At 39.9% G+C, this 72089-nt stretch overlaps 1 protein-coding gene and 1 long non-coding RNA gene across 2 annotated transcripts; both read right to left on the bottom strand.

Moving 5' to 3' along the window:
• Positions 1 to 37622: 37622 nt before the first annotated feature.
• Positions 37623 to 41242, bottom strand: LOC138899865 (uncharacterized). Its single transcript, XM_070186562.1, has 4 exons — positions 40630 to 41242; positions 40302 to 40444; positions 38758 to 39140; positions 37623 to 38088 (listed from the first exon to the last, which is right to left on the bottom strand). The coding sequence occupies exons 1-4, from the start codon at positions 41240 to 41242 to the stop codon at positions 37623 to 37625; spliced, it is 1605 nt and encodes a 534-aa protein (XP_070042663.1).
• A 3325-nt stretch (positions 41243 to 44567) lies between these two features.
• Positions 44568 to 45150, bottom strand: LOC104087791 (uncharacterized). Its single transcript, XR_011411666.1, has 2 exons — positions 44911 to 45150; positions 44568 to 44809 (listed from the first exon to the last, which is right to left on the bottom strand). It is a non-coding gene; the product is annotated as an uncharacterized lncRNA (long non-coding RNA).
• Positions 45151 to 72089: the final 26939 nt, after the last annotated feature.

Raw genomic sequence — 72089 nt, 5'->3', positions numbered from 1 at the left:
AGAGTTGATCAAGTTTGACTTTTGTGTACTTGACCTTGGATCAGAACTTTGATAGTTTTGTTAGGTTTGGATGATTATTTTGGACTTGGGTGTATGCCCGGGTTTGCATTTGGGTGCTTCTAGAAGGTTTTGGCACTATTTGGCAAAAATTGGCAACTTAAAGGTTTGGAAAGTTCATACATTTGACCGGGAGTTGAGTTCAACGTTATCGGGTTTGGATTGTTGTTGTGGGAGTTGGAATAGGTTAGTTGGGTCATTTGGAACTTTTGTGCAAAATTTGAGGTGATTCCGAGTTGTTTATATGTGTTTTGGTGTAAGTTTGGAATTTGGAAATTTGAAATAGTTCATTAAGTTTGAGTTAAGGTAAGATTCATGGTTTCAATGTTATTTTGTGGGATTTTAGGCCTCGAGTAGGTCCTTGTTATGTTTTCTTGTTGGTATGTTCAGACGAGGTCTTGAGGGGCTCGAGTGTGCTTCGGATTGATTTCAGACCATTTCAGAGTTTCTTGAGTTGCTGGTTTTCTGTTGCTCCTGTTGAGTTTCGTGATCGCGGGAGAACAAACACATTTACCATGAGTAGTTTGGCATATTAGTTGGGTGTTTATCGCATTCGCATTGGAGACATAGAGTTTGCGGATAACTAATTGGGTTGTAGAGATTTGGGCACCACGTTCGAGGTCTAGTTTACACGTTCGCGAAGAGAAATGTGGCAGGTGCGAGTTTGTGAAATGTGTTCGCATTTATGGGGTCGCGTTCCCGCTGGTTGGAGACCTAATGGCCTTCGCGTTTGCAGTATACTGGTCACATTCATGAATAGACTTGTGGAGGAAGAGCGGATTGTGCTTCGTGATCGCGATGGTACAACTACGATCGCGTAGGGTATAACTGGGCAGTTATTCACGACTTGGGTGATTTGGGGGGGGGGAGAATATTCACGACTTGGATTGAGTAAGTAGTTTTTACTTGGATTTGATTATTTTACATGATTCTACCTTTGATTTTGGCATTTAATTGATGGATCTAAAAGAGAAATTAGGGGTTTTTGTCAGAACTTTCTAAAGTGAATATTTGAGATTTGAACCTCGATTTAGAGTCGGATTTGAGTGAGATTATTATGATTGGACTCGTAATCGAATGGGTTATCAAATTTTGTGAGTTTTATTGTGTTAAGGGTGTGGTCCTGGATTGACGTTGAATATTTGACTAAAGATTCGACCTTTATCGTTTGGTTTTGATTCCTATGACATTATTTTTATGATTTTGAGTTACTTTTGGCTAGTTTCGGGCCGTTCGGAGGTTGATTCATATGGGATTGCGCTTCTTGAGTATTGATTTGGCTTGCTTGAGGTAAGTATCTTACCTAAACTTGGTTGATGCACTAGTTGTCTGAGTTATTTGTGATAGCTACGTGCTATGGGTAGCGCACATGCATAGGGTTGAGCCCATGTGCGGGCACCGGGGTATTATTCATGCTTGGGGTAGTGCTTATAGGCTATGATATTCCTGGAATTTGTTGCTAAACTTGATGTTGTGATTCTTCTTATATTGGTACCCCTGCTGTGAGCTATTTGTGCCATGTTTGAGATTTCATATATGTTAATCTCCTGATTGAACCTGATAATTGCTACTTTCGTGATATATTTAATTGATTTTAGCTATGATAGCACACTTTTCACATGCATACACCTTAGCATGTCACTTATACGAGTCCAAGAGTATGCATTTTGGTATTCATTGACCATGTACATATATTCTTGTACATCTGCTTTCTGTGTAATATGCTTTGGACTGGTGGCCTGTGACCACACCGGGCGAATTATGATATATCATGTGACCACGTCGGGCAGATTGTGATATAGAATGTGAGCACACCGGGAGGATTGTGATATAACCTGTGAATATCGAGCGGATTGAGATATAGCCTGTGACCATGGTGGGGAGATTTTGATATAGCATGTGACCACACTGGGCGGATCCATGATATTGAGCATGTGACCATGCCAGACGGATTATGATATTGAGTATGTGACCACGCCGAGCAGATTATGGTAGCACGCGAGTTGTCCATGATGCGTGTGGATATGGATCCACCCCCCTAAGGTCACCCTCTCATATGTCTTCTTGATGGTGTACATGCTGTTTGTGATAAAGTGACGGGTTTCTGGTTGATGTGCGCTCTGGGAGAGATGATCATTGGTTTGGTTCTGTTACTGAAATTTTGATGTGGGTCTTAGATCCGTGATGTAATTTCTATTTGGATCGGGTTACGTGCCGCAAAGGATTGATATTTGCTCATTGCATTTCATCTTTACTTGCAATTTCCTTGGCTGTTTACCTGAGTTATTTGTATTTCTTCCTTATGTGCTGAATTGTTGACTGAGCATCATACATTAAGAAATTTGTGAGCACCAAGGTGGCTTTATCTATGATTTCTTGATTTGATCGTATTTATGTTCTATTCTTGTTGGAATTTATGAACGTGTACAGATGATTGGCGAGTATCATTTATAATTATTTCATCTATTACCTTTTCGAGGTTAGTTATGATTATTTCTTAGTATATGGAGTCGGTTGCACACATACTATACTTTTGCACCTTGTGTGCAGATCTTGGAGCTGAGATGTTGTAGATGATGGGAGTTCGCACTGAAGATGTACTTGCTTTCCGGATATTGCTACCACTTGTCCTTGGTATATTTTTATTCAAATTCTATTTATGTACATTCCAAACAAATATTTTATTTGTTTTTATACCAGCTTTGTAAATCTAGTCTTAGTGGCGCATGACTTGTACTACCAATCCTTGGGTCATTGTATGGAAATTTAGTTGTTACACTTGTTGATTTCTGGTTGTTTTCATTAGAATTGTGTTTACTGTTATTTGGCTTACTTAGCGGTTGGGTTAGGTGCCATCATGACTGCTTGGATATTGGGTCATGACAAAATAAGCTCATGACACAAAATGGGCTATTTATAGAAGAAACCCAAATATCTATTGTAAATTAACCATGTCGCCTCTCCCATGCATTGCCACAATATTTCTTGCTTCGGTTTTGATAACAATGTCACCCTCAAGTAAAATATTCATAACTTTTTGTACGATGTCCAAATGATGAACGATTTAAACTACTAGAAACTAGAACCAAAGGGGTATAAATTTCTTTCGGACAATTCCTATATTCTTTATAAATTTGGAGGAATACTCTTGTGAAGTCGGGCCAAAAGCAGAAGGTCATGTCTTACCAATTCAAATCTTTTCCAAAACTTGCTCCAAACGCGCCAAAACTCACTCGAGCCCCTCATGTTACCTCCAAGTTATTCCAACAAGTCCAAATATCATATATGGACTTATCCAAAGACTCAAAATATGAAAGGAAAGACCATAACCGAAAATCAAGACTCAAGTCAAACTTATTATTTCTTAAGTTTCCAAATTTTGTACTCGAGCCACTTGGGTTCTAATTCGAACAAATATACAAGTCCAAAATCATCATGCGAACTTGTTAAAAGATTCAAACCATGATTCTAAACATATTAACCCAGATTATTGACTTTAGTTAACTCTATGAACTTGTAATACTCAAATAAATAAGTAAACATACCGAAACGGTGAGCACAATAAACCGTCCTTACCCGCATTTTAGTAATCAATAAATGAACCTAAGGAAAGTCTTAAATAAGGAAATATAGTTCTAGAACTCAAAAAACCTGGTTGGGCCGTTACACTCTCCCCCATTTAAACAAACATTTATTCTCAAACGTGCCAAGTGTCACGACCCAAAATCCTACCTCAAGGCTATGATGGTGCCTAGCCAAACTTGCTAAGCAAGCCAACTCACAGTCCACCTAAATAAAGTTCATTTAAGTTAAATAAAAATGATATAGAATTTATGAAGACAATAATCCAAAATAGTAACAATATTTGATAAAGTCATAACACGTCCTAAACACTGCCAATACCGTATAACCACCAAGATTAGGTAGCACAAGTGCACGAGCAAACTACGGATAAAGAGAACAAGTATGTATATATCACAAGCTATCTGTAATACAAGTATACAGGAATAATAAAGGATAAGGGCTCGAGCACTGCATTGTAGATCCATGAAGTGCAGCTCACCCCAAGTCTTTGTGAGGTCTCCTAAGCTCAATCAAGAAGCTCTACTAGGACCCACCTTAGGATTTGCTCAAAAAGATGTGCAGAAGCGTAGTATGAGTACACCACAATTGGTACCCAGTAAGTATATAACAAATCTAACCTCGAAGAAGTAGTGGTGAGGCTAGATGTTTCCGAATAAAAAAATTAAGAACTGAAATAGTAGATAATGTCATGAATAACGTGGATCACAAATATCAATAGTTGAAAGGTATTAAGCATGTTTTTCTAGTACAGAAATATTCATAACACAGCTCAGATATAATAATAAAGGATAGGAAGCTCATTAGCAGGGCCGGGGTTCCAATCTAGCATAATAGGATGTCAAGTAATAATTTATGGATGTTACTGATTGAGTCAAAAATATGTATGCATGCTCAAAGTGGTACACGATCCATGTACCCCGATACACAACTCATGTATCAACATAACCCGATAAAAAATCTATGTTTGGACCAGGTACAAAATCCATTTACCGACATGCTCATAGGCCTCAAGGTAACAAGGGTAATCACATGACTCCGGAGGGACGTATCCAAGTCCAAGCGCAAAGAGGGGCATAATAGCATTACTAATAATCAATATCCGAACATCATATCTTGTGTGCCATAGTTGTATCCCATCCGCACGCTTACCTTTCATTCAAAAATCCTCAGTACAAATAGAGTATCCTTATTCAACATGTATTCATATACTCAAGAATTATATACAAAAGGTGCATAAGGACTTAACAAAAATCATATGGATATGTGCTCATGAAATATCTATGTGACCAGGGACAATATATGCAATTCAACATATCAAGGATAGGTGCCCATGCCTTTGTAATTAATCAAAAGCCTAGGCATGATTTCCAACATGAATAAGAGTGCAAAATAGTCACATAAGTCAAATAAATCATGAATCAAATGAGCACGTAGGCAAAACAAGGCACAAAATATTTCAATTCTACCCCGGTCATGATATAAACTCGGTAAATGCATATATGCCACCCATCACGTATATACATGACCCCCAATAACTTAAACACATAGCAAAAAAGACAAATCCTAGGAGTTTCCCTCTTAACAAGGTTATCCAAGAGATTTACTGTTACACCCTATATTTTCGTACATAAAAATGCGTCGTAAGCAAACTAATGTAGGACCAAAAATGAGATAATATTTAAAAGTATATAAAGTAAGTTAATCATGTTACCTCTGAGATTACAAATATTGAAGATCATGAACAACAAGTACAAAGAGGGTTGGACAGTTCAGAAGCTAAAGCAATTAAATAAAACAATATTTCGTCGAAAGTCGACAAGTTGAAAATGTTATAACATGTACCTTTGGGTTGAGACTAGGGTGATTAACATGATAAGGAGATTATTTTATGATTTATATTAGTCGTATGACATCCGTGTGTTATGTTTTGAAGTCAAGCGAGTTGTGGAACAAAAGTCGATGAAAGTCATCACAAGTTACATTCATAAGTTTTACTGAAACTTTGGGTCAAATGTAACTGCGATTTTCTCCCAATATACTTAGAGTTATGGGGTGTTCCACCCATAAAATTAAATATCTATGAGTATATTTTCCAACGCATTAAACCGTTTGTCAATACGACATTGGAGTAGAAAGATATGGGCATTTGTGCGATACTGCGCAAGCTGCTAGGTGACAAGTAGGTGTGTCACCTACTTGCTTAAATGAAAGCCCAAAAATGGGCCATTTCGGGTCGTCCAAAGAGGCCTTTTAAGGGCCTATTTTCTTCATATATTAGACTTAAAATAGAGCATAATAACCAGACATAAGCTCTGCAAAGAATCCTCCCAAAAATTTCCCACAAACCCTAATTGATTTTCTCTCCCTTTCAAGTTCTAATTGGAGGTAAAACCTAGAGTTTGAAGAACCAAGATAGGAGCTGAGTTATCCAACAAATAAGTTGAGTTTACTTCTCTCTTTCATCCAATTTTTCTTCTGTAAATTCATGGTAAGTCGTTCTATACTTGTAAGAACTCACGGGACGGTGATCGGAAGCCGTGAGTTCGAGTTATTCACTTGAAGCGGACTGTTTTATAGACTGTTTTGTGTTGCTGTTGGGCTGCGTGTTTTACTACTATTTTGTGGAGTTTTGGAGGAGGAAGGGGGTTTATAAACACCATATAAATGTAGGGTGGTTGGCTGTTCGTTCGTCATAACATTTTCGGGTCGTTTGACACTACTACGGTGGTCGTTTTGTGTACGAAGAGATTGGGGTGTGTTGGGCTGTTTTGTAGTATTTGATGGTGTATATAGGGCTGGAAAATGATGTATATATGTTGTTATTGTTCTGTTCTTGTATTGTTGGTGTTATCTTGAATTTGGAGGAAGTAAGGATTATAGGGGAGATGCTGCCCGTTTTAATACAAAATAAGTTTGTCGTTCGTTGTGCGATAGTTGTACCTTTCGTAACTTAACGATAGTATTATTATCATTCTTGTAGATTAAGGTGCAAAGAGGTGAGTTCAACTTGGTGATTGGAAAGATTGTGATAAGGTATGTTAAGGCTAAGCCCTTCCTTCATTTTGGCATGATCTCGTAGCTACATGTGTTAATAATGAGACATAAAGAGAAGTTCGTATTCATGAATTTATTCACATTATTCTAGTCTCATAAGTTACAATATTATTCCTTATCGGGACTTCATATTCAGTTTAGTTTTGTCTTTATTCAGTCAAGAGAGCAGAGGGTCTATATATATATACAGTATTACATATATATATACAGTATTACACTATTTTCACCACCATCGAGCTATAATCGGTGGGCAGGCCCCTATTGGGCAACCTCTGATCAGATGGTAAGTTACATATACCGAGCCTACTGTGGCCGAGCGCCTATGAGCGAGCCCAGGATGGCCGAGATACAGAGCCCAGTATGGCCGAGCGCCTATGAGCGAGCCTACTACGGCCGAGCATTTACACGTACCGAGCCTTATAGGGCCGGACATTTATTTTACTTACTATATTGAAGGAGTTTAGTCACTATCAGCAGGTAAGTATATCTCCAGATGATCTTTGACTCCCAGTTACTTCCAGTTATTATATTATCAGTTCAGTTTCGATTTTCAGTTATGTTATTGCCTTACATACTCGGTACATTATTTCGTACTGACGTCCCTTTTTCGGGACGCTGCATTTCATGCATGCAGGTTCAGATAAAGACGAGTAGACCTCCTCAGTAGGTGTTTCCAGAGTTTAGCCTGATCGGTAAGCTCCACATCCTTCGGAGTTATCGGGTCTAGGTTTTTGTGTGCATCTTATGTATGTATTTATATATATAATATGGGTAGGTCGGGGCCCTATTCCGATCACAATATATCTATCAGTAGAGGCTTGTAGACATATCCTGTTGGTTAGTGCAGTATGTTGGGTTTGTAGGCCTGGTATGTATATTTGATGGTTTGTCAGCTGTAGTAGCTATGACGGACTTGTCGCCCTAGCTTTATATTGATGTTTAGTTAGCGCTAGTTTCCATTCAGTTTTATATTTTGCTTCGCAAATTGTCTTGCAAGGTGGCCCCATGGCCAAAGTATGACATTATGTGTTCAGAGTCCCTTAGTCGTAATTTGGTACGCCAGGTTAGGTGAGGCACCGGGTGCTTGTCTCGCTCCTAGGTTCGAGGCGTGACATTTATGTCCGCCACGTAGCCTAAAAATACAAAAATGCCAAATCCTCAAAATTCCAACTCCATACGGCTTGAATCTAGTCAAATACAACCCAAAAACATGAAACAAAGCCATAGAAATCAAACTCAAACATAAAGATTGAATCTTTAATCAAATATACAAAGTCAACCAAAAAGTCAATCGGGGTCTGCCTCCCGGAACTCGACGAACTCACAAATTCCGAACACCCACTCCAATACGAATACAAATATACAAGTTTCATCAAAAACCGACTCAAAATCAGGGTTCAAAACTCAGTTACTCACTTTCCAAAAGTTTTTTAAAAACCCCCATACTTTAAAATCCAAGCTTTTAGGTGTAAAAATCCATGAAAAAACATGGTATAAATTAAACTCAAAGTGTAAAATGATTACCCCCAATGATGTAGTGAAATAGCTCTTCAAACTCTCCCACTCTCGAAGTATAGGGCTCAAAAAATGATAAAGGGGGTAAAGGTTCCAAAATTCCCATTTAAGAAGTCTGCCCAGATATATGCACCGCAATCGCAGAACCTACATCGTGATCGCGAAGGCCAATAATTGCCCAACTTGAAACTTCCCTTCACGAATGCGACCACTACAACAGCTAAGTCTATGCGAATGCGGCCCCACACCCGCAATCGCGAAGGCAATCCTCTTGCTGGAACACAAGCCTCTGCGAACGCGACTCCTGAACGCGAACGCGAAGTAGTAGATCCTTGCCCTCCGCGAACACTATTCTCTCATGAACACAAAGGGTAAAACTTCTCTTTCCATATCCTCCACTCCGCGATCACAATCCTCTATTCGTGATCGTGAAGATGCCATTCTACACTATAAACCAACAATCCAAAGACAAAGGGAATACGTCCGAAATCACCTCGAAACATACTCGAGCCCCCGGGACCCCGTTCAATCATGCTAACAAGTTCCAATACCTAATTCAAACTTATTCAAATGCTCAAAACACAACGAATAACATTAAAACTAAGAATCGACGATCAAAATCACTCTCTTAAAATCAAGAACTTCCAACTTGCAACCAAGCACTCGATTCAAGCCTAACAAAGCTGGATTCCAACAAAACTTGTTCACTGGTCGCAAAAAGCAAAATAAACCTATCCCAACTTTCTAAACAACAATACAAATTCGATAACCTCAAAGTCAACCCTCGATAAAACTTAGGAACTCTCCAAACCTCCAAATTGCAAACTTTCGGCAAATAGAACCAACACATCCTAGGAAACTCCAAATCAAAATTTGAACATACGCCCAATTCAAAACTCACCATACGAACCTATTGGAATAATCAAACACCAATCTGAGGTCGTTTGCACAAAAATCAAACCTTGGTCAACTCTTACAACTAAAGCTTCCAGAATGAGACTAAGTGTATCAATTCACTCTCCAACCTTACCAAAGCCAAACCAACCACCCCCTAAGTCATAAAATCAGAAACACACATATGAGAAGCATCAAATAGGGGAATAGGGCTCAAATACATAAAACGACCGATCCGGACGTTACATTATCCCCCTCTTAAATAAATGTTCATCCTTGAACGAGTTTAAAAACATACCTAGAATGCCAAAAAAATGAGGATATATACTCCGCATATCATGCTCGTCTCCCAGGTTACTTCTCGGCCGGTTGACCTCTACATTGAACCTTCACAGTGCAATATCCTTCGACCTTAGCTTTTGAACCTGCCTATCCAAAATTCCCATTGGTTCCTCCTCATAATTCAAATTCTCATCCAACTGCACCGAATTGAAATCTAGCACGCGTGACCGATCCTCATGATATTTCAAAAGCATGAAACCATGAATTACCGGATGAACTTCCAACAAGCTGGGTGGCATAGCAAGCTTGTAAGACACCTCACCCATTCATTCAAAAACCTCAAATGCACCAACGTATTGAGGGCTCAACATGCCCTTCTTCCCAAACCTCATCATGCACTTTAAAGGCGAAACTCTGAGAAGAAACAATCTCACCCTTCATGAAAGCTACACCGCAAACCTTCCTATCAGCATACCTCTTCCATCTAGAATGCGCTATACGAAGCTTCTCCTGAATAAACTTTACTTTCTCCAAAGCATCGCGAACCAGATCGGTGCCCAACAACATAGCCTCCCCAAGCTTAAACCAGCCAACCAGAGAACTACATCCCCTCCCATATAAGGCCTCATACTGGTCTATCTGGATACTAGACTGGTAGCTATTATTGTTGGCAGACTCTGCTAACGGTAGAAACTAATCCCACTAGCCTGCAAAATTAATTATGCAAGCTCCCAACATATCCTCCAAGATCTGAATGGTCTGCTCGGACTGCCCGTCTGTCTGAGGATGAAATGCCATACTCAATTCAACCTACATGCCCAACTCACATTGCACATCTCTCCAAAACTATGATATAAAGTGAGTGTTGCGATCCGAGGTGATAGAAACATGCACACCATGCAAGCAAACAATCTCTTTAAGCTAAATCTGGGCTAACTGCTCAGAAGTATAGGAAGTCATGACCGAAATAAAATGTGCAGAATTGGTCAGTCTGTCAATAATGACCCTCACAACATCAAATCTCCTCAAGGTCCGTGACAACCCCACAACAAAATCCATAGTGATACACTCCTACTTCCACTCTAGTATATATAAACTCTAAAGCAAACTGCCCTGTCTCTGATGTTCATACTTAAACTGCTGACAATTCAAGCATCGTGCAACGTGTCCAATATTGTCTTTACTTGTTCTTCTCCGCCAATAATGCTTCTTAAAATCATGATACATCTTCATAGTACCTGGGTGAATAGAAAATTGCAAACTGTGAGATTCTTCAAGAACTAACTCCCTCAAACCATCCACGTTAGGAACTGAGATACGGCCCTGAAGCCTCAATACCCCATCATCACTAATAGTCACCCCCCTTAGCACCACCTCGGGGTACCGTGGCTTTAAGGACAAGAAAATGAGGAGCATTATATTGACGAGCCTTAATGCGCTCAAATAGGGAAAAATGTGATGCACACAAGCAAGAACCCTGCTAGATTCTGAATTATCCAACCTCACAAATCTGTTGGCCAAAGCCCGAACATCCATAGCTAACGGTCTCTCTATAGCTGAAATGAATGCCAAACTCCCCGTGCTCTCTGTATTTCGACTCAAGGCATCCACTACCACGCTGGCCATCCACAGATTATAAAGAATAGTGATATTTTAATCCTTCAACAGCTCCAGCCATCTCCATTGCCTCAAATGAATATCCTTCTCTTTAAACAGATGTTGGAGACTCTTTTGATCTGCATATACCTCACAAGTCATGCCATATTAGTAATGCCTCAAAATCTTAAGCATGTGCAGTATAATTGCTAATTCCCAATCATGCACCGAATAGTTCTTCTCATGGGGCTTCTACTAGCGCGATGCATACGCAATCATCCTACCGTCCAGTATCAACACACATCTAAGGCCAACCCTCAAAGAATCACAATAGATTGTGTATGACCCCGATCCTAAAGGCATTACCAAAATAGGAGCCGTAGTCAATGTCGTGTTAAGCTTTTGAAATTTCTCCGCACACTCGTCTTATCAAAATCCACCTTACTAAGCAACAAGAGATCCACACTGGTCTCATAGCCCCCAATGGTAACCAAACAAGACTGATACACCCAATACACCACAATAGAGTCACTAACAAGTGTAGATACATAAACAGGAATATCAATAGAACTACATGACAAATCCAAATACAATGCAAAGTATGATAACACATAGGATAAAATAGAACTGATGAACCCTGTGACAGACATAAACAATATCTATAATAACTACACTACAAGCCTCTACCTCGGGTCTACCCAGAAATGCATAATAGCGGGCCTAACTTTTGCCTCATTTCACCCCTGCCTCTGGGACATCCCCTGACTGCCTGAGATCCCCCTCTAGCTGGTAAGGCGGGTGGTGTAACAACAGGAACTAGAGTCACTACTTGATAACCCTGAGTTGCTTCGCCTCTACCACGCTTAGGGAAATCCCTCTTAATATGCCCTACCCCTCTATACTCAAAATAACATCGGCCCGAGAATGGTTGTTAAATTTCAGGTTGTCTCTGATAACCTGAGTACCCACTAGAAGAACCCAAGGCTGAAGGATATAGTAAAAGCTCTAAGGTGGTAATGCTCTGAATGAAGACTGAAATGGAGCAGCACGGGCGGACTGGTAAGCTGAAGGTACTGGCCTGCTAGGATGGCCTCTTCCGAAATGATCCCTACATCTAGACGAGGTACTACCAAAACTATTAGAATACCAGGGCTTCTTGCCTCTTATCACCATAGCCTCCCTGTCGTGATCCCGAATGCACTCAATCCTGCGCGCTATGTCCACAACCTGAAGGAATGCAGTATCAATCCCTGCCTCCCTAGAAATAGAGATCTTTATACCAAAATTCAACACCTCAATGAATCTCCTCACCTTCTCAACCATGGTAGGGATCAGAAGAGCTTCATGATGGGATAGCTCAGTGAATCTCATCTCATACTTGGTCACAGACATATGACCTTGCTAAAGGTGCACGAACTGATCATGCATATCCTCCTTCTTCGTGAGGTGAATGAACTTCTCTAATAATATATGTGAGAACTAAATCCAAGTTAGGGGAAGTGACCTTGCTGGCTTGCTACACTCATATGACTGCCACCACCTCTTGGATGCCCCTGAAGCAGAAAAGTAGTGAAAGTGACACCATTTGACTCTACCAAACAAATATTTTGCAGAATCTCCTGAAACCCATCTTAGAAATCATGTGCGTCGACCAAAGGATCACCATCAAAATATGGAGAATCCGTCTTCCTAAACTAGTCAACAACAACCATGGGAGGATGTCCCTCAATCGGTTACTCTTGGTGTCTGATAAATAGCAGCAACCTGCTTAGAAGTGTGAGTAGAGGGAGTTGTGCCCCTCCCCCAGCCTAAGAAGTAGTCAATGCCACATGAAGTACTTCGGTCTGTTCCAAACCCTCCAAAAGACCAACCAATAGAACAAGAGCATCCTAAAGCATTGGGGTAGCAATAAATCACTCAAGGACCTGAGCTGGTCCAACTGGCTCACCCTTATAAAAAACCTGCTCCTTCATCGGAGCTACTGGTGGCTCCACAGCGGCTGCCCTAACGGGGCTCTAACTGTAGCACGAGCTCAACCCTTGCCTCTACCTCGACCACGGCCTCTCACGGCGCTAGCTTGTGGGGCTGGTGCTTGTCCAACTGCTCCTGATTAACATGTTCTCACCATCTGTGAGAGAATATAAAAACTCTGGATCAATAAAGTTGCACGATAAAGAATGAAAGAAGGGTAGTTTCCTAACATCCTATAGCTTCTAGGAGATAAGTATAAATGTATTCATATCGATCCACAAAACTCTACTAGACCTGCTCGTGAGTCGTGAGACCTTAAAAACCTAGAGCTCTGATACCAATTTGTCACGATCCCAAATTCCACCTCAGGTCTGTGATGGCACCTAACCGAACTTACTAAGCATGCCAACTTTCAGTCCAAAAACATATAGTCCATTTCCTTTAATTAACTATGATATAGCATAAATGAAGATATAAAAATCCAAAATAGTAACAATATCTGATAAAGTCAAAACTCAGCCTAAATACAACCAATACTATACAACCCCAAGACTAGGTGCCATAAGTACATAAGTAACCTACGGAAAAGAGAACAAGTCTGTGTACATCACAAGCTGTCTGAAGTACAAGTAGACATGAATAATAAAGGAACATGGACTCAAGGACTACAAAGTAAATCCATGAAGTGCAGCTCACCCTAAATCTCTGTGAGGTCTCTTAAGCTCAATCAAGAAGCTATACTAGGACTCACCTTAGAATCTGCACAAAAAGACATACAGAAGCATAGTATGAGTACACCACAATCGGCACCCAGTAAGTATATAGCAAGTCTAACCTTGAAGAAGTATTGGCGGAGCTAGATGATTCCGAATACTTACCACACTGATATAATAACAAAATTAAGAGCTAAAACAGTAGATAATGTCAGGAATAACAAGAATCACAGATATCAAAAGTTGAAAGGTATTAAGCATACTTTTCCAGCATAAAAGTATCCATAATATTGCTCAAATAAAATAATAAAGGATAGCATGCTAAATTAATGGGGTTGGGGTTCCAATCTAGCATATGAGAATGTCAAGTAACAATTAACAGGCGAATAGATGCTACTAAATGAGTCAAAAATGTGTATGCCTGCTAAAATCAGAACAAGATCCATGTACCTCGATACACAATCCATGTATCAACGTAACCCGATACAAAATCCATGTATCGACCCAGTATAAATCCATATGCCGACCATGATCACAAGGACCTAGGTAATATGAGTAATTACCTGACTCCATAGGAATGGATCCAAACTCAAGCGCAAAGATTAGCATAATAACATCACTCATAATCAATATACGATCATCATGTCCTGTGTGCCATAACTGTATCTTAGCCACAAGCTTACCTTTCGTGCCAAAATCCTCAGTCCAAATCAGGTATCCTTATTGAACAAGTATGCATATGCTCAAGAACATAGTAACATAAGTCAAATAATGTTACATCTCGCGTTTCGTACGTAAAAGTTTCGTCTTCAGTTAATCGACGTAGACGCGGGGATGAGATTATTTTGAGGTTAACATATTTATGCAATTTATAACAAACGATAGGTAAGTGCCATGAAGGATAAAGGGTACACAAATTAAAGAAAATGAGTTTCGTTGAAGGTTGTCGATTTGTGATAAAATATGGTCCGAGCTATAATACCCGATATTTATGGACTAGTACCATACAAGGTACCATATGACCGTGATAATACGATGTATAAAGTGTATTAAAATAAGTAGAATTATAAGTAATAAGAGATAATTCTTAATTATGCGGGTAATTGATTAAGTACCGAGTAACGAAATATTACCCAATTAGTTAATAAATTATAAGATAAGATTAAACCCCCCCTCCCCCCAAACATGGAAGCAAGCCACTTTCCAAATAAATGACTCTTAGTCACTTTGGATTATGTGGAAACCTAGTATGTTAGTTACAAGACATCTCATGCCTAATATTTTCATTTTCTAACAGCACTTTAATTCTAAGACTTTTAACAAAACCTTTCCATAACTTCTGTAACTCACCTCTCTTAACGTTTCTGTTAAGCATGGTCACAATCTCTTCAAAATTCACCAGGACTTTCCTAACTCTTTTCATAGTTAAGAATGTAAGACATTTCATTTCTAACCTTTTCATTTCTAACAATCAGACGTGATTTCTTCATTTCTAACACTACAACGTGATTTCTTCTACCAACGAGATTTCTTAGCACAGTAGCAACGTGAGATTTTGCAATTCTAAGGGAGTACGGTGCAACCTTTTCCAAGAAAATCATACGGATTTTTCCCTACTCCAGGTATGTTAAGGCTATCCCTTCTTTCCTTTTGGCGTGATCCAAATAATACAAATAAAATGAACAAAATACGCAAGTTTCATGAATGACTCTATTCATAAAAATACTAGGGGTATCTATAATCTTGATTCCCCATGTGAATTATTATTATATGTTCTGTTCATGGGTCTCAGAAAAATACGTATTTGATAAAGTATCCGAAAGGCATATTGATTTTTATGACATTCCGAGAAATCTTATTAACGTAATTCTTATGCATTTCATGCATTTATACATGCACATTGACCCATGACCAGATGGCGTTATATACGCGTATATTATATGTATATGGGATATAGGAAATGATTATGGCGTTATATACGCACCACCACCTGATCAGTTGGTATATGTTGATGATGTTGCCCATAGTGGCCGAGACGATATGATGGGATGCCCTCAGAGGCTTGATGATGATATATATACACCTATACCTATGCATGACATGAAATTTATATGCACGTGCATGACACTATAAATGTTTCAAAATTTACAAAGTTATCCAGACTTACAGGTGGATTGCCCTTAGAGAGAATAATCTATGTTTCATCTATGTCTTTTATGTACTGATTTTCATGCCTTATGATTTCCCGGGGCCTGCGTTTCATGCCCGCAAGTGCAGGTAGGCAAGATGACTGTCCACCTTCTTAGGATCCTTGATCAGCGAGAGTTGGTGTACTCCACTTGATCCGGAGCTGCTTTTGATTTTGGTATGATATGCTTGTATACATATATGGGTATGCCGTGGCTCAGTCCCGTCTTTGTACAGTTGTATTTCTATTAGAGGTCTGTAGACAGTTATGTATAGTCGGATAGTATGCAGCCTTGTTGGCTTCCAGTTTTGGGTATATAGTTGTCTATAGCAGCCTTGCCGACCCGTCCCAATGAATTCTGTATGTATATGTATATATATCTTTTGGACAAGTTTTCCTCACGTATGTTATTCATGTTTATATCTTAAACGCATGCTTAAGTATGTTCGACATGTAGGATTCGGGCACCCATCGCGGCCCATCAGTTTGGGTCGTGACAAAAGTGGTATCAGAGCAGTTCTGTACTAGGATTGTCTACAGACCGTATCTAGTAGAGTCTTGTTTATAGGTTTGTTGTGCACCACACTTATAAATAGGAGGCTACAAGACATATAGGATGTTATCCTCTCTTTTTATCTTAGATCGTGCGATATAAGAATTTATTTTCCTAACGATATGTTATATTTTCAGAATTACCTCCAAAGACTACAGCCACCTAGAAGGGAAAGTCCGTTGCTGGTGAGATTACTAGTCGAGTGCCACGAGTGACCAGTGCTCAGAGGGAGTCTCACAGTGAGCTTCTATCTCAGACTTCACATACCCCGCCCTCTCCAGGAGAGCTCCAAGAGGCACCAGCTCCAGCACCCTCCCTTGTACGTTCAGCCCCTCAGCCGGATACACCAGGTCAGGAGATGAGAGATGTTATTCAACTATTAACTCGATTATTAGCAGCACAGGCTCGGAGTCAGGAAGTAGGTATTGGTCATGCAGATAGGTCCGTCAGTGTGAGGGTTCGTAGTTTTATTAATTTAGACCCTCCGGTATTCACGGGGGAAGATCCAAACGAGGACCCTCAAGTATTTATTGATAGAATGCAGAGGACGTTGAGGGTAATGAAGGCCACTGCGACTGAGTCAGTTGAGATAGCTTCCTATAGACTCCAAGATGTTGCAGTTGATTGGTATGAGTCTTAGGAATTGTCCAGAGGTGAGGATGCCCCTCCAGCAGTATGGCAGGAGTTTACATAAACTTTTCTTCATCATTATCTGCCATCAGAGCTTAGACGGGCCATAGTTGATAGGTTCATGAACCTTCGTCAGGGTAACATGAGTGTTCGAGAATACAGTGTTCAGTTTGATTTGTTGGCTAGGTATGCTCCCACTATTGTATCTAAGATGGAGGATAGGGTTCACCGGTTCGTGATGGGATTAGAGCCGCACTTGCTTAACGATTGTACGTCGGTCTCACTTCAGCCAGACATGGATATTTCTCGTATTCAGGCATACGCTCAGGGTGTAGAGGAGCGTAAGCAGAAGGAGAGGGCCGATCGTGAGCTTGATAGGGCCCAGAATAAGAGAGCGAGGTCTTCGGTCCTTTTGGTGAGTTTCGAGGTGGTCAAAGACCACAATACCCAAGGTATCTAGCCCAGACATCGGCTAGCGCGCCCCCTCAATTTGGCGGTAAGAGATTTGATCATTCCACATATTCAGGGCCTGGTCAGAATTTCAGGGCCTCAGGTTCTCAATATAGGGGTGAGTCAAGTCAGATGAGGCCGCCCTTGCCACGATGTGCTCAGTGTGGTAAGTAGCATGTCGGGCAGTGCCGTATAGGGTTGGGTGTTTGTTATACTTGTGGTTATATGGGCCAAGTTATGAGGGATTATCCGACGAGAGGTGATGCAAGCATAACTCAGCCAACGGGATCTGTAACTGGTTTGTCCTCATTAGTACGCCCCCTGGCAAGGTTCACAAGCACCAATGAGTCGTGGTAGAGGCAGAGGTGGAGCATCTAGCTCGAGCGGTCCTCATAACCGCATTTATGCATTGGCAGGAGGACAGGATCAGGAGTCATTTCCTGATGATTGGTACAGGTATATTATCAGTCTTCTTATATGATGTATATGCACTGATTGACCCAGGTTCTACCTTATCATATGTTACTCTGTTGGCTGCTAGTAAGTTTGGAATAAAACCTGAATTGGTTAAACCTTTTGAGGTGTTTCCACCTGTTGGGGACTCAGTGGTAGCTAAGCGAGTATATAGGGGTTGTATAATATTGGTTCATAGTCCCTGTACCGTAGCGGAGCTAATCGAGTTAGATATGGTAGAATTTGATGTTATAATGGGTATGGATTGGTTGGCTTCTTGTCATGCCAACATTGATTGTAGATCAAAGATAGTCCGATTTCAATTTCCAGGGGAGCCCGTTTTGGAGTGGAAAGGTAATACGTCGTCGCCGAGAGGTAGATTTATTTCCTATCTCAAGGCAAGGAAGATGATCAGAAAGGGCTGTATTTATCACTTAGTTCGGGTTCAGGATGTGGAAGTAGAGTCACCAACAATTTAGTCCATCCCTGTGGTTAATGAGTTTCCCGATGTTTTTCCTAATGAGCTTTTAGGTCTTACGCCAGAGCAAAAAATTTAGTTTGCTATTGACCTACTACCAGATACTCATCAAATATCTATTCCTCCCTATAGAATGGCCCCCACAGAGCTGAAAGAGTTAAAGGAACAACTAAAGTACTTTCTTGAAAAAGGCTTTATCAGACCTAGTACATCACCGTGGGGAGCACCTGTGTTATTTGTGAGGAAGAAAGATGGTTCCTTACGAATGCGTATTGATTATAGGCAGTTGAATAAGGTGACAATCAATAATAAATACCCGCTCCCGAGGATTGATGATTTATTTGATCAGTGGCAAGGTGCCAAGTGTTTTTCAAAGATAGACTTGAGGTCCGGGTACCATCAGGTAAGGGTTAAGGAGAAAGATATTCCGAAGACAGCATTCAGGACCAGACACGGGCACTTTGATTTTCGTGTTATGTCATTCGGTTTGACCAATGCCCCAGCAGTATTCATGGATTTGATAAACCGTGTGTTCATGCCCTTTTTAGATCTGTTCGTAATTGTATTTATCGATGATATATTGTTGTATTCTCGTTCAAAGGCTGAGCATGCAGATCATTTGCGTACTGTGCTCAAAGTACTACAAAAAGGGAATTTGTATGCAAAATTCTCTAAATGTGAATTCTGGTTGAACTTTGTAGCTTTCCTTGGGCATATAATCTTGAGTGAAGGTATCCGGGTTGAGACACAAAAGATTGAGGCAGTAAGGACTTGTCCTAGACCCACGACACCGACGGAGGTTCGTAGCTTTCTCGGTTTGGCAGGTTATTACAGGAGATTTGTAGAGGGATTTTCTTCTCTTTCAGCACCTTTGACAAAGTTGACTCAGAAAGGAGCAAAGTTTCAATGGAATGATGCTTGCGAACGGAGTTTCCAGGCATTGAAGGACAGATTGACTTCTGCACTGGTTCTAACGCTCCCAGAAGGGACCCATGGTTATGTTATCTATTGTGATGCTTCAGGCATTGGATTGGGTTGCGTGCTGATGTAGCATGGTAAGGTTGTAGCTTATGTTTCTAGACAACTAAGAAAGCACGAGAAGAATTACCCGACCCACGATTAAGAGTTAGCCGCAGTAATTCCTGCACTAAAGATGTGGAGGCACTACTTGTATGGCATTCATGTTGATATCTATACGGATCATAAGAGCCTCTAGTATATCTTCAAGCAAAAGGAATTGAATTTACGTCAAAGGAGATGGTTGGAGCTACTTAAAGACTATGACATTGATATTTTATACAATCCGGGGAAGACGAACGTAGTAGCCGACACCCTCATCCATAGATCTATGGGTATCCTATCATATTTACAGCCAAAAAAAAGGGGAATAGCCCATGAGATTCATCAGCTAGCTAGTCTTGGAGTTCAGTTACTGGACTCCGGTGTTATTGGAATTACTATTCAGGATACGACAACATCCTTTTTAGTAACTGAAGTAAATGAACGCTAGTACGAGGATCTTGTGTTAGTTCATTATAGGGTTACCACCCCTCAGAAGGAGAAGACACCATTTAAAATTACACAAGATGGGGTCCTCAGATATCGAGGACGATTATGTGTCCCTAATGTCGCAGGGCTGCGTTGGCAGGTTATGGGAGAAACTCACTATTCTCGTTATTCTATCCATCCAGGAGCAACAAAGTTGTATCATGATATTAGGGAAGTATATTGGTGGGATGGAATGAAAAAGGATATAGCAGAGTTTGTTGCTCAGTGCCCTAACTGTCAGCAGGTCAAGATTGAGCATCAAAAGCCCGGTGGATTATTGTAGGCTATAGAGATTCCAACTTGGAAATGGGAAGTAATCAATATGGATTTCATCGTAGGCTTACCTCGTACCCAGCGTAAGTTCAATTCGATATGGGTGATTGTTGATGGGCTTACAAAGTCTGCCCATTTTCTGCCCGTTAGGACTACATATTCTGTAGTGGATTACGTAAGGCTTTATATTACGGAGATAGTACGACTGCATGGTATCCCTGTATCTATTATCTCGGATAGGGGAACTCAATTTACAGCCAACTTCTGGAGGTCCTTCCAAAAAGGATTGGGGACTCAGATACGTCTTAGTACATCGTTTCATCCCCAGATAAATGGACAGGCTGAGCGTACTATATAGATACTTGAGGATATGTTACGAGCTTGTGTGATAGACATCAAAGGTAGATGGGATGATCATTTGCCACTTATTGAGTTCACATATAATAATAGCTACCATTCCAGTATTCAGATGGCTCTATATGAATCTCTTTACGGACGGAAGTGTAGGTTGCCTATAGGTTAGTTCGATGTTGGGGAAACTACGTTAGTAGGACCAGAATTGGTACAACAGACAATTGAGAAAATTAAGCTTATACAGGAAAGGCTATTAGCAGCTCAAAGCCGTCAGAAGTCTTATGTGGATAATCGAAGGCGAGAGTTGGAGTTTCAGGTTGACGACTGGGTATTCCTAAAGGTATCACCGATGAAAGGTGTTATAAGGTTTGGTAAGAAAGGAAAACATAGCCCTCGGTACATTGGACCATATAGGATCATACGCAAGGTAGGCCAGGTAGCATATGAGTTAGACTTGCCTTCGGACTTGGAGTCGGTACATCCAGTCTTTCATGTGTCTATGCTCCGTAGATATATCGGAGATCCTTCCAGAATCGTGTCAGTTAGAGATGTTCAAGTCACAGAGCAGCTATCATATGAAGAAACTCCCATTGCTATATTAGACAGACAGGTTCGGAGATTGAGAACTAAAGATATAGCTTCGGTAAAAGTACTCTAGAGAAACAACAATGTGGAAGAAATGACTTGGGAGGCTGAGGAAGACATGAAGTATAGATATCCCTACTTATTTCCTCCTCCAGAGAAGGGTCCAACTGAGACATCACAACCTTAAGGTACGTGTATGGATTCTTATGTTAGTTATTGTCATTGGTCGTGTGAGGCCATTGTCGTTATTGATGATTGTGGTCCTATGTGCCGTTGAATTATTTAGTTCTACAAGAAGAGTTGGTATTAGTATTGTTACAAAGGCGACCCTGCCAAAGTTATATAGATCCCGGGGAGTTAAACATTCGAGGACGAATTTTTCTAAGGGGGGAGGATGTTACATCTCGCGTTTCATACGTAAAAGTTTCATCTTCAGTTAATCGACGTAGACACGGGGATACGATTATTTTGAGGTTAACGTAATTTATGCTATTTATAACAAACGATAAAGGGTACACGAATTAAATAAAATGGGTTTTGTTGAAGGTTGTCGATTTGGGATAAAATACGGTCTGAGCTATAAAACCCGATATTTATGGACTAGTACCATATAAGGTACCATGTGACCGTGATAATACGATGTATAAAGAGTATTAAAATAAGTAGAATTTTAATTAATTTGAGATAATTTTTAATTATGCGGGTAATTGGTTAATTATCGGGTAACAAAATATTACCCAATTAGTTAATAAATTATAAGATAAGATTAACCCCCCCCCCCCCCAAAATAAAAAACGTGGCAGCAAGCCACTTTCCAAATAAATGACTCTTAGTCACTTTGGATTATGTGAAAACCTAGTATGTTAGTTACAAGACATCTCATGCCTAATATTTTCATTTTCTAACAACACTTTAATTCTAAGACTTTTAACAAAACCTTTCCATAACTTCCGTAACTCACCTCTCTTAACGTTTCTGTTAAGCATAGTCACAATCTCTTCAAAATTCACCAAGACTTTCCTAACTCTTTTCATAGTTAAGAATACAAGACATTTCATTTCTAACCTTTTCATTTCTAACAATCAGACGTGGTTTCTTCATTTCTAACACTACAACGTGATTTCTCCAACCAACGAGATTTCTTAGCACAGTAGCAACGTGAGATTTTGTGATTCTAAGGGAGTATGGTGCAACCTTTTCCAAGAATATCATACGGATTTTTCCCTACTCCAGGTATGTTAAGGCTATCCCTTCTTTCCTTTTGGCGTGATCCAAATAATACAAATGAAATGAACAAAATACACAACTTTCATAAATGACTATATTCATAGAAATACTAGGGGTGTCTACAATCTTGATTCTCCATGTGAATTATTATTATATCTTCTGTTCACGGGTCTTAGAAAAATACGTATTTGATAAAGTATCCGAAAGCCATATTGATTTTTATGACATTCCGAGAAATCTTATTAACGTAAATCTTATGCATTTCATGCATTTATACATGCACATTGACCCGTGACCAGATGGCGTTATATACGCGTATATTATATGTATGGGATATAGGAAAATGTTATGTCGCTATATATGCACTACCACCTGATTAGTTGGTATACATTGATGATGTTGCCCATAGTGGCCGAGACGATATGATGGGATGCCCTCAGAGGCTTGATGATATATATACACCTATACCTTTGCATGACATGACATTTATATGCACATGCATGACACTATAAATGCTTCAAAATTTACAAAGTTATCCAGACTTACAGGTGGATTTCTTTATTCTATGTTTCATCTATGTCTTTTATGTACCAATTTTCATGCCTTACATACTCAGTACATTATTCGTACTTACGCCCTATTTCCCAGGGCCTGCGTTTCATGCCCGCAGGTGCAGGTAGGCAAGATGACGGTCCCCCTTCTTAGGATCCTTGATCAGCGAGAGTTGGCGTGCTCCACTTGATCCAGAGCTGCTTTTTATTTTGGTACGATATGCTTGTATACGTATATGGGTATGACGTGGCTCAGTCCCGTCTTTGTACAGTTGTATTTCTATTAAAGGTCTGTAGATAGTTATGTATAGCCGGATAGTATGCGGCCTTGTTTGCTTCCAGTTTTGGGTATATAGTTGTCTATAGCAGCCTTGTCGGCTCGTCCCACTTTATTCCGTATGTATATGTATATATATCTTTTGGACAGGTTTCCCTCACGTATGTTATTCATGTTTATATCTTAAATGCAGGCTTAAGGATGTTTGACATGTAGGATTCGGGCACCCGTCGCGGCCCATCAGTTTGGGTCGTGACAAATAAATCATGAATCAAATGAGCACATAGGCAAAATAAGGCATAAAATATTCCAATTTTACCATGGTCATGATATAAACTTGGTAAATGCATATATGTTCGCCACCACGTACATACACCACCCCCAATAGCTTAAACACACAGCAAACAAGTCAAATCTAAGGGGTTTCCCTCTTAACAAGGTTAGCTAAGAGACTCACCTCTACTAGGTAGCCTAAAAATAATCAAAAAAAGCCAAATCCTCAAAAATCTAACTCCAAACAGCTCGAATCAAGTTAAATACAACCCAATAACATCAAACAAAGCCATAAAAATCGAACCTAAACAATAAAGATTAAATCTTTAATCAAATACACAAAGTCAACCAAAAGGTTAATCTCAACCTCACCTCCCAAAACCTGAAGAAACGCATAAATTCCGAACACCCATTCCAATACGAGTCAAAATAAACAAGTTTCATCCAAAATCGACTCCAAATCGGGGCTCTGATCTCAGTTATTCACTTTACAAGAGTTTTGCCAAAACCCCAACACTTTAAAATTCAAGCTTTTAGGTACAGAAATCCATAGAAAATCACGGTATAAAGTCAAATCGAAGTGTAAATTGCTTACCTCAAATGGTATAGTGAAATAGATCTTCAATATCGCCCACTCTCGAAGTTTAGGACTCAAAATATGATAAAGTGGGTAAAAGTCCTGAAATTCCCATTTAAAAAGTCTGCCTAGGTGTATGCATCGCGATCGCGAAGGCAAAAAGTTGCTAAGCTTGAAACTCGCCTTCACAAACATGAAGGCACCCCACAAATGGGACCACTACACCAGCTAAGCCTACGCGAACGCGGCCCTACACCTGCAATCGTGAAGGCAATCCTCCTATCCGACCAGAAGACTCTGCAAACATGGCTCCTAAATGCGAACGTGAAGCAGAAGATCCTAGCCCTCCCAAACGCGACGCTTCTCTTGAGAATTCGAAGGGTAATATTTCGCCTTCCAAATCCTCCACTCTACAATAGCGATCCTCCATCCGTGATCGCGAAGAAGCCCCCTGCACCAAAAACCAGCAATCCAAAGGCAAGGGGAAATGGTCTGAAACCATCTCGAAATACACCCGAACCTACCGGGACCCCGTCCAATCATGCCAACAAGTTCCAATACCTAATCCAAACTTATTCAAATGCTCAAAATACAACAAATAACATCAAAACTAAGCATCGACAATTAAAATTACTCTCTTAAACTCAAGAACTTCCAACTTGCAACCAAGTCTTCGATTCAAGCTAACTAATCCAGATTCCAACAAAAATTGCACACTAGTCCCAAATGATAAAATGAACCTATCCCAAATTCCGAAATAACAATCTGAATCTGATAACCTCAAAGTCAACCCTCGGTCAAACTTAGGAACTCTCCAAACCTCCAAAGTGCCATCTTTCGACAAACAACAGCACCAAAACATCCTAGCAGCCTCCAAATACAAATTCGAACATACGCTCAAGTCCAAAATTACCATGCATACCTTTTGGATCCATCAAAACACCAATCCAATGTCATTTACGCGCAAGTCAAACCTTAGTCAACTGTTATAACTTAAGCGTCAAAAATGAGACTAAATGTCTCAATTCACTTTCAAACTTTTCTAAAGCCAAACCAACCACCGCCGCAAGTAAAAAACCACAAACACGCATACGGGGAGCCTAAAATAGGTGAATAGGGCTCAAACACACAAAATGATCGGCCGGGTCGTTACACCAAGACTCATTCTGAAATCGTCGAATAGCTATATTAACTCATCATACACATTCTCATGAGTGATCTCATGTCATCTCCATACAGGTAAATCCCTTTACATACCTTAAGTGAAGATTTCTTCTTCAACCTTGGCTTATTATCTTATAAACTTAAATTCGACATTTGGAACTTCCTCCAAGATCTGATTCTTGTATATTTTCACCTTATTAATTCAATATTTGTGTTAAGTTACAAAATATACTTCCAGAGCTAAATCTTATAATAAATCATATATTTCTATAATCGTAGCGAACCATCCATTTAGGTAACCTTTTAATCACAACAACAAACAATTGTCATAACTGTACCGGTAAAATGCGTGGATCTGATCTTACTTTACTTCCACCATACCATGATGACTCACATGACAAAGAAACGTCCATGGTCATACGATGATCCACCACAACACTATGTTACATACTTCTTTCGTCCGAAGAGATCTTTTTCCTAGTCTGAACATCCTTAAAGCATTTTTGTTCCAAATAGACCTTAATCATGTTTTTCTAATCCCAAATCCATTAACTTCATCTTATCAAGAACTATCTACTTAATAAATAACCAGCACAAAATTGCACACTCATCTTCAAAAGACATGGTGTGCGTACCATACTAGTAATTGCCTTAACATGCAAAATCTATAGAAAACATTAGATAACCTCAATCAACTCCCTGGGTTAATGGTATACACTCTCAACAAGCCTCTAAGTAGCTATACAACTTACTCAATATGTTTGTCATGTAGCGGATAAACAAACTCAACCTAACATAACATGTGCACCTAAACCACCAGATAAAAGTCTCATGATCATATTGTTAGTTGTCGCGTAATCAAATTTGATGGAATAGGTACCTTGTGCAACATACAACTTTTTAGATAAGATAACAACTTTTCAAATGATATATCGATAATAAACAGGACATTGCATAAGCAAACCTGACCAAACATAGAATACACTATCTCCATGTGCCTGATAGTAGTCACCCAAACTGATTTAAAACCTTTCCAAAAAGGTAATATGTCTCCCACAAATCCATGGTGAATCATCTTAACTTCTAATCATGCATATCCTAGTATGTTTCTAATCCACCAATCTCAACTACTGATATCTAACTTGTATCAACTCAAGTACCGAGAAGTAATGTCCTGTATCATTTTCCTTCATGTCCTTCTAACTACTAATGCCAAAAATGACATGTTATACCCTTGTGAAACCCGAATTCATCGAATACTCCTAATGTAAGTTTCTAAAGTCCTTACTTATCCCGGTTACCATTCTAATACAAAGAAACAAGGTCTATACCCTTCCTGCCCATACTTCTCAACCAAAAGATCTCTAAGGGAGATATCTCACTGAACTTAGGTAGATCCTGCCCATATCAAGTATTACAACTGATGTGCCTTTCATAAAACAAGTCTTCTCAAGTCTCCAATTTAAGATACAAACAATGACTACCTAACCATTAATATAATTTCACTATCCACAATGAAAAAGACACTTCCACATCTAGAAATTCGATCTTTAAACCAAACAAAATGCAAGGATACTCATCCTAGTGATCTCTACCTATCTACTCAGACATAATTATGAAGTCATACCTAAAGGTACCAAGCTTATTTTGATCAATCTTTCCATGTCAAGCATCTAAAGTCTGAATATCCACGACTACCTACCACATATTACCATGGAATTTAGTCGAATTGTTTGTAGATCTCCTCTACAAGCATCTTCTACAACCCACTATCTTTCTTGGTTATACAAAATAGTACTTCCATACTCTTAAGCAACTCAAATCATCCATGTCATCTCTAGCCCAAATCTTTTGATCGAAGATGTATGAACAGTAACCTTTACAAATCAATAAAAACCTCACACGACTCACTGCATCAACCATGATGCCATATCTAAATACAAGAATTTTGCTATCAACTCTTTTTTCCAAGTAGGATCGTTCTTCTCAAGCGCACTCTATAGTCATAAAAACACACAATGTAGACCAAATTGTGAGGAAATCACAACACCCGATGAATTCTTCAAACATGTAGACAAAATGTCACGACCCAAACCGCAGGGCCGCGACGGGCACTCGATGCCTTACACAACCGAGTACCAACGTAACATATTTTTCTTATCATACCATCATAGGTAAGTGGGCCAGAAGGTCCGTCATGAGATAATGGGAATAAACATAAGGAAATACTAGACATATGATGACCCAAAATGATATAGAAACTTATACATGTGACATACGGGCCTCTAAGGCTGACATGATCATTTGTATACTCAAAACATAGACTGACAAGGCCATACCAGTATCCATATACATGACATCTATCTACAAGCCTCTAAGAGTACATAACAATCATAAAGGTCGGTACAGAGCCCCGCCATGCCAATCAATATATGCCCAAATTATACTGACCAAATAGGCAACTCCAGAGCAAGTGGAGTGCACCAACACTTTCCGCTGAGCTGATAGCCTACTAGGAGGACTCTCAACCTGTCTATCGGGACCTACGAGCATGAAACGCAGCGTCCCTAAGCAAAAGGGAGGTCAGTACAAACAAAGTGCTGAGTATGTAAGGCATGAAAGCAGTATAGAAAAGACATGAAAGAAATATGGAGTAAAGAACTCAACCTGTAAGTCTGAATAGCTCTGTGAATCATGAAACATTTATAATGTCATGCATATGTTTATAAATGTCATACCATGCATAGTATATGCATACATAACATCATCAAGCCTCTGAAGGCATCCCATCATATCATCTCGGCCTCTGTGGGAGAAATCATTAACGTATACCAACTGATCAGGTGGTGGTGCATATATAACACCATAACCTTTCCCCATACCCCATACCCCATATACATATAATATACACGTATATAACATCATCTGGTCATCGGTCAGTATACATGTATAAATGGATGCAATGCATAATGAAGTAAGTCAATAAGATCTCTCAAATAAACTTTATCAACTTAGGTTTTTTTTTGAGACCCATGAACAGAAGATATAATAGTAGGAAATATGGGGAATCAAGAACATAGGCAACCCTAGTACTTCTAAGAATAGATTCATTTGTGAAAGTTCCGCGTTTACTCGTTTTGTTTGTGTCATATGGATCATGCCAAAAGGAAAGAAGGGATAGCCTTAACATACCTCAAGTCATCAATGCAACTCAACAACAAGCTTACGACAACTAGCGTGCCAACCCTATAACAAAGAAATACATGTACAACTTAGATGGCGCTAGTATATCACGTATCTCAAATGATAACTCGATTCTAAAATAAAACGGGCAGCATTTCCCCTAATTTTACTGCTCCCTCAAGCCTACTATAGGTGATATACAAACACAATACAATCAGAAACTCCATAAATCCCCAACTACAATTCGGGACCTTCAATACACAAAAACCCCAAATATACTATAACACACCCAATCAACAAGTTATCAATTAGCCTGAAATTGCAACGGCGAGTGACCAGCCTACTACCCTACCACATATGGCATTTATCCATGCCCTTCATCCTTCCAAACTCCATAAATTTGAAACACAATAGACCAACACGAGTGGACTACAAAATAGTCCACTGAAAGTGAAATAAATCGAACTTACGGCTTCCGATCACCATCCCGTGAGTTCTAACTATTAGGAAACGAATTTATCAACCTTACCTAATATACAATAGCTTAAATACATAAAGTATAAGTTTTCTTAACTATGAAGTACTTTCCAAAACTCAAACTACAAAGAAAAGGAGAGGTGATATAGCGATACTTATGTCATAGGGATCGTTCTATTGTTATCCCTTCTTGATTTCATACCCGGGATGTTAATATTCTTTTAAACCCAAGAAGAGAGCTTAAGGATATGTTTATGGGTGTTCTATGGTCATGTTCTATGGAAATATTAGGATAAAGACGACCTAAGACCTTAATATATCAACTTTTGAAAAGTCAAAGAGGTGCTAGCTTGGCACCCTATCATTGGCCCTTCTTCTGATGCTTATGTCTTTTTATCCGTATGTCATATGAATGAACGGTTAAGAGCGTTGGAAACTAAATTCCACGACCTTCAATTTGGTATATAATATGTCCCAAAAATATCTTATATAACACACGAAATGTATTGCTCAAAAAGCTTTAGTGACACACCTACTTGTCACCTATGCAGTCTGCGCAGTCTCGCGAAACTGCAAATATTTCTCTACTCTGATATTGTATCAACAAAAAATTTAATTAGTTAGAAACTAGAATCATAGATATTCAATGTTATATATGGATCATCCCGTAATTCCAATTATATTGGGAGAAATGCTCTGCTACATTTGACCTGATTTTCAGCATATTTATGAATATAACTTGTCATGACCTTTGCCAACTTTTGTTTCACAACTCGCTTGACTTTAAAATATAATACACGACTATCATACAACTAAAATAACTCATAACATAACCTCCTTATCATGGTAAGAACCCTAGTATCACTCCAAAAGTACATGTTATAACATTCCCAACTTGTCGACATTCGACGAAACTTATTTTCTTCAGTCTGCTTAGCTTCTAAGTTTTTCAACCCTCTTGGTACTTGTTATCTATGATTTTAAAGATATGTAACCTCCAAAGTAACATGATTAACTTACCATTTGTACTTTCAAAAATGATCTCATTTCTGAGCTTACATCAATTGACTTATGATGTACTCTTACGTACGAAAATATGGGTCGTAACACAACATTACTTTAAGGTCATACCAAATAAGGCTCAACCTTTTAGAATTTCACTTCCACACAATCAAGCCGTTGGAACTAAATCTCTCTAAGTCAACCAAGTAGTTGAAAAGACCTAAAATCCCACTAATAATCGTGATGGCACTTAACCCTAACCCGTTAGGTAAGCCAACATCCAAAATCAACCAAAACAATCGAAATATAGGATATCGTGATATCATGATATAAATAAAACATAATGAGTCTCACAACATCAAGAAAAAGAAAACAATACTACAACAATCTCCCAAAACATAGTAGTACGAAGTCATGAGCTACTAAATGGAGTACAATAGAGTCTCAAGTACAGAAATACAGTCTGGAATAAAAAACAGTAAATAAGGTATAAGGGGACTCCATAAGCTGCGAATCCAAGAGTATAGCTTACTAGGAAGTCTCCAATCAAGCTCCTAGGCTCCCTTCTTGGTAACAGTAAGACCAATACCAGGATCTATACAAAAATATGCAGAGTTATAGTATAAGTACAAATGCAATGTGTACTGAGTAAGTATCAGACTAACCTTGGTAAAGTAGTAGCGAGGTTCAAGTCATAAGATACTCACTAACAAGTATACCTGTATAGTTCATGCATATACATAGCAAGGCATTATATAGAGATAAAGTATCGCATGAGAATGTTCCATGAAATAGAGATTTAAAATGAATCATCCTATCTTTTCTATCAAATCTAATGCATGTAACAGAGGCATCGAGTAGCATATTTAGAAGATATGCACGAAAACATATGCATTTTTGGAGATGAAATGTCATTTCAGATTGCTATGATTATGACACATTTGGACATGTTGGGCGGATTAATTTGGATATGGCATGAGGTTCATGTTGTATGGTTGTTGTGATATTGTTATTGTTATTGTTATGGCAGGAGGTCTTTGTCGTGCAGCATATGATATGGATCCATCCCCCCCATAGGGTCGCCCTCTCATGTTTCTTGGTGGCGTACATGCATGTGATGAGAAATTGATAGATTTCTTGTTAATTCTTATAAGGAACCGATATGGTGAGTTTTGAGCATAAGGGTGGAAGCTTTGACCATTCAAATGAATCATTTATGTCATATTATGCATACTAGATGCTTTCTATGTTTATCTTCTAACATGCTACTTGATGCCTCCGTTATATGCTTTAGACTTGGTAGATGAGATAGAACAATCCGTGTTGAGTTAATGTCTCATGATGTACTCTTTTACAGCACCCCATCTGTTTTCATAATCCATCTATGTATGGATATGAAAGGTTTATCTGATAGTAGGTATCATATGACATTAACTGTAATGACCCGACCGGTCATTTTTGAGTTTCAGCACTTTGTTCGAGGATTTGAGACCTTGAGTAGCTTCACATTAAGCATTATGACTTGCGTGTATAGTTGGTTTTGAGTTTCGACGGGTTCGGAGTTGACTTGGAAGAATAATTCTCAATTAGGAAGCTTTAAGCTGGAAGAGTTGATCAAGATTTGACATTTGTGTAAACGGCCTAGTAATGGTGTTTTGATGGTTCTGTTAGGTCCGGATTGTGATTGTGGACTTGGACATATGCTCGAATTCTTATTTGGATGTTTCTACAAGTTTTCGGCTCTATTTGGCCAAAGTTGGCAATTTGGAAGTTTGAAAAATTTATAGGTTTGACCGGGAGTTGACTTCAATATTATCGAGTTCTGATTGTTATTTCGGAAGTTGGAATATTGTTTTTATGTCATTTGGAACTTGTGTGCAAAATCAAAGGTGATTCTGGGTTGTTTAGACGTGTTCGACGTAAGTTTGGAATTTAAAATTTTGAAATAGTTCATTAAGCTTGATTTGAGGTGTGATTTGTAGTTTTGATGTTATTATGTGTGATTTGAGGCCTCGAGTAGGTCCGTGTTATGTTTTAGGACTTATTGGTATGATCGGATAGGGTCCTGAGAGGTCCGGGTGAGTTTTTAACAAGTTTTGGCATTTCGGCACTTTGATGATGTCATGGAGATGTAGAAGTGCGGAGGACACTTTTTGGGGTGCTGAGGGCGCCTTTGGAGTACTGGGGCAAAGCCTTATGTGAGGCCGCAAACCCCCTAGTTGAGAGGCAACGGCCAAAGTGCGGATCGCATTAAGGGCCACAACAGGAAATCTATAGGTTTGTTAGTCTGATTTTAGAAACTTATATCTCTCAATCTATGAGGAATTTGGAGAAAATCTAAAAAGAAAAGTTGTAGCCTTTTGAGTCTAGTTTCCAGAAATTGTTTGTTATTTGGATATTTGTACAAAAAGTTATGGTATTTTACTAAAGGCTAGAAGTGCAGTCATTGCTGGATTGCGATCGCACAACATGGATTGCGGTCGCAAAATATGGAAATGCGGACCACGCTAGGAAAAGTGCGGTCAGTACTTTGTGAGACAAGTTATTGTATATAAATAGGACTTTTGGATTTCTATTTCATTCCTCACCTCTTTAGAGACTTGGGAGCTTGATTTTGAATGGTTTCAACCTAGACTTTCATCTACAAGCTTGGGGTAAGTGATTCTAATATATATATATATATATGAGATTTACATGAATATATCACTAGATTTAGCATCAAAACATGAGATTTAGCAAGAGAAATTGGGGATTTTTATCAAAACTTTTTTAAAGTGAATAATTGGGTTTTGAACAACGATTCGAAGTTGGATTTGGATAAAACTAGTATGATTGGACTCGTATTAGAATGAATTGTCGGAATTTGTGAGTTTTATTGGGTTCCGAGGTACGAGTCCGGGTTGACTTTTAGTATTTGATAAAAGATTCGACCTTTATCGTTTAGATTTGGTTCTTATGGCATTATTTGATATTTTTGAGTTGCTTTTGGCTAGTTTCGAGCCGTTCGAAGGTCTATTCATGCGGAATAGCGCTTCTAGAGTATTGTTTTGGCTTGTTGACGTAAGTAACATATCTAAACTTGGATTTGAGGGTAATTCTCCCTGAGAACTATGATATTTGATCATATAAATTAGGTATAATAATTCATGGGTAAACAATATCTAACATTAAAATCAAGCAAAATGCATTTATCCCTTCAATTGTAGTGAAAATTCCTCCAAAAATCGCCTCTAGCCGAGCTCCACAATTTCAAATAATAAAAAATGACCAAACCCTCAAAATATTATAGTCTACCCAGCGATTCTGTATTTGCGGTCCAAAACATCGCATATGTGGTACCGCATCTGTGAGTCTCACTTAAAACCCGACCAACCACATCTACGGTCACCGCAATCGCATTTGCGTACCCGCTTCTGTGTTCTCCTCATCGCAGATGCGGCCTCGCTTCTACGGTAAACCTTCCACATCTGCGGTCCCTACCTCCTCCAACCCAGCTTCGCTTCTGCGGCCCCAGGTCTCTATCTGTGGAATAAAACCTGCGGCCCATCCGTCGCAGGTGCAAAAGCACCAGAACATGTCTACAAAAAGAGATGAAAATGATCCGAAATACACCTGAGGCCCCCGGGACCCCGTCCAAATATACCAACTAGTCCCAAAATATCACACTAACATACTCGAGGCCTCAAATCAGACAAAACAATATCGAGACCATGAATCACACCTTAATTCAAGCCTAAGGAAGTAATGATCTTCCAACTTCCAGAATGCATGCGGAACTGCATCTAATAAACTCGGAATGACCTCAAATTTTGCATACATTTCTCAAATAACACAACGGGCCTATTCCAACTCCCGGAATAATAATCCAAACCCGATATCAGCAAGGTCAACTCCCGGTCAAATCTATGAACTTTCCAAACTTTCAACTTTTTAACTTTCGCCAATTCAAGCCAAAAGGACCTAGGAATCTCCAAATCCGAATGTATGCCTAAGTCAAAAATCATCATATGAACCGATTGGAACCATCAAAAAATTATTCCTGGGTATTATACACAAAAGTCAAACTCCGATCTACCCTCACAACTTAAGCTTCCATGGACTAAGTGTCCCAATCAAATCCAAAACTCTCCCAAAATCAAATCAACAGACCCTCGTAAGTCACATAACGTCAAATATACATATGTAAAGCATCAAATAGGGGAAACGAGGCTAAAATACTCAGATAGGAGAAACGACCAGCCAGGTTATTACACTTCCAACTTGTTCCCTTCGGTGGAAAGAACAGTGAGAGGAAAGGTTTGACTTTTCCTTGTTCCACCCTTCGAACTGAGAGTTATCGCATTTATAATAATAATCTCAATAAATTCGTTTACAACATCTGCATAATAGTCAGTGATTTGCAATTTCATTTTCTACCTAAAAGAAAAAGAAAAAAAAACAAAAGAATAGGAATATCCTAGAGTACTGTTAATAGGATGACTTGTTTTTCTACTCTTTATACATAAGAATTTTTTTAAATTAAAAAAAAGATTTTACAAGAGAGTAGAGACCATTATTTGAAAGAATCTAATAACTTAACAAACCCAAATGTACATATAAATAGCTGAACAAGATAATAGTAAGTAACTTCTCTGAATAACGTCGTAATTACAAGCAATTTATGATTCTACCAAAATTAAAAATTTTGCTGGTTTTGTTTGATGTACTGATAATAATGTGTTTTTTTTTACAGTAGTAGTTGTAGTCTACATAATTTCTTTTACTTAGTGATATATTAATGCAAAATGAAATTTCATAGAATATATTGCTCCTAATTATTTTTCAAACTTTAATATGTGTAGAAGAAAACGCCCAAGTAAGAGAGTATGACACTATCTGCAACTCTGTGACAGAATTTGGGAACATGATCACAAATGGGCATCCACCCAGCCTGCCTCTCTCCATATTTCCCCACAAATCTAATTGATGTTGCTGCTGCACATCCAGCCAATAATAATCCTATCACAATCTGTACACATAAAAAACAAATTAAATGCATGGTTTCCACAAAACTACATATATCACATTGGTCAGGGAACTTAAAAATAGAATAATTCATAACATATGTTACATACAGGTAAATGCAGGACCTAGGGTCAGTGAGTTCAAAATAACTATGATTTTATTATGTGTATAACTGTTAGGTTTCGTGAAGGGGTTTGAATGGGAAATGAAAAAGGCATCTTTTGAATTGCACCTCTTCATCTTACCCTTTCATTGTCTATAAATTTAGAAGCTTAGCCTTATTTTTCATACATGGAAAATCTGAAAATATCTCCCCTCTTTTCAAAATTTTTTGCATTGTTTTGCCAAATAAATAAAGTGTCAAGTATGATTTACTCCATTTGTTGAGTTCGTTAAAATTTTATAATTTCGATTGCCAGTATACATAATAGTTTTTTCGTTCTATTATGGGAGGAAGTAATCTATAACCTTTTTTTTAAGCAACTATACCACTCGGCAGCACTTGCCTAGTGGCTAATATATAAATAAAATCCCAAAATGGGTCCAAAGCTTATAAGATGTCCAAACCAAAATAGAAGTTGCATGAAGCTACTAGCTATTAAAAAGATAGAAAAGTTAAAATCTAATGAACTAGCTATTACAACATGATAAGTTGAATGCTTCCTTCTCCTATTAGTGTATGTGAATCCAATTGTTATTGGCAAATACCAAGCAGCACCTATCATGCTCTCACCATGCGCCAGGGTATATTGTCCATAGGCTAAAATGAATTCCAAACATCTCTACCACAGAGTTGAAGCCAGCATAGTCTTCCAAGTGTAGCAACTATATGATCTCCATATGCAGTGGACTGATTTTGTTCAAGTATTAATCATGTGCTCACTCATCAAAAATAATGTGTAGAAGAGGAGCCTGGCTTTAGGCAGGCTTTGCAAGGCAAAAATCATGCTTGAGCTGGCTTTAGGCAGGCTTTGCAAGGCAAAGGCCAGGAATGAGCTGGCTTTAGGCAGGCTTTGCAAGGCAAAAGCCAGGCTTGAGCTGGCTTTAGGCAGGCTTTGTAGGGCAAAAGCCAGGCTTGAGCTGGCTTTAGGCAGGCTTTACCAGGCAAAATCCAGGCATGAGCTGGCTTTAGCCAGGCTTTACAAGACAAAAGCCAGGCATGAGCTGGCTTTAGGCTGGCTTTGCAAGGAAAAAGCCAGGAATTAAGCAGGCTTTGCAAGGCAAAGGCCAGCCTTTGAAATTGTGCCTTTTTGTGATCTTGTAAGCTCATATACTTCCCTACTAGAACCTTTAATGTAGACATCATTCTAAACATTGCTAAACTATCCTCAGATTGAGCATTAAAGCATGCTAATACCACTGAGAAATGATTCAACAATTTCCAAAAATACCATATGATGGGTTCAGCATTTTCCTTAGCATTTGGACATATCAGTTTGTGCAGAGTCCAATCCTGTGAAGCCATTAGTCTGTGGTTCTTCTCTTTGCTATCCTAACCCTAACGTTAGGTGATTGATATTTGTCTAGATTGATCAACCTTCTCCCTGCACTAGGCAGTTCAGAGAATGAATGAAAGTCGGATGTACCTGCAAAAGAGAACACAATGTTAGCTATAAAATCCGCCACTGAGTTGCCTTCTCTGAACACATGTTGAAAGATCACATTGAAGGTGTCCTTCATCTCTATAATTTTCTTCAAAACCTATGCAATTACCCAAGGAGGATCCCATTCCCCTTCTATCGCCTTCTTCAACACCAATGAATTAGTCTCTAGTATGAGAGGGTGAAGATCATGCTCCATACAATTTTCCAACCCTTGAAGAATAGCCTTATCTTCAGCCACCACATTAGTTGTCACTCCCAGGTCTACTTCCCTAGCATACACCATATCACCTTCATCATCCCTCACACAAAAGCCTAGGGAGCTAGGTCCAGGATTGCCCTTTGAAGCTCCATCAGTATTACATTTGTACCAACCATGAAAAAGAAGCTGCCATGTTACTCCTGTAGTGATCAATATAGGTTTATATCCTTCAAAGTATTGAATCATGTCTTGCCATATCAATGGAATATTAGGGATCCAAGCATACCTCACCCTTGTCAGTTGATGCAATGTCCTATTTATCTCATGAATCACCCTATTTGTGGACACTAAACCACCATGTTTACCTGCATTTCTTCTCTTCCAAACCAAGTGATGATAGCCGGTACTACTTGAAATAGTGGCTTTAATTTTGGACAACACTAAGCATACCACCAATGCCTTATAATCTGCTTCAATTGAATCAATTGCATAGAAAATCCAACAGCCCCCATGAACAAGTTCCATACCTTAGAGGCAGTGGGAGTTGTGACAAATATATGCTCAATGGATTTCTCTTGGGGCTGCTAACAACACCAACACCTAGACATCACCATTTGCCCTTGCCTCCTCCACATGTCATTGGTGGCTATTTTTTGCCTCCACAATCTCCACAAGAAGAAGGATATATTGAATGGCAAACCTTTAATCCATATTAACTTGAATTCCTGATTAGGATCAGCCCTATGCCTTAATATTTTCCAAGCACTGCTAACACTGAACTTACCTGAAGGAGTTGGCATCCAGTATGGCCTATCCCAATATCCCTCACTGCCTTCATAGTGCACATTTAGCCTTATATGTTCTGCAATTTCCTCATTGAAATTTTGATCTAGCAGCTTATCATCCTATGCTTCCCCTTGCCGCAGTTCTACCACCTTCTGAAGACCTTCATTGATTGGAAAGTCTTCAGGTAATACGTGATAAAGTGCACCCAATCCAGTCCAATTTTCATGCCAAATATTAGTTGTTCCACTCTTTAATTCCCATACGATCTCATATTCTACTTCTTTCCTAGCATTCAACATTTGTCTCCAAACATGAGACCCTCCCCTTAAATGCACCACTGTTGGTAGCTCCTTCTTGCAATACTTATTCCACATGAAATTAGACCACAAAGATTTTGTGGTCCTAAACCTCCACCATAGTTTAGCAAACAGTGCCCTTGAGACATCATTTAAGGACATAAAACCTAGCCCCCCTTCCTCTTTACGAAGGCAAAGATTTTGCCATGAAGCCCAGTGTCTGCTTCTCCCTTCTTCCTTTGTGCTCCAAAAGAACCTAGCAAAAGTCTTATGTAGATGCCCCAAGATGCTGTTTGGTGGATCAAGGACTGATAACATGTGAACTGGCATACTTTGCAACACACTAGAGATGAGTGTTGCCTTTCCTCCAAATGACAGCAGCTTTCCTTTCCATGAATGCAATTTAGTCTTCACCTTCTTGATAAGATCCTCATAATAGTCCTTTCTCCTTCTAGTGTAAAAAATAGGACACCCTAGATATGTGAAGGGGAATTTACCTCTTGCAAATCCTGTAATAGCTCCAACTGCCTGAAACAATCCATTAGCAACCTTTGAATGCATGTAGTATGAACTCTTATCTCTGTTGATCATCTGACCTGATATCTTCTCATAGTTCCCCAACACTGCCATAATCTTGCTCAAAGAGGGAGGATGAGTAGATGCAAAGATTATCGTATCATCAGCATATACCAAGTGGTTTAAAGGATCAGACCACTTAGGCATTCCAAATCTCACAAATGACTTGTCTTCAAAGAGCTTATTCAATGACCTGGAAAGTACCTCAACTGACAAAATGAACAATGCTGGAGATAGGGGATCCCCTTGTTTCACACCCCTTGTCGACTTAAAGAACCCTGAGGACTGCCCATTCACCAATACTGAATACTAGTTATTTGACATCAAGTTCCACACCATGTTGATGAAGTGTTCAAAAAATCCCATCTTCCTTAGCACATACAATAAGTACTTCCATGAAACCCTATCATAGGCCTTATCCATATTAAGCTTGATCACCACATTAGCTGGCTTTCCCCTTAACCTTATGTCAGTGACAATTTCTTGAGTCAATAAGATGTTCTCAAATATACTCCTACCCTTTACAAATTCGGATTGATTAGAAGCTATTAGAGATGGCAAAAAATTCTCCAATCTGTCATGTAACGCCCTAGACAAGACCTTGTTAATGAAGTTGCTCAAACTAATAGGTCTTAAGTCAGAGAAAGTCTCAACTCTAGGTTTCTTGGGCAGCAACACTAGATTGGTGTGAGTGATGGATTTAGGCAATGCAGCTCCTCCATAGAAGTGTAGCACCATGTTGTGTATATCAGCACCAATAATATCCTAGCATGTTTGATAAAACAAGCCAGTGAATCCATCAGGACCACTAGCACTCTCCCCACTAAGCTCAAAAATTGCTGCCCTTACTTCTTCAATTGTTGGCAATCTGCTAAGTACCAAATTCTGATCCATAGTGACCATTGAAGGTACATTATTGAGCAAGGAAAATTCAGAAGCATCACCTTCATTTGTGAACTGTTTTTGATAGAAGTCCACTGCAGTTGTAGCCAATTGCTCCTGGTCTTCAATCCATACCCCACTGCCACTTTTGATCCTCAGTTGCAATTTCTTTCTTTTGCCATTGACATGATTGTGAAAGAAACTTGTATTCCTATCTCCTTCAGCAAACCAAGTCATCCCAGCTTTTTGCTTCCAATACTGCTCCTCAATACTCAAGTATTACTTCAATTCAGATTGAGCCTTTTGAAGCACAATCCTATTCTCAGTTGTAGGCTCTTCTTCAAACAACATCTCCTTCACCCTAACAATGTCCTCCAAAATAGCCAATTGCTTGAAGATATCACCAAATGTTTCCCTACTCCATTTTGAGAGTGCTGCCTTCACCCTCTTGATATTCTGCTTGAACATCAAAAATGGATCCCCTATGAAATCAGCTTCCCAATTCTGCCTCACCACATCCATAAATGTAGCATGCTTTGTCCAAAAGTTCAAGAATCTGAAAGGCTTGACAAAATTGGTTGTCTGCACCCCACATGTCATTAGCAATGGTGCATGATCTGATCTAGTTCTGATTAGATGCTCAACTTCAATAGTTGGCAACATGTTCTAAAATGGCAAATTCACAAAAATCCTATCCAATCTCTTGAATATACACTCAGCATTGGATCTCCCATTCCACCATGTAAATGGACTTTCATTTGTACCCTTGCTCAAACAAACCACAAGAGTTTACACAAAATGAAAAATCCTTATATTCATGGGGGTGTACAGGAAGTCCCCCTATTTCATATCACCATGGTAATCCTCATCTTCATGCAATATCACATTGAAATCCCCTCCTACCAACCATGGTAATTTCATATCACTTGCTAAGTAATACAAGTGATCCCACAAATCCAACCTCTCTATTGCTGAACATTTTGCATAAACAAATGTCATCATCATGTACTACCCCAGGTCATGGTGAAACACTCTCACAGTCACCTGTTGCTCAGTATCCTCCACTAATTCCCATTCCACCACTGCATCGAAGAACAACCATATTTTTGCATAAGCAGTCTCCATATTCAACCTCATTTTATATCTATCAATAAGTCCCTTCTTTTGAAAAGGCTCCATCAATGCAACTACACAAAAATTATGCTCCTTATTCATGTTGATCACCCTAGGAAAGGCCTGTTGTGTATTCACAGACCTTATGTTCCATATTAATGTTTTGATCATCATCATTTAGATAGAGAGGCTGCCCTCCTGGGTATTATTCTTGAAGGTTGTGGTGGATCTTTACTCTGATTCTTCTTAGTTTTCTTACCTCCTTTAGCACTAGCTGTGGGTGATAAATCCCCCTCCCTAACCACTTTTTTGAAGTTTTCTACTTTTGATTCATCTTCTCCTTCATCCTCCATTGGATTTTGTCTCAATAAGTCTTCATCAATTGGTGTCACATTGTATGTAACTAAATCATGTAACTGTTGTAGAGGAGTCTTAACTGGAACGTTAAGATGTAGTTGCATAATTTGATTAGTGCCAGATTTCATAGGCACTTCCTCTATTTCTCCAGATTCTCTTGGAACAATTGCCCGCTCATCAGCATGTTCATACTCATTGAGTTGTAGCTCATAGACACTGCCTAGCCCAGGAATTACTGTAGAAGTCTGCTCTGAAAGCACTGTTCTAGTGAGATCACCACACTTTCCATTGCCTGAAATTTGGTCTGAACCCACTATATCATCCCTAATCTTCACATCAATATCTCCATCAAGTTTGTTCTCTGATGCATACACCGGAACACCATCTACATAGGTCAAAATCTCTCCAGTGGCTCTAAGGTTGGGGTTTACTGTAGCTGCCTCATCAGGTGAACCTGGCTTTAGGCCTAGTGTCGCCAGCCTAACACCTGGGGAGCTTGGCTTTATGCCTGGCATCGCCAGCCTAACGCCTGGGGAGCCTGGCTTTAGGCCTGGCATCATCGGCCTAACGCCTGGGGACCCCGGCATTAGGCCTGGCATCGCCAGCCTATCGCCAAGTGAGCTTGGCTTGTTGTACTTCTTCACCTTGTCTTCTGTTGTATTTGTTTTGCCCAGCTAATCATCCTTAACCTCAACTGCATCGCTCCATAAGACCTTTGTAGAGTTTACCTCATCAAGATCCTCAATCTGCCCAGAATCTTTAAATGTTTGAGATGGAATCGCATGACAAGATTGGTTTATGATCACATTTAGTTGTTTTAGCTCCTCTTTGCTAGTCCCAAACCTTCTATGAACCCAGTCGATTATGGACTGAATCCCAGAAGGAGTAGGACCATCTTTAGAACTGAAGACTGGTTTTTCCCCCCACCAAAACCAGTTGGTTGTTCTCGTTTATATCACTTTGTTCCTCCTCTAATACTGCAAATTTATTCTTTGTTTGAACCTTGTTTGTTTGATCTTCTTCGACCTCCACCAGTGTAAAGTTATTGTGCACCTGCTGTACACCAGCATTCACTGGCACGATTACATTGCCAGTTTGCCCTTGTACCTGGGTTTTCTTATTTTTGTTGGTTCCCCGATTATCCCAAACTTCCTTCCACTGTTCACCTACGTTCCCGAATACTTTTCCACTCGTGAGAATCATTAAAGGGGTAGGGTGATTTTTTATTTTTCCTTTGTCATCAGCAGCAGTATTCCAGTTGTTCAACTCAGCAAGATCATTCCTTTTCTTGCTGCTTTGATTCTCAATAAGCTCGGGGTGCAAATGCCAACATTCAATTTCATCATGTCCTTGTAGTTTACACTCCTTACAATATTTTGGTAGCATGTCATACCGAATTTTCACCCATTCTGTTCGAACACCACCAGAAGCTTCATCATCAATATCCAATCACACCTTTTTAGGTAGTTCGGCCAACAAATCGATAAGAACTTTTACTCTTGCGCAACTCGGCCTAGTTTTATTTGTAGTGGCCGCGTTAAGACACACTGGCTTTTCCACAACTGTAGCCAAAGAAAACAGAGTTTCCTTCACAAAAAATGTAGGCAGCAGTCCAGGAAAAGAAATCCACGCCATCGCCATCGGAGTTTCTTCACCCGCCTTAAATTTTGCATCGTAGATAAGAGTACGCAATTGGTATTCGTACCCATCTTTGGCTTTGATGCAGTACGTACTCTTCGATGTGAAATCGAGGAAGTCTTGCCATAGAGTTAATCTAATTAACACATCATGATCTCTAAGAAATCTGATATTACACTCACCTTTGATACCACATTGTGTTAGAATTATTCGGCGAAGCTCATAAATCTCCGGAGATCCATATGAAAGCTTGCCAATGACAGCATATTGGAGGCCTTCAATCACGTTCATTCGATCTACTTCTGCCTCTATGAATTTAACCATTGGTTGGCCATTCAAATACACTGCTCTTCGCAGTGGAATTGGTTGAATTGAAGCTGCAGTAGCCATCGCTGGAGGATTTAAAGAATTTGGTTTCAAATCTTAGAGTAATCTAGAAGAGATAGGTTGGAGTTAGTTGTTGTATGTTGTTGTGCAACACTGGGGGAGGCCAGACCAGCCGAAAAAAATGGCTGGTCACCGGCCATTGTGGCCATTGAAGCCTAAAGCTCCAGCTTGTCCGCGATGAACAGTAACGAAGTCACTGTTCACGGTACTGTTTGGCACTGAGAGAAAAAATTCTAGAGAGAGAATTTTTTTCAATAGGGTAAAGCATCCAGCCAGGTTGTTATACTTCCAACTTATGCCCTTCGGTGGAAAGAACAGTGAGAGGAAAGGTTTGACTTTTCCTTGTTCCACCCTTCGGACTGAGAGTTATCGCGTTTATAATAATAATCTCAATAAATTCGTTTACAACATCTACATAATAGTCAGTGATTTGCAATTTTATTTTCTACCTAAAAGAAAAAGGAAAAAATAATAAAAGAATAGGAATCTCCTAGAGTACTGTTAATATGATGACTTGTTTTTCTATTCTTTATACATAAGAATTTTTTAAAATTAAAAAAATATAGTCTACAAGAGAGTAGAGACCATTATTTGAAAGAATCCAATAACTTAACAAATCCAAATGTACATATAAATAGATGAACAAGATAATAGTAAGCAACTTCTCTGAATAACGCAGTAATTACAAGCAATTTATGATTCTACCAAAATTAAAACTTTTGCTGGTTTTGTTTGATGTACTGATAATAATGTATTTTTTTTTTTTTACAGTAGTAGTTGTAGTCTGCATAGTTACTTTTATTAGTGATATATTGATGCAAAATGAAATTTCTTAGAATATATTGCTTCTAATTATTTTTCAAACTTGAATATGTGTAGATCGATTTGCAGAGATGATAGTAAGGCAGAGGTAGAAGAAAACGCCCAAGTAGGAGAGCATGACACTATCTGCAACTCTGTGACAGAATTTGGGAACATGATCACAAATGGGAATCCACCCAGCCTGCCTCTCTCCATATTTCCCCACAAATCCAATTGATGTTGCTGCAGCACATCCAGCCAGTAATAATCCCATCACAATATGTATACATAAAAAATAAATTAAATGCATGGTTTTCACAAAACTACATATATCACATTAGTCGGGGAACTTAAAAATAGGATAATTCATAACATATGTTACATACAGGTAAATGCAGGACCTAGGGTCAGTGAGTTCAAAATAACTATGATTTTATTATGTGTATAACTGTTAGGTTTCGTGAAGGGGTGTGAATGGAAAATGGAAAAGGCATCTTTTGAATTGTACCTCTTCATCTCACCCTTTCATTGTCTATAAATTTAGAAGCTTAGCCTTATTTTTCATACATGGAAAATCTGAAAATTTCTCCCCTCTTTTCTACATTTTTTGCATTGTTTTTCCAAATAAATAAAGTGTCAAGTATGATTTACTCCGTTTGTTGAGTTCATTGAAATTCTGTAATTTCGATTGCCAGTATTACATAATAGTTTTTTCGTTCTATCATGGGAGGAAGTAATCCATAACCTTGGGCAACAATGACGGAATTAAACTTTTTAAGTACACACAAGTAACTTGTGGGTTCGGAATTATTTTCTATTTTGTTTATTGAATTAACGTTTCTTTGCTTCTATAATTTTTTTGGTTTTGAACACAAATTACCAACAATAAGAACAACTATGTATCAATCTCAAGTTAATTAAGGCCGGCTAAATTACTTGCTATGATTGTTGTGTGATTTTTATTATGTGTATACATTAGCTTACATATATATGGTTCGAAGTGAAAGTAATGAATTTAGTTAAACTTATGGAACCCACTTTGAAAAAAGAAAAATATTTACATAAGTTGGAACGGATGGAGTAATTAATTGAGAACGTCATCATGATCAATAAAGAGACAAAATGTACATGCCAGATCATGAATGAACATGTAAAAGAAGTTGTTTGTGTCAAGAACTTTATGGCCAAGGATGGAAGCGATACACAGGGATAGAACAAAGAAGCCGCATCCAATGATATTTGCATAGGCAAAAAACCTGCGAGTGTCAAAAAGTGCAAAATCACAAAGAACTATTAGGAACTTTAAGAGGAAAAAAAAAACTATAAGCAAAATTCTTTAATATTCCTATCTGTTTACTTCAAAGATGGAGGATAGCTTATGTGAGCATTTATCTGAATGTCAAACACACTAACAGTAGTATGCTTGCTGGTAAGAATGATCCACGTGGCAGCCATTGTGAATACAATGCCCAATATTCTAAGCAAAATCTGGGCTCCCAAGAATTATTTTTGAGATTTCAGGGGTTGGTTATGCGTAGCATTGGTTCCAAAGCAATCCATCGACAGGAAAAAATATGTGTCAAAGAAGAAATGAAATGAGGGAGAGTGGGCGTTGATTATGGTATTTATAGAGCGGGGAGGCGAAACCAAAATTTTTACCAAGGAGTATCAAATATAAAGAAATAAATATATAAAAAGTTAATAGGATTCAATATATAGTATATATGCATCAATAAATAAAAAATATTACCTAACAACATAGTTTTATTTATAGCGCAGAGGTGTCAATTTAGGTCGCTCTGTCATTGCGTGGAGGTGATGACTGGGATGGGGTAAACTATCTGGAATTTAAGCACATCACTTATAACTTATTAGCATGATTGGCATGAAATTTTGCCACATTGATTAAATGGATGTTGTATACGGGTGAAACCGAGCCCGTGGGACGCCTTGGTTTATGATGAGGTGAACGGAGCAAGAAACGTAAAGGCAAGGAACCGGAATAGAGGCAAGGAGCCCCATGATCCAGGGTCCGGGCAAAACACCTGCCCTCGGGAATATCAGAGCCATGAACCCCAGGTCTGGTTCGAACCCCAAAAATCTCGGAAAGCATTACCAGATAATCGAGCACGACCAACAAAAGGACGTGATGTCCGCGACATGCCGGATATCACGGCGTGGATCTCGGCACGTATAGGCAGAGAACCGATGATTATTTACAAAAGATTTTTACCTTTTATGGAATTGTACTTAGGGTAAAACTCTCCTACTATATAAAGGGGATGCATTAGGGACACTGTAACACGCATATCAATGTAATATACTCTTATTTTCTCTGTTATTCTAAGTTCTTACTTTTGTTCATCAGTGCTTCGTTATTGTGAGTCCAGGATTGAGGGCAGGCATCTCATTAAGGCTGTTGTTGAGTACAGAATCAGCCCCCTTAAGCAGTTTGACAATCTATTACGTCATTTGTCTATTTAATCTAACGCAATTTATCATTTGTATTAAATTAATTCACGTATTCTTAAAACCACATACAAATTTAATTGTTATCCATTTTTTAGGTTAAACAGTTTGGCACCCACCGTGGGGCTAAAGATAATAGTGGCAATTTGATACAAATTTCCATAATACACTCTATTTTACACTTGTCCTTTGAGCTTTTAATTTCAGGTCAGATTAAAAATGTCGAACTCCCTATCTGCCCATTTGAACGTGGATGTTGAGTCTGGCCACCATGGCGAAAACAACAACGTAGTACCCAGCAACGACGTGCCCCTACTGACTCCAACGGAGTCCCAATTACTGATCCGATCGATGCTAACTGACACGTGGCTATTGAAATAAACTTGCCTACTGACCCCAAAAACAGCATTCGCGGGGGAGCCCGGTCGATAGCCTAGAGCACACACGACAGCGAAGGTCACTGGATCAACTTGCGCGTGATCTTCGAAATGTTACAGGCTCAATAGGCAATGATAGCCCAGTTGCAAAACCAAAGCCGAGCCCCGAGCAGAGTTTAGCCCGAATCGTCCCGATAAAATGCCGGCAGGAATGAACCCGCCACAAAAAGGCCGGGTGAAGCAGAACCCGGGACCAACCCCCAGATAAGAAAGATGCTTGAGGAATTGACAAAACGGGTGGAATCAGGAGAAAAGAAAATCGAATCCAATAACAAAAAAGTAAAGACCTATAACTCCAGGGTCGACCAAATCCCGGGAGCACCACCGATATTGAAGGGCTTGGATTCCAAAGGATTTGTCCAAAAGCCTTTCCCTCTAAGCGCAGCTCCGAAGCCGATCCCAAAGAAGTTCCGTAAGCCCAAAATTCTAAAGTATAAAGCCAACGAACATGTGACCTCTTATATGTGAACCATCAAAGGAAATGACTTGGAAGATGATGAAATCGAATTCGTTTTGTTGAAAAAGTTCCGAGAGACATTGTCGAAAGGAGCTATGATATGGTATCACAACTTACCCCCTAATTCTATTGAGCTATGCTTGCAGATGCCTTTGTAAAAGCATATGTCGGGGCCATCAAGGTCGAAACCAGGATATCAGACCTTTTCAAAGTAAAGCAAAGAGGTAGCAAGATGCTCAGGGGATTTGTATCGAGGTTTCAAATAGAATGGATGAACCTACCTCCGGTCGCAGATGATTGGGTTGTTCAGGCCTTCACCTAAGGACTCAATCCCCGAAACTCATTGGCTTCACAACAGTTGAAGCAAAATCTGATAGATTACCTGGCAGTAACTTAGGTCGACGTCCATAACCGGTACCAATCAAAAATCAGGGTTGAAGACGATCAGATTAGGGCCCCTTCCGGGTCCGTTTACCCCTTCATAATTGGTGACAGATCCAAAAGAGACATTGATCATGAATCAAGATCGAATAGAGACCGGTATCAACCATACAACGGAGATCGATGGGGTAATGGGTCCGGACGCAACATTGTGAGAAGTGAAAGAAGGAGCGACCGATGTCAGAATAATCGGGGACTCATCTGCAAAAGTAGTTTTGATAGACCTATCGGGTCTAAGGAAGCACGAAGGTTATCATAGTACAACTTTAACGTCGACACTGCCGCCATCGTATCAGCCATCAGACATATCAAAGATACTAAGTAGCCTCGGCCATTGCAATCTGATCCTTCCCAAATGGAGCCCAACCTAATGTGTAAATATCATGGCACTCACGGCAACAGAACTGAAGATCGCCGACAACTAACAGAGGAACTGGCCTGGTTATTCAACAACGGACACCTCCGAGAGTTTCTGAGTGATCGAGCAAAAAATCACTTCAGGAATAAGGACTCCAGCAAGCAGATCGAGCAAGAGGAACCTCAGCACGTCATTAACATGATCATTGGTGTGGTCAACATCCCCCAGGGGCTGATGTTAAAGCGTATTAAAGTGTCCATTACAAGAGAAAAAGAGACACGAGATTATATACCGGACGGAACCGTATCTTTCAACAATGAGGATGCTGAAGGTATCGTGCAGCCACACAATGATGCACTGGTAATATCTGTACTCATAAACAAATCTCGAGTTAAGCGTGCGCTAATTGATCCAGGTAGCTCGGCCAATATCATCCGATCGAGGGTCATGGAATAGCTGGGTCTACAAGAACAAATTGTGCCTGCAGTCCGAGTTTTAAACGGGTTTAACATGGCATGTGAGACCACTAAAGGGGAAATAACCCTACCAGTAAACACAGTCGGAGCCGTTCAGAAAACAACGTTCTACGTGATCTAAAGAGATATGAGATACAATGGACTGTTCAGGAGGCCATGGATTCACAACATGAGGGAATTACCCTCGACATTACACCAGGCGTTGAAATTCTCCACACCAAGGGGAGTTAAAATAGTTTACGGAGAGCAACCAGGCCACAAAAGAGATGTTCGCGGTCAATGAGTTGATCCCGATATCCGCACTCTTGACATCAAAGAACCCGAGTTCGGTCACTAGGGAAGAAACCAAATTACAATCACCGACACTGGCCCCGATCGAACCAGAAAAGCATGGGACGAGCGAGGATGACGACTACGGAGTTCCCAGGTCTTTCATAGCCCCTGACGATTCTTATGCCACCAAGTCAAAATTCGAGGAGCTAGAGCAAGTAATATTGATCGAGCACCTTCCTGATCGGAAGGTATACCTGGGCATGGGGGTAAGTCTCGAGCTCAGGAAAAAACTCATTGAATTCCTTATAGCTAACATAGATTATTTCGCTTGGTCCCATCTTGACATGACAGGGATCCCGCCGAAAATAACTACTCACAAGCTGAGCTTGGATCCAAAGTTTTACCCAGTTAAAAAGAAGAGGAAACCTCAGTCCGAAGTCAAGCATGCATTCATCAAAGATGAGGTATCTAGACTCCTTAAAATAGGTTTCACTCGGGAAGTTAGGTACCCGAATTGGTTAGCAAACGTAGTAGTAGTCCCTAAAAAGGGAAATAAACTAAGAATGTGTGTAGACTACAAAGACCTGAACAAGGCATGCCCCAAGGAATCTTTTCCTCTGCCCAATATCGATCGCATGATCGATGCAACGGCCGGGCATGAGATCCTCTGCTTTCTCGATGCCTATTTCGGGTACAACCAAATCCGGATGGACCCGGGCGATCAGGAAAAAACTTCCTCCATCACTAAATACGACACCTATTGTTATATTGTAATGCCGTTTGGATTAAAAAATGGCGGTGCCACTTACCAATGCCTAGTAAACCGGATGTTCGAAGAACAAATAGGATAATCGATGGAGTTTTACATTGACGACATATTAGTAAAGTCCCTACGAGCAGAGGACCATTTGGAACATTTGCAGTAAACCTTCATTATACTAAAGAAATATAATATGAAGCTAAACTCGGAGAAATGCGTATTTGGGGTCGTATCTGAAACATTCCTCGGATTTATTGTGTCCAACCGGGGAATCGAGATCAATCCCAACAAGATCAAGACCATAGAAGACATCACCATCGTGGACAATATCAAGGCCGTTCAAAGGCTAAGCGGGCGCATAGCCGCCTTGGGACGGTTCATTTCAAGGTCCTCCTATAAGAGCGATCGGTTCTTCTCGTTATTAAAGAAGAATAATAACTTCTCGTGGACCCCGGAGTGCCAAAAAGCTTTGGAAGAACTCAAGCGATATCTTTCGAGCCCGCCTTTGCGTCATACTCTGAAGGCAGACAAGCAGTTGTACCTGTACTTAGCGATATCCGAGATAGAGGTAAGTGGAGTCCTAGTACGGGAAGAGGAAGGTACGCAATTTCCTATCTATTATGTTAGCAGGACTCTAGGCGAGGCCGAAACTAAATATCCTCACCTAGAGAAATTGGCGCTCGCTTTTCAATACCATCCCATATGTGTCGTAACTACTTATCCGTTAAGAAACATAATGCATAAACCCGAGCTCTCGAGACGATTGGCCAAATGGGACGTGGGAATTAGCAGGTACGATATCGAATATCGACCCCGAACTGCCATCAAATCCCAAATTTTGGCAAACTTCATCACCAACTTCACGGCGGCCCTAATACCCGAAGTCGAGAGGGAATTGTTGTTGAACTCGGGGACTTCCTCAAGTATCTAGACACTCTTTACGGATGGTGCCTCGAACGCAAAAGGGTCTGGACTTGGCATCGTGCTAAAGCCACCCATGGGTAACGTAGTTAGATAATCTATTAGAACTGTGAAATTGACTAACAATGAGGCCGAGTATGAGGCCATGATTGCATGTCTCGAATTGGCTAAAAGCCTGGGGGCCGAAGTGATCGAAGCTAAATGCGATTCCCTCCTTGTGATGAATTAAGTCAATGGGACGTTCGAAGTGAAAGAGGAACGAATGAGAAGATACCTAGATAAACTACAAGTAATGCTACATCAATTCAAGGAGTGAACCCTGCAACATGTACCTCGGGATCAAAACAGTGAAGCCGATGCTCTAGCTAACTAGGGGTCGTCCATTGATGACGATGCGTTCAACTCGGGAACGGTCGTACAACTCATGAAATCGGTAGTAGAATAAGGCCACGCCGAGATAAACTCGACAAGCTTAACCTGGGACTGGAGAAACAAGTATATAGATTACCTGAAGACCGGGAAGTTACCCTTGGATCCTAAAGAATCAAGAGCTCTGCGCACGAAGGCGGCCAGGTTTAGCCTGTCCGAATATAACACCCTATTCAGAAGAACATTCAATAGCCCACTCGCTATATGTCTGGGGCCGAAAGACACTAAATACGCTTTGAGGGAAGTTCACTAAGGCACCTACGAAATCCACTCAGGAATCGTTGGTTCGTAAAATAATCAGAGCCGGCTATTACTGGATCAACATGGAGAAAGATGCTAAGGAGTTCGCACGGAGATGTGACAGCTGTCAGAGGCACACACCGATGATCCACCATCTCGGGGAGCTACTGCATTCGGTCTTGTCACCTTGGCCATTCATGAAATGGGGAATGGACATCGTCGGTCCACTACCATGGGCACTCGATAAGGCTCAAAATATATTATTTATGACTGTCTAGTTTTCTAAATGGGTTGAAGCTTAGGTATTTGAGAACGTCAGGGAGAAAGAATTTATTGATTTTATTTGGGACCATATACTATGTCGGTTCAGAGCCGGCCGAGATCGTATGTGACAACGGGAAGCAGTTCATCAGCAGTAAGGTGAACAAAGTTTTTGAGGACCATAAGATTAAAAAGATCCTATCAACACCCTATCACCCTAGTGGGAATGGGCAGTCGGAGTCTACTAACAAGACCATACTCCAAAACCTTAAGAAGAGACTGACCGACGCCAAAGAAAAATGGAAGGAAATTTTGCCCGAAGTCCTGTGGGCATAAGCTACAACCTCAAAATCTAGTACCGTGGCCACCCCATTCTCGGTGGTCTATGACGCCAAAGCGCTAATATCAGTCGAGGTAGGAGAACCGAGTTTCAGGTTCCGATATGCGACTGAAGAGTCAAACGGTGAGACAATGAGAATGAGCCTGAAACTATTGGACGAGAGGCGCGAGGCCGCCCTCGTCCGGTTGGCCGCCCAAAAATAATGTATCGAAAGGTATTAAAACCATAGAGCCAACCTCTGATACTTCAATATCGGGACTTGGTGTTAAGAAAGGTGACACTGAATACCCGGAACCCAAACGAAGGGAAGCTGGAACCAAATTGGGAAGGTACATATCGAATTATTGAGAATACCGGTAAAGGTTCATATAAACTTGAAGTGGGGAATGGTGAGCAACTACCAAACAACAAGAACGTGACTCACTTAAAATGATACTACTGCTAAGGTACGACCACATTCATTCTTTTCTTTACAAATATTGCGAATTGGACTAACACTTGCAGGCAACAACCAAAGAATGATGCACCTGTTAGGCCTAAAAGCACGCATTGCACTCTTTTTTCCTTGAACTGGTTTTGTCCCAAATGAGTTTTCCGGCAAGGTTTTTAATGAGAAAACAGTGCATCTTGCTAACTTAGAATCAAAGACCGGTTATGCACCAGAATCGATGGTCGCATCAACAGTATCCGAGCCCTCTCGACAATCGACCTCGAATACTGGGGGGCCATCACCCTTGAGTAATGATTTTAGCAAGGAAGGAAACTTTGTGCTTGAACAGTCTGGGCTCGGTGGATAGGATTTATTGTAAGGGCAAAACAGTCAAGTGAACCGTGCCCGCGTAGACCATCTAAGCCATAACATGAAGCTTGTATACACTTACAATCTTGTATATTGCACACAGGAATGAAAGAAAGTTTCTACCTTGCAGATACATATTTTGCCCCTTAAGACTATTACATTTTGTTCCATAAGGATATCGAGCCCAAGGGCCGCCTTTGTCCGGATCCAAGAGATCACCCCTACTCGGGGACTGTCGTCCAAGGCAAACTCGGACGGCTCAGGCTATCAAAGCCCGGAGGCACAGAAGCCTATTAGGCAGTGCCTAAACATAAAAGGCTACGGCCACCCCCACTCGGGGACTGTCGTCCAAGACAAGTGCGGATGTCTCGGGTATCGAAGCCTAGAGGTACAAAGCCTATAAGGTAGTACATGGACGTAAAAGGCTACGGCCACCGTAAAAACGGCTCGGAGACATCCGAAGCCCGTAATCAAAATATAAGGCCTTCAAAAATTCCAAACCGGTTCAAAGGCTACCCTTGGAAAAATCATAATCTAAAAATATCTAAACAAGCACTTCGGGGAAAGCTTCCGGTCATACCGAGCCCCCCACAAGTTTCAAACAAAATTTACATCGAGAACGAGTCTTGTTCGAACCTCCGAACAAAACCTTATTACTATATTTTATTCCGTGCTAAGGCATTTGAAATCTTTGGAATCATAAAGAGGAAGCCAAAACAAACGAACTCAAAAATTGCCAAAGGGGAAAAAACCTTATATACATTTCAATAAAAGTTTTTTACAAAGGCCAACGATAACAGCCTCAACAAAATGAACAAAATGCAGAAACAAAGAAAAATCCCTAAGGCACCTAAGCCTGATCTTCACCAGAACCTGCCTCGTCACTGGAGCCATTGGGGTCTTCTCCATCCTCGGGTACGTTGGAGCCCTCAGATCCTTCCTCACCCTAGAGGTCAGCCAGCTTCTAGGCCTCGGCCTCGAGCTTTTTCGCATCTTCGATCTCGGCCGACAAGTCTAAACCCCGGGCATGGACCTCCTCGAGATCCTCCTTTAGGGATAGCCACTTCACATACTCAACAGTAACTTTCAGGCGGTCCTAGGATGCCTCGGCATCAGCCATGTACTGGGCCACCATCTCTTCAGCATCAGCTCTGGTTATTTGCGACACAGACTTCGTTGTTTTGAGCTCCTTGCCAAGGGCATCCCGTTCAACAATGGTCGAGCCCAGTTGAGACTGGAGGTCTTCAATTCTTTGAGTACGTGCTTCGATTTTATCTATCACCACTTGGAGTTAGACCTACACCGATGCCAGCTGCTCCCGGGCAGTCTCTTTCTCCGAGGCCAATCGGTCCATTTTTCCTTTCCACCCTTCAACCTTCTGCAGGACCTACAGGGTTTGGCCGTTAGACGTCGTGTCTAACTCATCATCACTAACTTCAAAAATCTTTACATGTTCCACCAGGTCGGCATGCGCCTTCTGAGCCGCATCCAACTCAGCCCGGAGACTTTTGGCTTCTTCTTCACGTTGCTCGCTGAGAAGCTTATACATGTCTCTTTTCTCAACAAGCTCCTTGACCTCGGCCTCAAGCTGGTTAACCTCAACCCTGTACTAGAGAAAACTTTCATGATGAAGTACCGAGGCCTGCAAAAATATATTAAAAATAAATAAAAGGCATGAGAGATATCAAAAACTAAATCCGAAGATGAAAGAGTGTAATGACGCCTTACCCGGTTCAGCACCTGTTGTGCTTCATTAAACAAGTACGGCATATCCACCTCGTTCATTTTCGCTTGGTCTACTTCGGTTACTAGGCACCAGAAGTAGCTAGCTACTCCAACGGGGGCAGAAATAACCCGGGCATCCTCATGAACGGTGATGATTATTGACCGCTTTTGATCGGGATCCATGCTCGGGGTAGGGAATCGGTTGATTAATTTTGGGCTCAAGTTCATCCCTCCGACCTCTAAAGATGGGTCTTTTCTCGGCACCTCCAAATCACCCAACTCGGAGAAGTCTTCTGTTACGCCCCGAACCTAGGAGCGAGACTAGCACCCGGTGCCTCACCTAACATGGCGTACCAAATTGCGACTAAGGGACTCTGAACATATAATGTCATACTTTGGCCATGGGGCCACCTTTCAAGACAATTTGAGAAGCAAAATATAAAACTCAATGCAAACTAGCGCTAACTAAACATCAATATAAAGCTAGGCCGACAAGGCCGTCATAGATACTACAGCTGACAAACCACCAAATTATACATACCAGGCCTGCAAACCCAACATACTGCACTAACCAACAGGATATGTCTACAAGCCTCTACTGATAGATGTACTGTGATCGGAACAGGGCCCCGACCTACCCATAACATACATACAGATATACATAAGATGTACACAAAACTCTATACCTGGCAACTCTGAAAGACGTGGAGCTTACCGATCAGACTGAACTCGGGAAACACCTACTATGGAGGTCTACCCGTTTGTCTGTCTGAACCTGCACGCATGAAATGCAGCGCCCCCAGAAAAGGGACGTCAGTACGAAATAATGTACCAAGTATGTAAGGCAATAAAATAACTGAAATCTGAAACTGAACTGATAATATGATAACTAAAATTAATTGGGAGTCAAAGATGATCTGTAGATATACTTACCTGCTGCTACTGACTCAACTCTCTCAATATAGTAAGTAAAATAAATGTCTGGCCCTATAGGGCTCAAAACGTGTAACTGCTCTGCCGTAGTATGCTCGCCCATAGGCACTCGGCCATACTAGGCTCTGTATCTTGGCCATTCTGGGCTCGCTCATAGGCGATTGGCCACAGTAGGCTTGGTATATAACTTATCATCTGATCAGAGGTCGCCCAATAGGGGCCTGCCCACCGATTATAGCTCGATGGTGGTGCAAATACTATATAATTGTATATATATATATATATATATATAGACCCTCTGCTCTCTTGACTGAATAAAGACAAAACTAAACTAAATATGAAGTCTCGATAAGGAATAATATTGTAACTTATGAGACTAGAATAATGTGAATAAATTCATGAATACGAAATTCTCTTTATGTCTCATTATTAACACATGTAGCTATGAGATCATGCCAAAATGAAGGAAGGGCTTAGCCTTAACATACCTTATACAATCTTTCCAATCACCAAGTTGAACTCACCTCTTCGCACCTTAATCTATAAGAATGATAATAATACTATCGTTAAGTTACGAAAGGTACAACTATCACACAACGAACGACAAGCTTATTTTGTATTAAAACGGGTAGCATCTCCCCTATAATCCTTACTTCCTCCAAATTCAAGATAACACCAACAATACAAGAACAGAACAAGAACAACATATATACATCATTTTCCAGTCCTATATACGCCATCAAATACCACAAAACAGCCCAACACACCCCAATCTCTTCATACACAAAATGACCACCATAGTAGTGTCAAACGACCCGGAAATGTTATGCCGAATGACCAGCCCAACATCCTACATTTATGTGGTGTTTCTCCACACCCTTCCTCCTCCAAAACTCCAAAAAATATTAGTAAATCATGCAGCCCAACAGCAACACCAAACAGTCCACAAAACAGTCCGCTACAAGTGAATAACTCGAACTCACGGCTTCCGATCACCGTCCCGTGAGTTCTTACAAGTATAGAATGACTTACCATGAATTTACAGCAAAAAAATGGATGAAAGAGAGCAGTAAACTCACCTTATTTGTTGGATAACTCAGCTCCTATCTTGGTTCTTCAAACTCTAGGTTTTACCTCCAATTAGAACTTGAAAGGGAGAGAAAATCAATTAGGTTTTGTGAGAAATTTTTGGGAGGATTTTTGCACAGCTTATGTCTGGTTATTATACTCTTTTTTAAGTCTAATATATGAAGAAAATATGCCTTTAAAAGGCCTCTTTGGACGACCCAAAATGGCCCATTTTTGGGCTCTCATTTAAGCAAGTAGGTGACTCGCCTACTAGTCACCTAGCAGCTTGCGCAGTATAGCAACAATGACCATATCTCTCTACTCCGATGTCGTATTGACAAACGGTTTAATGAGTTGGAAAATAGACTCATAGATCTTTAATATTGTGGGTTGAACACCCCATATCTCTAAGTATATTGGGAGAAAATTGCAGTTACATTTGACCCAAAGTTTCAGTAAAACTTATGAATGTAACTTGTGATGACTTTCATCGACTTTTGTTCCACTACTCGCTTGACTTCAAAACATAACACACGGATGTCATATGACTAGTATAAATCATAACATAATCTCCTTATCATGTTAAGCACCCTAGTCTCACCCCAAAGGTACATGTTATAACATTCCCAACTTGTCGACTTTCGACGAAACATTATTTTCTTCAATTGCTTTAGCTTCTGAACCGTCCAACCCTCTTTGTACTTGTTGTTCGTGATCTTAAATATTTGTAACCTCAGAGGTAACATGATTATCTTACTTTATATACTTTTAAATATTATCTCATATTTGGTCCTACATTATTTTGCTTACGACACATTTTTACGTACGAAAATATAGGGTGTAACATCATTCCCCCCTTGGGAACATTCATCCTCGAATGTTTACTCTTAGAGACTTTGGAAAATTTTGCCAGAGTATCCTTCGTACACTAGGTTAAAACCAACCTGCACGCAGCCAGAAAACATACTATGCATGCCACACATGGCCAATCTTTATAAATAGCAGCAATTTGCCTCACCGACCGTAAATCATAAATATTGAAAGTGAAAAATAAAAGCTTACCTGATGACCTGCTAGCCTACATAGAGCTATGTTGTAGCGTCCCATCTCGAACCATATCTTCAGTTTGAAATAGGTGGGGGTATTTAGACTTCATTTCTTCCTCCGATTCCCACGTCATCTCTTCTACATTCTTGCTCCTCCATAAAACCTTTACGGAAGCTACCTCCTTATTTCGTAGATTGCGGATTTGTCGGTCTAGGATGGCAACTGGAATTTCCTCATATGACAAGTCCTCTGTAATCTGTACATCATCCGTGGGCACCACTCGGGTAGGATCGCCAATGCACTTCCGTAGCATAGATACGTGAAAAACCGGATGGACAGACTCCAATTCTGAGGGCAACTCTAACTCATAAGCTACTTGGCCCACTCTCCGAATGATCCTATAAGGCCCAATATACCGTGGGCTAAGCTTGCCTTTCTTGCCAAACCTCATCACGCCCTTCATAGGTGATACCTTTAAGAATACCCAGTCATTAATCCTGAACTCTAAGTCTCGTCGCCGCACGTCAGAATATGACTTCTGACGACTCTGAGCTGTCAACAGTCGCTCCCGGATAAGCTTTACTTTCTCTATGGCCTGTTGAACCAGGTCTGGCCCACATAACCCATATTCTCCAACATCAAACCACCCTATAATCTGCACTTACGCCCATACAAAGCCACGTACGGAGCCATCTGGATATTGGAGTGGTAACTATTATTATATGCAAACTCGATAAGAGGTAGATGTTCATCCCAACTTCTTTTAAAATCCAACACACATACTCGTAACATATCCTCGAGCGTCTGAATTGTGCGCTCGGCTTGTCCATCAGTCTGTGGATGAAAAGCTATGCTGAGATTCACCTGAGTCCCTAGACCTCTCTGAAATGACCTCCAAAAATGTGTTGTAAACTGAGCCCCACGGTCAGATATAATAGAAACCGGTACTCCGTGTAGCCACACTATCTCCTTAATATATAACTTTGCATAATCTTCTGCTGTATATGTAGATCTGACCGGTAGGAAGTGAGCTGATTTCGTGAGCCAATCGACTATCACCCATATGGAATAGAACTTACGATTAGAACAAGGTAAACCCGTGATAAAGTCCATGTTTATCGCCTCCCATTTCCATGTCGGGATCTCTATAGTCTGTATTAGCCCTCCGGGCTTCTGGTGCTCTACCTTCACTTGCTGGCAACTAGTACATTGGGCGACAAACTCAGCAATGTTCTTCTTCATATCGTTCCACCAGTACACATCCTTAATGTCATGATACATCTTCGTCGACCCAGGATAGATGGAATACCATAAATAATGTGCCTCTGACATAATCCTGTCTCGTAGCCCTGCTACATCTGGAACACACAAAATACCCTTGTATCTAAGAACCCCATCTCCCTTGAGCTCTAACAATGGCTTCTTCTGCTGCGGAACTCGCTCTCTCAACTCGACCAACTCTGGGTCCTCGTACTGCCTTTCCTTGACTTCAGCTATCAGGGATGATTTTGTAGTGTTTTGGAGTACAACTCCACCATCCTCAGAATCTACCAACCAAACCCCCAAACAAGCCAATTGATGAATCTCTCTAGTTAATTGTCTTTTCTCAGCCTCTACATATGCTAAGCTACCCATAGATCGACGACTTAAAGCATCTGCTACAACATTAACTTTCCCTGGATGGTAGAGAATGTTAACCTCGTAATCTTTCAATAACTCAAGCCATCGCCTCTGTCGCAAATTCAACTCAATCTGCTTGAAGATATATTGTAGGCTTTTATGATCTGTAAATACATCAACATGAACACCATATAAATAATGCCGCCATATCTTAAGTGCATGGATAACCACAGCTAACTCGAGGTCGTGGGTCGGATAATTCCTCTCGTGATTCCTCAACTGCCTTGAAGCATACGCAATTACCTTCCCATGTTGCATCAGGACACATCCTAACCCGACACCTAATGCATCACAATACACGGCATAACCCTCTAGACCCTCTGGAAGTGTTAGAACTGGCGCTGAGGTCAACCTGTTCTTAAGCTCTTGGAAACTCCGCTCTCAAGCCTCCATCCATTGAAACTTAGTTTCTTTCTGCGTCAACTTCCTCAATGGTGCTGAAAGGGAGGAAAAACCCTCTACGAACCTCTGGTAGCATCCTGCTAAGCCTAGAAAGCTAGAACCTCTGTCGGAGTGGTAGGTCTAGGCCAAGATTTCACGACCTCAATCTTTTGAGTGTCTACCTTTATACCCTCATCTGATACAATATGCCCCAAGAATGCTACAGACTTCAACCAGAACTCACATTTAGAAAACTTAGCATACAAATTATGATCACAGAGGGTTTGGAGTACCGCTCGCAGGTGGTCCGCATGCTCATCCTCTGAACAGGAATAAACCAGAATGTCATCAATAAATACTATCACGAACAGATCTAAAAATGGCCGGAATAGGCTATTCATCAAGTCCATAAATACGGCGGGTGCATTAGTCAACCCGAAGGACATGACAAGGAACTCGAAGTGGCCATATCGGGTCCTGAAGGCTATCTTCGGAATATCTTTTTCCCGAACTCTGACCTGGTGGTACCCCGACCTCAAATTTATCTTTGAAAAGCATCTAGCCCCCTGCAACTGATCAAACAAGTCATCGATCCTTGGAAGTGGATATTTATTCTTAATAGTTACCTTGTTCAGCTGCCTATAATCGATACACATCCTCAGCGAGCCGTCTTTCTTTCGCACAAATAGTACCGGTGCACCCCAACGTGAGGTACTAGGCCTGATGTAACCTTTCTCTAGCAAATCTTTTAACTGCTCCTTCAACTCCTTCAATTCGGCAGGTGCCATTCTATACGGAGGGACGGATATTGGTTGAGTTCCTGGAAGCAAATCGATGCTAAAATCAATCTCTCGCTCTGGAGGAAGACCTGGAAGCTCATCTGGAAACACATCTGCTTACTCTTTGACAATAGGAATAGACTGAAGTGTAGGTATCTCAGCATCTTCATCTCTAACTCTCACAATATGATAAATGCAACCTTTTGCGATCATTTTCCTCGCCTTCAGATAGGAAATAAACCTACCTCTGGGTGTTGCTGTATTACCTACCCATTCAAGGACTGCCCCACCCGAAAAATGAAATCTGGCTACCTTTGCTCGGCAATCAACTGTGGCATAGCAAGCTGCCAACCAGTCCATGCCCATGATAGCATCAAAATCCATCATCTCTAGCTCAACTAGGTCAACTGAGGTCTGACGACTACAAATTGTCACCGTACAACCTCGGTAAACCCGTCTAGCAATAATCGATTCTCCGATCGGTGTAGATACTGCAAAAGGATCACTTAGTATTTCAGGCACTATACCAAACTTCCTCGTGAGAAATGGGGTAATATACGATAAAGTAGATCCTGGGTCTATCAAAGCATAAGCATTGTGAGAGCAAATGGTCAATATACTTGTCACAACGTCTGGTGAAGACTCCTGGTCCTGTCGACCCGCTAAAGCATAGATACGGTTCTGATTACCACCTGAACTGGAACCTGTACCTCTTCCTCGACCTCTACCAGCCGAAGACTGAGACTCACGCCCTGAAGGATGCACGGACATAGATGATCCTGTTGCTGAACTCGCTGGTTGTGCCATTCCCCCAGAATCTCTATTTGGGCAATCTCGCATTATATTCCCTGGATGCCCACATGTATAACAATCATCAGAACCTGCTCGGCATTGGCCCAAGTATCCTCTACAACAGATGTCACACCGCAGCGGAAATGGCCATGTCTACGCAGAACCTCGCTGTCGCTGCAAACCCGACGCCCGTGAGCTCTCACCTGGTCCTGACTGAGTATAGCGATCATACCTGTAACCCTGTAATTGAGGTGGCGGAGGCCTAGGTGGCCGTCCGAAGTACTGGGTCCTATAACTACCCTGAGATTGCTCCTGAGACCTGGGAAATCTCATCCTCTTATGTTGCCCTTGCTCAGCCCTCTCTGTACCCTGCTGCCAACGCCTACCCCTTTCTATATTTTGGGCGAATGCCTGAATCCGGGAGATATCCATACTATTCTGCAATGCAGCGGTGGCACATGCCTCGGTTAACTCTGGGGCTAACCCTACTATAAACCTGTGAATCCTATCCCGCATAGTAGCAACTATGGATGGTGCATATTTGGCCAATGAGTCAAAACGCAGACTATACTCTCGAACACTCATATTACCCTGCTCGAGGGCTAGAAACTGATCGAATCGAGCCTGTCGGATCTCCCGCGGTAAGTACTAGTCAAGGAAGGCATCTGAAAAATTCTCCCAAATAGCTGGAGGTGCATCACGTCCCCTGGACCTCTCCCATCCCTCGTACCAAAGGATGGCTATATCTCGGAAACGAAAAGCTGCTAGCTCAACTGCCTCTTTCTCCGTGGCATGCATAACACAAAAGATCCTGTGAAGTTGATCTATGAAATCCTGTGGGTCCTCCCTCTGATCTGTCCCCGTGAACTCTGGGGGACTCAAAGCAATAAACTCTCGGACCCTTGAACTCTCAGACCCCTCAGAAGTTCCTGCACTAGCTGATGCCCTAGGCTATTACTGGGTAGCTACCAACTGTGTCAACAAATACACCGCACTTCTTATGTCCTGATCTGATGGAAATGGAGGGGGAACTGGATGTGCGATATCCCTAGGAATCTCTTCAGTTGGTGGAGGAGCCGATAATGGCTGAGTAGGGGTCTCGCCTTGGGCCTCAGACTGGGCCCCATCTACTGGGGGTACCCTGTTGGTCCCCTCACCTGCTGCTGTATCTCTCCTCTGGCTAGCCGTAGTCTTCCTAGTCACCGTCATCTATGCATGCAAACACCAACACATAATTTTAATTCAAATTTCCTATAACTCAGTTCTATAGCACGATTTAGATTTCAAAGAAGAGTAACCAACTCCTAAATGCCATGTAGTTCCCTGCTTATATAATGTGGTGCACAACACATCTATAAACAAGATCCTACTAGACACGGCTTGTAGACTCCCTAGGATAGAACTGCTCTGATACCAAGTTTGTCACGCCCCGAACCTAGGAGCGAGACTAGCACCCGGTGCCTCACCTAACATGGCATACCAAATTGCGACTAAGGGACTCTGAACATATAATGTCATACTTTGGCCATGGGGCCACCTTGCAAGACAATTTGCGAAGCAAAATATAAAATTGAATGCAAACTAGCGCTAACTAAACATCAATATAAAGCTAGGCCGACAAGGCCGTCATAGCTACTACAGCTGACAAACCACCAAATTATACATACCAGGCCTACAAACCCAACATACTGCACTAACCAACAGGATATGTCTACAAGCCTCTACTGATAGATTTACTGTGATCGAAACAGGGCCCCGACCTACCCATAACATATATACAGATATACATAAGATGTACATAAAACTCTAGACCTGGCAACTCCGAAAGACGTGGAGCTTACCGATCAGGCTAAACTCGGGAAATACCTACTATGGAGGTCTACCCGTCTGTCTGTCTAAACCTGCACGCATGAAATGCAGCACCCCCAGAAAAGGGACGTCAGTACGAAATAATGTACCGAGTATGTAAGGCAATAAAATAACTGAAATCTGAAACTGAACTGATAATATGATAACTGAAATTAATTGGGGGTCAAAGATGATCTGTAGATATACTTACCTGCTGCTACTGACTCAACTCTATCAATATAGTAAGTAAAATAAATGTCCAGCCCTATAGGGCTCAGAACGTGTAATTGCTCCGCCGTAGTATGCTCGCTCATAGGCACTCGGCCATACTAGGCTCTGTATCTTGGCCATTCTGGGCTCGCTCATAGGCGCTCGGCCACAGTAGGCTTGGTATATAACTTACCATCTGATCAGAGGTCGCCCAATAGGGGCCTGCCCACCGATTATAGCTCGTTGGTAGTGCAAATACTATATAACTATATATATATATATATAGATCATCTGCTCTCTTGACTGAATAAAGACAAAACTAAACTGAATATGAAGTCTCGATAAGGAATAATATTGTAACTTATGAGACTAGAATAATGTGAATAAATTCATAAATACGAACTTCTCTTTATGTCTCATTATTAACACATGTAGCTATGAGATCATGCCAAAATGAAGGAAGGGCTGAGCCTTAACATACCTTATACAATATTTCCAATTACCAAGTTGAACTCACCTCTTCGCACCTTAATCTATAAGAATGATAATAATACTATCGTTAAGTTACGAAAGGTACAACTATCGCACAACGAACGACAAGCTTATTTTGTATTAAAACGGGCAGCATCTCCCCTATAATCCTTACTTCCTCCAAATTCAAGATTAACAATACAAGAACAGAACAATAAAAACATATATACATCATTTTCCAGTCCTATATACACCATCAAATACTACAAAATAGCCCAACATACCCCAATCTCTTCATACACAAAATGACCACCGTAGTAGTGTCAAACGACCCGGAAATGTTATGCTGAATGACCAGCCCAACATCCTGCATTTATGTGGTGTTTCTCCACACCCTTCCTCCTCCAAAACTCCACAAAATAGTAGTAAATCACGCAGCCCAACAGCAACACCAAACAGTCCACAAAATAATCCATAAAACAGTCCGCTACAAGTGAATAACTCGAACTCACGGCTTCCGATCACCGTCCCGTGAGTTCTTACAAGTATAGAATGACTTACCATGAATTTACAGCAAAAAAATGGATGAAAGAGAGCAGTAAACTCACCTTATTTGTTGGATAACTCAGCTCCTATCTTGGTTCTTCAAACTCTAGGTTTTACCTCCAATTAGAACTTGAAAGGGAGAGAAAATTAATTAGGTTTTGTGGGAAATTTTTGGGAGGATTTTTGCAGAGCTTATGTCTGGTTATTATGCTCTATTTTAAGTCTAATATATGAAGAAAATATGCCTTTAAAAGGCCTCTTTGGACGACCCGAAATGGCCCATTTTTGGACTCTCATTTAAGCAAGTAGGTGACACACCTACTTGTCACCTAGCAGCTTACGCAGTATAGCAACAATGACCATATCTCTCTACTCTGATGTCATATTGACAAACGGTTTAATGCTTTGGAAAATAGACTCATAGATCTTTAATTTGGTGGGTGGAACACCCCATATCTCTAAGTATATTGGGAGAAAATTGCAGTTACATTTGACCCAAAGTTTCAGTAAAACTTATGAATGTAACTTGTGATGACTTTCATCGACTTTTGTTCCACAATTCGCTTGACTTCAAAACATAACACACGGATGTCATACGACTAGTATAATCATAACATAATCTCCTTATCATGTTAAGCACCCTAGTCTCACTCCAAAGGTACATGTTATAATATTCCCAACTTGTCGACTTTCGACGAAACATTATTTTCTTCAATTGCTTTAGCTTCTGAATCGTCCAACCCTCTTTGTACTTGTTGTTCATGATCTTAAATATTTGTAACCTCATAGGTAACATGATTATCTTACTTTATATACTTTTAAATATTATCTCATAATTGGTCCTACATTATTTTGCTTACGACGTATTTTAACGTACGAAAATATAGGGTGTAACATCTTCCAGGGCGGTTGAGTCCACACCTTCAAAAAAGGAACGGAGGGGATCGTCCACACTATGAGCCCCTTCGTTGGATCGCTCATTCGCAGTTCGAGCCTCTTTGAGCATGGACTCGGTATAAGAAGGCAACCCTAAAATATCTATTACACTGGGTGCCTCCTTCGGGGCATGGACGGCATCCCGACAAGTCTCGGCTCCGGTCTCCTCATCGACCTCCCTAATCTGAGGGAGATCGGCCTCATGAATCTCCCATTCAACAGCCACCCTCTCTTCGAGGGAGATCGGTCTATGGTCCACAAGAATATCATCCTCCTCGGGCTCATCCCTGAGCCAATAAAGTGAGTCCGAGTCGGGTGCTCGAGAGCCAGAACTCTCCTTTGGCTTGCGGGCCAATCTTCTCCTTGGCTTCTTCCTCTCCGAGCTTGGGGAACTCGAAGCCTTTCTTTTCTTCATCTCTCCTATAGCAGCCTCGAGCTGTCCCAAGGCGGAGAGATCAACGGACAAGTCCTCATCCCCTACTGAAGGCCTAAGCTCAATGGTCTTAGGCAATCCTGCAAAAAGAACAGTAAGGAAATAAAAATGTGATGCTAAAAGGGGAGCCTAATGTTACTTATTTGGGAAAGAGATCTTATCGTGAGAACGGGCCTCCCAAAAGCCCTTCGAGAGCTCGCACCATGAGCTCTTAATAGAAGGTATTTGTGAGCAAATGCCCTCGATCCACTCCTTGAGTCGAGGAATGATGTTTGAGACTCGAGCAAGGGCTTCACCACAGCAAATACCGATGAGAAAAAGGGAGATAAAACATAAAATCGACATTTAAAAGAAAGTTATGCTTACGTGATACATTCCAATTCTCGGGGAATGGCTTAAACTCGAAAGGGATCAAGTCTGTGGTCCTCACCCGGATAAAACGTCCCTGCCAGCCCCGATCCTGGTCCTCATCGATTCTTGAAAATGGGGCATTGCTAGCCCGGCGTACGAGCTTTATCAGTCTCCCCCCCACCTCGAAAGATTCGGGGATTATATAGGCGGAGTAGATGATCAATGGTGAACAAGCAGAAGTCGATTTTGTTCACAAAGAATCGGATGAGGATTATGATCCTCCATGGCGATTGGTGGATCTGACCGAGGCACACTTCATACCTCCTAAAGAAGTGTAAACACGCAGATACCCCTCCACATGAGTGGTAATGTCGTCATCGGGCCCCGGGATTAATATGTCCTTATCCACCTAGCCGTAGTCCTTACGAACCGCTGGAAGGACGACCTCAGTAATGGAGCAAATGTACCGAGATACCGCCTCGCATCGGCCTTGCACCAATGAGGGCTTTTCGACCTTAAAGTCATCTGCATGGAACACCCCCCGAGGATGAACATTTTCAGGGAAGGCTCGGCTGCCGGTTCACCGGTAGCCACGCGCGGAGTGGAACTCTCGAGGTCAACCACATCGGGAGCAGTCTCCTCAACTTCGGTGGTCGGCCGTGAAGAAGAAGAAACAAAATTTTGGGGAACAGTCCTTGGGAGGTATGAAGTCCGGGGTGTAGGCAAAACACCCGCCCTTGGGAGTATCGGAGCCATGACCCCAGGTCCGGTTCGAACCCCAAAAATCTCGGATAGCATTATCAGATAATCGAGCATGACCAACAAAAGGCAGTGATGTCCGCGACTAGCCAGATATCACGGCGTGGATCTCGGCACGTATCGGCAGAGAACTGATGATTATTTACGGAAGATTTTTACCTTTTATGAAATTGTAGTTAGGGTAAAACTTCCCTACTATATAAGAGGTTTCATTAGGGACACTGTAACACGTATATCAACGCAATATACTCTTATTTTCTCTATTATTCTAAGTTCTTACTCTTGTTCATCAGTGCTTCGTTATTGTGAGTCCTGGATCGAGGGCAGGCATCTAATTAAGACTGTTTTTGAGTACGGAATCACCCCCTTAAGCGGTTTGACAATCTATTACATCCTTTATCTGTTTAATCTAACGCAATTTATCGTTTGTATTGAATTAATCCACGTATCCTTAAAATCACATACAAATTTAATTGTTATCTATTTTTTAAGGTAAACTGATGTCACATAAGCTCAACGACTAAATATGTTTATTATGTGTTTCCACCAAATAAATATATTTAGTAGGGAAAAGTCCAAATATGAGGTCCATCCTTAAAAACCTATACAAATTGAAGTTCTAACTTATGGGGTAAATTTCATGAGTGGTCATTCAACTTTATTTTTATTACACAAAAATTATTTTTCTTTTCTTTTTCTGTTACATAAAAGTCCTTCAACTTTGTGTTCATTACCCAAAAGTCACTTTTCTTTCGTTTATTACACAAAAAATATTTTACTATGCTCTACCTATCACAATAGTCACTTTGACCAGATTTTATAAAAAGTTTACCTAAAAAGTCTATTATGCCCTTGATATTATAAATCCTCCCATTTATGTAATACCTTCTATGTTATATACTATATAATATACTTTTACCTAAGTATTTTACATATAAATAAAATAATTAAATATTTTATTTATTATTTTATAATATATTCTGACGTTTAATTTTCGCTTAACGTTAATTTTCAAGATATATATGTAGCATTATTAAATTTGTCAGTAATATTATTATGAACAAATCTCAAGTCAACGTTCATAACCATGCCTAATAAAATATTGTTTAATGATAATTATAAATCAAAGTTTACATATTTATCAACTAAGCCATATTCGTTAATCCAATACATAAAATACCCACATTTAACATACTGACACAACAGATTAACACTTTTAAATAAATAATATTAACAGATAAAGCTTTAAAAAATCTAATATTAAACAAAATTATCTTTAAATTCTCTTTAGAAATTTTACTCGCTATAAAAAGCTATCATTTTTTAAGAAAATATATTTTTATTATTTCAACTAAATATTAAAACATAAATGTTTTTTGTTGATTTTATATTTTAAAATATGTTCATAATTGAATATGATTAAACAAATTGAGTGTCATGAAAAAATTAAATGTACGGATATATTATAGAAATAATAAATAAAATAATATAAATTTAATTATAAGTAAAATACCTAGGTAGAAATATATTATAAGTATAATATATAACATAGAAGGTATTACATAAATGAGAGAATTTATAATGTTAAGGGCATAATAAGCTTTTCAAGTAAAAGTATTGTAAAATCTAGCCAAGATGACTTTTGTGATAATTAGAGCAAAGTAAAATGAATTTTGTGTAACAAAAGAAAAAAAAAATTTGGATAATGTACACAAAGTTAAACGAGCACCCATGAAATTTACTCTACTTTGTGTATTAAGACAAACATTAATACCAACTTTTGTGGCATATCATTTGCGTGGTCAAATGACCAGAAAGACAAATGAGAGGGTATTACAGATCGATATGCAACAAAATTTAAACAACTAGGGTTATGACCTATAATAATTTCTTGAATACAACAGGAACCCACTCAGAGGAAAAGTATAACTTTAAAACTGTCATTTCCGCTATACTTGCAGCTTATTTCTAGTTACAACGTTGTTTCCTTTTTTATGTTAGTAACCCTAGAATCCATATCCTTGCTTGCAATTAATGGTTGCATGTGAGCTTTTTTTTAATCAATTTCCGTGTGATCTATATGTCATGAATTCGAATTGTAGATGCGGACACTAATACTTGCATTCCCAAGCTTTTTATTGCATCAAAGAGCCCCTTTACCTAACATGGCACTGTTTTGTTGGTTGCGTGGCTAAGATTAGAATAATCGTTATGATTAGCGATTTTGTGAGGGAGATTAATTTACTTTTAGCATTAATTTAATTTATGCATATGGGTTTTGGGTTGGGTTCCTCTTTTAATTGGATTATTATTTATTAGACTGACAAAAAATATATATATATATGAAGTAAGAAAATATTATGTTTTCCGATCACTATAATTTTTATGTGAGTTAGTGAAAGTTTTATAATTTTTGTGTGAAAAATATTAGTTATAGTCATAATTATTTAACCATTTATGAAATTTAACGTTATGGTTTGTCTTTGTTCTTCTTATTTTTCTTCTCTCGACTATGAACCTTTTTTTTTAACTTGTAAAGTACGGTACTCTAACATTTTAATTTTTACACATATTTAACTTTAACATAGTTAAATGACAATTAATACTTTTATTGGTTTAGTAGACATGCCCAAAAAAAATAATACCCGAAGAAGGAAAAATTTTGGTATTTGATTCCTCTCGAGTGAGCCTTTTTTCTTTTTCTATTTCTTTGTGTGACCCGCCTGATTTTGACTTATTACGTCAACTGAATAGAATTGCCTAATAACTCTCAATCCCTCACAGTTACGGGCTACCGAAAGAAAAAAGTTTAGCTTTTCAAGAAATTTTATTTTGAGTGAAACATACCATATAATAGATGATAGCGGTTGCTCGCCAAAAGGCACCTGTGGGATACAATATTAATAAAAAAAATTTAAAAAAAAACTACCCCCTCCCCGCTTCTCTCTCTTCCACTTTCTTCTTCTTCCTCCCAACACCCCTTTTCTCTAATATCCCCTAATTTTATCTACAATTTCACTATCTACTAACGAAACTGTTTACGTTAAAAAATTAGAGCACACGCGACTTGTATCTTTGTCCCGCTCTATCAAGAAGGAAGAGTGTTTTTTATTCCTTGGGTTTTAAAAATTATTATTAACTAAGATTAATATAGTCCCTCCCAAAATTATCGACTCAATAATATAAAAAGTTATATTTCTTTTTGAGCGTGTGTATTTCTCTAATTTTGTGTATATGTACAAAACTTATTTACCGATTTTTAATTCACATGTACATGGCAGGTCAATCGAGCAAAGTTGATGGGTAAGGTCTAAAACCTTATCGAAGCATGAGCTTTCTTTAATTTTTTATGTCGTTCAAATAATTTTTGAAGACTGCAATAGATAATAGTAACTTGTTCGTGTTTTGAATCTAAAAAAATAATGACACATTGTTTTTCTATATGGTGATGGGAGCAAGAAGAAGAAAGAGAAGGGGCCGGGGGCAGGGGAGTGGGTGGGGGGCGGGAGTTGAGCGATAAATGTGAACTTAGAGAGAGAGGGGGGTGTTTTTTGGATATTTCATTAATTGTGGGTCCTACGGGTGCTATTTGGCAAGCAACCCCTGCCCTCACTCGAGTATTACATGGCATGCCTCACCTCAAAATAAAACTCACTTCCCTAAGATTATATTTATATATGACATAAATTAGTAAAAGAGAAAGCAGCCTTTTTCTAGACCCAAACTAAGTAATTGCAGTATTTGAACCGTGTGGAGCGAAAATGGAGGGCTAATATTTTATTTTTATTTTTTATTTTTTCTAGAATGGAACCCACTCTGGAGGAAAAGAACACCATTGAATTCTGAAAAGTTTTTTCCAAAGGGGTTTCCCTTGATGAAGTTATTTTCAAGTAAATTCTTCCTTATTCTTTAACCTTTTAGGGTTGGAAAATAATACTCTTCTTATTTTTTGAATGGCAAAAGAAACTCCTTCTAACCTGGAAGTCAACCAAAAATTGAAAAGCTCTTAATTTGCAAAATATCATTACCATTTCTTTTTTAGAGGGAAATTTTTAACGATTACGACACTATAAATTTTGTCATTCCAAAAGAATCATCTTTAACCAATTTATCACTCTGAATGGTATATATTTGCTTTTGATTTAGTGTTTACGGAGATATACCAAGGAATCTAAATTGCCTATATGAACATCCACCTATTTGTCTTTGTTGGCCATGCTGCTTGTAGGCACCTATGGATTATATGAGATTAAAATTCATATTAAAAATTTAAATTCAAGAAGTATCAAGCCCAAACTAAGGCCACATGTCAAATAATGTGTCGCCAAGTCAAATAATATAGCCAATGTAATCATGCCATATGTCAAGTTACGTGTCGTGCCAAGTCAAATCAACCTGCCAATACAAGCTAGCCAAGTGTATAAACAACACACTTTTGGCCAATCAAAAGAAAGCTTAATTGATTTATAATTTCAAACGAACCAATCAAATCAAAGCAAATGCTTTTGGCTTTATCACATGTCACGACCCTAAAACCGAACCCACGAGGGTCGTGATTGCGCCTAACACCATTTGCTAGGCGAGCCAACACATAATAATAAATAGAAAAGTAATAAAACTAATGGTTAACAGTAAAATGATAATATAGAGTAAAAATAACTCAGAAGCGTACATAATGAGTCTAAAGATCAACCCTGACGATCAACCATCCCAAGACGCGGAGTCACAAATATATGAGCTACTAGAGTTTACTAAATACATTATCTTGAAAGAAATACAATAATATCTGGTAAAAAGAAACAGTACAAAAGAAGTGAAAAAATGACTCTAAGGCATGCGAATGGTATGTAGCTCTACCTTAAGTAACCAATCTGGTATCCACTAAGCACGTCTTAGGACTCCGCTAGTATCAATGTATCACGACCCAAAATCTACCTAGTCATGATGGTACCTAATCTAACCTACTAGGTAAGCCAAACAACAACCAACATAACTCTAATGAAAATAATAAGAAATCAATAACTGAAATAATTGAATTTTCATACAATAACTCAAGGATTGATAGTAAAAGTCATGAGCCACTAAGACTTAGATTTATAAAGCTGGTATAAAAATAAATATAACATTTGTTTGGAATATATATAAATAGATTAATATCTAAAAATACTAGGAACAAATGGTAGTTATATCCAGAAAGCAGCTACATCTTCAATGCCAGCTTCCGCCATCTATAGCAACTCAACTCCAAGATCTGCATGCAATGTGCAGAAGTGTAGTATGAGTACAACTGACCCCATGTACTCAGTAAGTATTATAACTAACCTTGGCGAGGTAATTGAAGTAAGAATTACAAATGATACTCGCTAATCACCTGTACAGTTCATTATTCCAACAAGTACAAAACAATAATATTATCAAGTAATAAATTACATATAAAATCACCTTTGTGCACACAATAACTTAACGTACTCTGCACAGTCAGCAATCCAGCATATAAAGAAGATGTGCAAATTAATTAGGTAAACAACTAAGAAAATTATAAGTAAAGAAAAAATATAATAACCAAATCCAACACTGGCCAGATTTCTTCAGAAGCACAATAACCGAACCAAACCACTGATAAGTTTTTCCAAAGTCCACATCAACCAGAAACCCATCAGTTCTCATACTCCGTGTGTACACCATTGAGAAGGAACATGAGATGGTGACCCTAAGGGGATGGATCCATATACAAATGATGCATGGAAAACTCATATTCTATCATAATCCGTTCGACATGGTCACACGCTCGGCATGGTCACAGACTCAATATCACAATCCACCCGTCGTGGCCACATGCTCAATATCACAATCTTTCCGGCATGATCACATGCTCAATATCACAATCCGTACGCCGTGGTCAAAGGCTCAATATCA

The sequence above is a fragment of the Nicotiana tomentosiformis genome, chromosome 10 (genome assembly GCF_000390325.3).
Source record: "Nicotiana tomentosiformis chromosome 10, ASM39032v3, whole genome shotgun sequence".
NCBI classification, from domain to species: domain Eukaryota; kingdom Viridiplantae; phylum Streptophyta; class Magnoliopsida; order Solanales; family Solanaceae; genus Nicotiana; species Nicotiana tomentosiformis.
This window is presented reverse-complemented; position numbering and strand designations above follow the sequence as displayed.

Bases quoted from the DNA above. Each gene is read 5' to 3' on its own strand.
- LOC138899865 (XM_070186562.1), bottom strand. From the start codon at position 41,242: ATGCCAGGCATAAAGCCAAGCTCCCCAGGTGTTAGGCTGGCGACACTA. The intron at 40,445-40,629 runs GTAAGAAAACTA...ATTTTTGTGTAG, and splicing joins CACAGCTAGTGCTAAAGGAG to TTGCATTGATGGAGCCTTTT. The intron at 38,089-38,757 runs GTATGTGCTAAG...TCCACCAAACAG, and splicing joins GTTTCATGGAAGTACTTATT to CATCTTGGGGCATCTACATA.